The 67,776-nt window shown below is 38.8% G+C and overlaps 3 protein-coding genes across 3 annotated transcripts; 2 read left to right on the top strand and 1 right to left on the bottom strand.

The window, feature by feature from the left end:
* Positions 1-18,037: 18,037 nt before the first annotated feature.
* Positions 18,038-21,425, top strand: LOC102695584 (transmembrane protein 215). The gene has a single exon (XM_015345404.2). The coding sequence runs from the start codon at positions 18,592-18,594 to the stop codon at positions 19,255-19,257; it is 666 nt and encodes a 221-aa protein (XP_015200890.2). The 5' UTR covers positions 18,038-18,591; the 3' UTR covers positions 19,258-21,425.
* A 695-nt stretch (positions 21,426-22,120) lies between these two features.
* Positions 22,121-46,938, bottom strand: LOC102685925 (atrial natriuretic peptide receptor 2-like). The gene is made up of 23 exons (XM_015345391.2): positions 46,741-46,938; positions 46,446-46,551; positions 44,639-44,771; positions 43,903-44,026; positions 43,472-43,576; positions 41,266-41,368; positions 39,708-39,853; positions 39,112-39,184; positions 36,318-36,465; positions 34,901-34,987; positions 34,021-34,164; positions 33,455-33,576; positions 32,712-32,850; positions 32,283-32,331; positions 30,993-31,094; positions 30,540-30,659; positions 30,092-30,185; positions 28,577-28,664; positions 27,968-28,107; positions 27,182-27,334; positions 26,370-26,468; positions 26,054-26,145; positions 22,121-25,533 (listed from the first exon to the last, which is right to left on the bottom strand). The coding sequence occupies exons 1-23, from the start codon at positions 46,774-46,776 to the stop codon at positions 25,372-25,374; spliced, it is 2,565 nt and encodes an 854-aa protein (XP_015200877.1). The 5' UTR covers positions 46,777-46,938; the 3' UTR covers positions 22,121-25,371.
* Positions 46,939-51,661: 4,723 nt separating this feature from the next.
* On the top strand, positions 51,662-65,641 carry LOC102685724 (prostaglandin reductase 1). Its single transcript, XM_069192451.1, has 10 exons — positions 51,662-51,944; positions 53,275-53,393; positions 55,784-55,829; positions 56,196-56,255; positions 57,192-57,359; positions 58,438-58,555; positions 58,863-59,018; positions 59,942-60,047; positions 61,603-61,721; positions 64,055-65,641. The coding sequence occupies exons 2-10, from the start codon at positions 53,288-53,290 to the stop codon at positions 64,163-64,165; spliced, it is 990 nt and encodes a 329-aa protein (XP_069048552.1). The 5' UTR covers positions 51,662-51,944; positions 53,275-53,287; the 3' UTR covers positions 64,166-65,641.
* Positions 65,642-67,776: the final 2,135 nt, after the last annotated feature.

Here is a 67,776-nt window from a genome sequence, read left to right as displayed (position 1 = left end):
GAAAAAAAAACAATTAACTGCCAGAGGTAATGAAGTAGATTATTATATGACCAAATGATATATTTTTACAAATATCAAATGTTTTCCTTGCTTTAGCATTTTTCAAAATTGTAAATAGAATTTAAATGGTTTCAACTCCATCTCAAAAGTACTAAAAAAGGGAGTATTAATGGACCATTTTGATTTATGAATGTGACATTTACCCAGAATGACTAATACATTTACTATAAATATGCTCTTTTCCCAAATTTGCTCTTACACAGTACAACAAAATATCAAAATCCTTAAATCTAAATTAAATCTAAAAAACACCTTTGAATGCCCGACAAAAAACACAAATCATCCTGCTCCTGCCTAAATTTAGAGAGTACTAATTTAACTCGATAAAACCTTTTAACAATTTTAAACGATATCTCTTTAACTTTATTTGTAATACAATATCTATCAGGAGTTGTCCAAACTAATTTCCAGTTTATATTTTCCAACATTGCATTCCAAAAAGATATACAAGGAGGGATAAGATGGGGTTTACAAAGATTCCTTATGGGCTGTAGCGCCCTCGCCTGACGTTGCGGCCGAAGAGCGCCAGGCTGGGGTGCACGGCTCTTTTGAGTTGATAGGTATTAGTATATTATTATCTTGGAGTTTCCAATTATTTAAATTCTCGTGCTTCCTTAAACAGTGCTAATTATCTGCTTCTTACATAAAAATTTTCTTGGATCAGCTACTACAAGACCAGCAGTCATATCACCCTGCAACTCACAACTGACAACCCACTGAAGTTAAGAAGGTCAGTACCTGGATGGGAGACCTCCTGGGAAAAACTAAGGCTGCTGCTAGAAGATGTATTAGTGGGGCCAGCAGGGAGCTGCACATTGGTGGTGGTGGAGGGGAGTGCCCATTACCTGTAAAGCGCTTTGAGTGGATTGTCCAGAAAAGTGGTATATAAGTGGAAGGAATTATTATTATTATTATTATTATTATTATTATTATTATTATTATTATTAAGACCTTAAAGACTCAGAAGGCATGTCCTGTTTAGGTAGGCTCTAATTGAGGCACCTGTAGTAACAATAATTACAACAAGATGGCAGTATGTTAAAGTTAATAAACCAGAACCTTCTTACTGTAGCCCTGACCTCTACCGAGAGTACACTCTCCTCGTCTGAAATGATATCATATAAAGAATCAGGAAAATTTGTCTTAATAAATTAATGTTGCAGATAGAGGCGCTAAAAAACACTTGAGTGAGAATGACTCTTTGCTCTTCATCTGCCATCTTTGCATTGTGTTCATATGTGAACAAAAAAGAACTTTTATATGTATAAAAAATAACATTTCCAAAAAGTTAAAAAGGGATTATTTTTGAAATATCGTTACAGTTTTATACATGATCTTATTATTGGCACCCGTGTTGCCTGCCTAAATCCATCAGTTGTCAGATGCTAAGCAATGTGGGCCTGGTCAGTACTGGGATGGAAGACCAAAAAACAATTGCTGTTGGAAGAGGAGTTGGTGCTGTAGGTTCCACACTTCCTTCTGGAGCAGAACTTCCAAAACCCATGCCCCAGTATGGTGATTGCTTATAACAACATAGGATGAGATGTTAAAGTGAGGTCGTAACTGCTTGATCAGGATTTTATTGCCCTTTTCAAAGAGAAGCTGTGTCCCAGCTAATGTTCCTCTCTGGACTTGCACAATCTGGCCTAAAGTTCTTCCTTATCTCTTATCTCAATTGGTAAATCAGTTTCTCTTTTCTCTGCCTGTTCTGCTGTGTTGTGATGCCACTGGTGCATGTCAGCCACGTGGGGGCTGCACGTCAGTGGATCCATGGTATCCTAACCTTAACTAGAAACCACATCACTCATATCATAAGACAGGAGACGTTATCATCCACTTTTACATCTGGTTTCGGTAAAAACAAGAACTGTGTGGAGTGCTACCTCCAGGTCTTTCATCAAATTTTTAAGCAGTGGCTCAAGAGATGAGTATCATTTCTCTTTGTTGATTGTAAAATCAAAATGAGGCAGGATCTTGAGTGGAATGCACAATTTCCACTTGTACATGCTTGTGTCCATAAAGATGTTAGACATACAGTATTCAACATTTTCAGAGAAATGAAAAATTATTTGTTGCCGTATTGGAAAGTAGAAAGGAGTAGAAAAGTTTTCTTTTTTGGCTGTAACCACAACAGTTAAAACTGAATAATTATCCAATTATAGGCTAAAGTAATTCACATATACAATCCTTATATTTAAAGTTTCAAATTGTTCATAGTGAATTGGAGTGAAAAGTTAGCATGGTTATCTCTGAATGAAAGGAAAGTAACTTTGCTCTTGGCACGAAATGTACTCTGTGTAGCCAAGTGTTTGAGAGAATCTAAAAACAATCCAGTCCACTTCTTAAGTTACACATCTTTTTGCTGATTCCGGTAGCAGGGAGGTCGACATATTTTAGTGCCAAGGAAAGAAATAGAACATATTGATGTAATTTGGACTCAGGCATGAAAGAAAATCTTTCAGCAAAGCTCTACCCAGCTGCTAGGGGACCAAGTGGTAATCTTCAAACTCCCAATCAGATATTACGCTGGCCTGTTCAATAAAAGAGAAGTCTGAAATCTGAAAGCTGACAAAACTTGAATTGGTGTGTATGGTCAAAATAAAATAAAAAAAAACTTTAAATGTCAAACATGGTGTAAGTTTTGTAAAGCCAATACTGTAACCCTATCTGTGGATGGCACTGCACTTGAACTTCAGTCTAAATTGAAAAACAGGAGGGTGATATATGATTCAGACTTGACAGTCGACCCACATGTGCAACATATTATCAAAACATCTTTATTTCACCTCAAAGCTATCGCTAGACTACATCCCATGTTATCGCTAACTGTGGCTGAAAAGGTGATCAACACATTTGTCTCCTCCTGAATTGACTACTGTAACGCTCTACTCACTGGGGTCTCTAAATCCACGTTGAACAAACTCTTGCACCAGTTGCAACATTTTACATTTCGAACAACATTTTTTTGCCTCGTCTGACCTCCAGCCATATATCTGCAATATATCCCAGATGAGATTTCAGATGGACTTCTGTAATGTTTTTTTCTTGCTTCTCACTCATACAGTCAGGTTTGTGTGGGGGCTGGTGTACTGTTGATCGTATGAACAGTGACTCTTTGCAGATCTTTCACAGTCACTGTAGACTTACTATTGGCAGCCCTAAGCAGCTTCCTTCTTGTCCCCCTGCTCATATTTGAAGAGTCTGCATGGCTTGATGCACTTTGCACTTCTTACTCTATAGTTATGACATGCACTTGCAAGGATAAGTAACCTACTCCCTATCTCCAGCACTTCATCCCTGTGTTTTGAAAGCTTCTTTGTCTTCATGGCTTGATTTTCGATATTGCTACAGTATGTGAAGCTTATATTTCAGTATCTGAGGGAATTTACAGAGACAAACGCGTTTACTCTAAAGTCAAGTCAAGCTACTTTGATTACACAGACTAATTTTGCGACCTTTCAAACTATTCTTTTAGCATCTGAACAGAATTACTGTTGCCTTAGCAAAGTGGTCACATGCGAGGCTTCTACATAGTAGTAAACCCTTAGGAAAACTTAGCTGATCCACTATTTTTGCTAGAATGAATTCCATCTTTCATTCTCCAGCACATCCTTTCATTCAGGACTGAACTGTATTTCACTTTAGCAATAACAAGTGGCACAGCCTGAAACGTCCTAGATTACCACAACATTTATTTTGAAATTCACCAATAAAATACATCTAAAAATATATGAATCCCACTCCAAACAGACATAATACATTTGGAATTTCAAAGCTAGGACATTTCATTTCTTGTAGCAATGAAACTAGTTTGCTGTGCAGCTCTTGAAGGCCATTACGTAAAGGCACACACTATGCATTCTATACATACTGACCTAAGGCCTTGCATTCCAGAAAGCTGTTAGCTTTTCAGGGACATGTTAGAGTCTGAGGACCCCAAACAGATAGGCTGAGAGACATTAGGGTGTTTTTAGCAGTGAGAAACATAAATTATGTTGAGTATAAATACAGTTGTACCTTGATTTATGTTAGTCATAATCTTCTTTATATAGTACATAAGATACAGTACCTCCGTTAGTGACCCACATTTTGCAGCCCCAAAGCAATGTGCTGTTGTAGTGTTGTAGTAGAGTAGAGTAATGTGCATGCTTTATGGCCCTGAGCTGCGATAGTGTTCTTGTGAGACAGCCCTTTTACCAGAACCATTATGGACTCGTCCATTCCCTCACGACACCTTGTGCTGAAAACTGCAGGCGCTTCATGACAGGAGGTATTTTCACTATCCTGGCTCTCTGGGGGGCCTGTTTCCAGGAGCCCTCTCCTTTCCTCTCCCTTTCAATCATTCCTTGATGAACACTTCAGGGGGGGTCTAGTTAGCCCGTGACTTTGAGAGGCCTTCGTGTGTTTTTGACAACTGTCCTAATAAATGTGACGGCAGGCAAATCAGAAGAGGTGTGTGGGGACCTACAGCAACTGCTGCAAGTGGAGGACCAGGCTGCAATGGCTGTGATATAAACACAAACAGGTTTAATTCACAATTTATCTGACAAACAATAAATGCAACCTGATGTACAGGTTGAACTTAAAGTCTGCTTATACAGTACAGTCACTAATAATTTCCAGTAATAACGGACATACAGTATGAGTGGACATTTTCTTCTAGTTCTAAACCCTCAACACTAAGTCCATTGTTGTAATCCCAATAACCACGTGTAAAGGAGTTGTATCCGTCTGCAAAGGTGAGGTGATAGATTTATTTTGCTGGTTACAACGCAAACTGGAGGGAACCCTCTCCTTCCGCGTCCAGGTGCGAATCAGCTGAGTCCAAGTGCGTTTGTGTTTGCCAGGTCATCTCAAAGCTTGTCAGCTGACACCTCATTCTCTGATGGGCAGCCGCGAGTTTGCATCGGTATTGATGAGAGCCGTTCACAGTCACACGCTCTCCCTCGATGCGTAATCTCTGTTGTAGATGTGGTGGAAGTTGCTGTCTGGAAAGAGGCAGATGGCTCAGCGGCGCATACGACAGAAGCGATCTGCATGTTGTGTTCATTATTCCAATTTATGAGGGTTGTGGTGGAGAGAAAATAGATTGGAAATTGGCAATTGCATATTAAGGAGGTTTAATAGAAAAAGGGTTGGTGACACCAAAAGTTTTAATAAGACAAATAAGCACAACCTGTAATGCTTTCTAAAAAACATTTTGTTTTGGTCTGGCTAGTTATTTGGCTCTTTAGAGCAAATTAGCTAGCTAAGAAAAAGACTTGATATACCAGCTTGCTACTGGAAATACATGGAGAACCAGAACTTTTGTTATTACCAACATTTAAAAACTATCATCAGACAGACATCACATCAGTATCAACAGAGCACAGGACAGAAAAACACGTCTCATGATTCATGGTTATGAAATCCATTCAAAAGGTCAGGACATACAGTACATTGATTACTTCCTGAATGAATTAGTGCAAGACAATCAGCTGCTCTATTCCCAGCAACGTTCTGGGGCATTCCTAGTATACGCAGAAAGCTACTGCTCATAGTCTCCCAAGAGCATGCCCTAATTTCACCATTTCTAACCCCATCTTTTTGTTTACCACTGAAATGTAAAATGTTCTAGGAAAATCTTATTACTCACTAACAAATCATGAAATAGTACAACCTCCTTTATCGGAGATCTGTTTCGAGCGTCTCCCTGCACATAATGTAGAGTACATTGAACAGGAGGTAGCAAAACATTATGCTGTTCAGCATTGTAATGCCAAGCTCATTAGTGACAGAGTATTTTGGAACATTTTAAATCTCATTGCAAAGCACAGATTCCAGTTAGCTTTTACTTGTAATTTCATTTAAAGCAAGGTCTCTCGGCATAGTGTTCAGCTGTGGTTTTGATTTTCGCTCTTCTTCCTGTTTCTAAGTAATTAAAATGACCTTTCAACCTTTATACTGTAAAAGATAAAACAAAAATGCTGCTGTTGTTCATTTCCATCTCATAATTCACACAATTCAATCTGAGAGCACAGAGATAAATCCAAAACTCTTTCGTGGTGATAATATGGCAAAATTCAAGTCTTCTGCACATACAGGAAAGAGTGAGACAGAATATACGTTGATCTTCCAGAATTCACGCAGAAACCTCCCTGCTGATCTCTTTAAAAATAGTGTTTTACAATAATGTTATACTATGATCTCAGCCATGTTGTTTTCAGTTGCTTCTAAGCAGTACACTTCAGATTCTAGTCTTTGATGTTTTTCAATTAATTATTGTGCTTGTGTGGCCTCTTTTACAAATGTTAATGATATGGGTGATGGGATGGTAGAGGGGTCCTTTTGTACTGCATTCTGTGCTTATAAATTTAGTTTGCATAATGATTTCAAGGGGATTTAAAACAGTTTATTGTATTTTACTGAGTCCTTGCTGCCTTGATTATATATGATTAATTAGGAATATACATGGAAAACAGAGCAAGCAGTGAATTCTGCAGCTGGATACTTAAAAGGATTCAATTTACTGAATGTCCATCAAAATAAACTAATATCACATAAATTAAAATTCTTTTCTTAATTATCTTGTGGGGGAATTGTTGAATTGCATTTAATTGATATTAATCTTGAACATCATATTGGGCTTGCAAAAAAAGTAAGAATGCATGTAAAAAGGAATTTTAAGACAAAAATGTAACCTAGACCTAGTCTGTATACTGAGTACCAGCTTTTTTGGATGCATCAGATGCAGAAAGAGGTTCTAGGAGGTCTTTTTGAAGGGAGACAGTGACAGATTGTTTCTTTTCACAAATCTAGTCCCCATATTAAAGACAACCTCCACCCCTCATGACACCAAGTGTAAGGGCAGCAATCTGTAAATGGTCGGAGAGTTAAAGTTTTGATTTAATCTTGGTCTGTCAAAAGTGCCATAAATCTCAGAATTAATCTTACACATATATAGCTTTTACAGTACATTCCAAAGTAATTGATGTAGTAGGGAATATATGTTAGCAGCTGTGTGCCATTATAAGAGAAAATCCTTAGTTATTAGTGGCAGATGAACTGGGATTTGGTCTCCATCAGCTATTTAGAAAAGGCTGGTACGACAGAAAGCCATTTGTCTGAAATGTCTTCTCCTTTGAGCAGCTGGAAAGAAAGATTCAATACAGGGCATGTTGAAATGGCAGGCTGCACTTTTGTAATCGTCTCTCAGGAATTACACTGGCTCAGTGTGAATTTTCAGTGAATTCAATTCATCTGGTTCTGAATCCTGTTTTTCTTTTTTCTTAAAAAAACATGCTTCTAGTACTGCCATGCAGTTATATATTTTGTCTCTATCCGTAACTACCTTTTGCGGCTTTTAAAAATCTTTCTTCCTTATCCATAAGGGGACCGAATCTGGGCGTCTTTGCCCACTTTCACAACAGGAATCTGTCCAGCTGCCAGGCATCAGCTGTGTCAGTCAGCTCCCATTGACTCAGCTGAAAACAGTGGGAAACCATTCTGAGCCCCACTGAAGGGACTAAAACACCACAACTCATTACCATATCATAGAACTGGACACAGCACCTAATGAATTAAACTGATTAGAGATCCAACTTGCTTACCGTTCTATTTATAATTGAAATGGAGGACATTTTTCAGGAAATATTTTCTAAAGAGATAATTATCAAGACTTCTGATTATACAGCTAAAACACTAACACCACAATATCGTATTGTATATTTGTCTACAGCTTCTCTTACAGTTCAGCTGGAATAACAACTACTTTGGTTCATACTGAAAAACGGCTTTTCTTCAGTATCTTAGTTGTCTGTTTTCTATTTTTCTAACACACGTGTCAGGAAAGAAGAATACCTAAACAAAAGAGAAACTCTATAAATAAGTAATTCATTAAGCTTTCATTCCCAAACAATAACTCAAAATACCTGTTTCCTGTGGGCAAGAATTGAACTCTAAGGATATTCACAGTGCTTATTTGGAGTAAGAGTCAATGAGTGGCACAGTGAATCAAGAGATAAATGCAATAAGATAATTGAAGTTAAAAATAGTACTTAAAATCGCAGGTTCTAGATTGTATTGCCAAACTGTCTGGTCTTCAAAAGTTGTATTGAGTGTTTTTCCTTTCGTGTGCCTTGACCAGGCAATCGGATCTCTAAATCAAAGACACAGCCAGCACTTCCTGGAATTACAGTTTCTTAGGAGAGAGCACTGTTGTCTGTCACTTAAGGACTTTGTTTTCCTCTCATCCCTGAATGCACAAGAGCTTTTTTTTATGCCACCTCACATTTCAGGGAAGAAGGTGCTTCTGTGGAAATGCAGAACTGACTCAGAGGCTCAGGTGGTGCGAAATTCTTTTAAATCCTATCAATAACACCAGGTCACTTTGCCCACTTGAGCCGTCATTGCAGTCCAACTCTTTCTCAAGAGAGACGTCTTCCCTGTCCTTCTGAAGGATTGGGGTGTCCTTAAAATGAAACTGGCTTTCCTAATTTGTGGCTTTGCCGAAGGAGGGTAGTACCAGAAAGACAGATAATTTCAAGTGCAAATTACAGAAAATCTTGTCATGAAAGCTTTGTTAAACCCTGATCCCGAGTCTAATTGTATGAAACACACTTAACTGTTTAGTGCTCTCTGTGGAAATGTGCTAAAATTCACCAGTGAAGAGGAGCATGGGAAAGAACCAAGCAAATCCAACTTACTTCTGACAGATTATGTTGTTGTTGTTAGGTCAAACACAATGCTGAATAGGCTGGAGCACCGTTTCCACAACTAGTCTTGTTGTCATTTTATTGATTGATTTTATTTTTACCTTATTGTGTTTGCACCATTGATCCTCCTACTTACTCATTAAATGTGTTTACCTAGTAAATAAACAATATTTACATACATCCCTAGAACAGACTGTACAGTACTGTAGGAGGGTAGCTGCTGAAGCTACAGTATTTTGCTTTTTTGTTTGAAAGAAGAGTGAAAATACTGTATGTGAAACAATCAACACTTTTGATAAAAGCTGTTGAAAATGTAAAAGATTCAATCATGTTTGGTTACAACTTTTGATCCGACCGTGTGAGTTTTGGGATACAATTACCGAGCGGTGCACCATGCCATTCAAGTACCAAAGGGGTCTCTGAAAAAAAAAATTCAGATAGGAGCAAAAAATCACTCGTCCTAAAGCTGTCTTGGGCCCCAAAATCCAGCGCTGAGTGTCAAAACTTTCTAAGTACTGTAGCAAGTGAATGTTAACCCTAACCCTAGCTGGGGTTTCGAATGAGCAGTTTCTCAATCTATATCTGAACCTCAGCAGTCATCAGATTTTGACATGTTCCCCAAACCAAAAACTATGAGTGTGAAACAATCAAAACCATTGATAACAGCTGTTGCAAATGTATTACATTCAATCATCTTTGTTTACAACTTTTGATCCGACCGAGTCACTTTTGGGATACATTTACCGGGTGATGCGCTGCGCCATCCAAGCACCAAAAAGTCTCCGAACCAGCTTTTGCCCCTAAATCCAGCGCTAAGCATAAAACTGTCTGAGCGTAAAACCACACTGAGTAGTGTGTGAATTCTTACCCTAACACTAGCTGGGGTTTCAAATCAGCCTTTCTGCAATCTGTATCTGAACCTCACCAGGACTCGGATTTGACATGTTCCCCAAATCAAAAAGTAACGTATAGGAAAGCCCAAGCTTGGTTTCACCATGTTCAGTTTTAGTTTGCCTGTCAAATATTTTATTATTAAGATGGATTCCACTGTGGCTTGTTGATAAATATAAGGAATTCTTTTCACCTTGCATTGGCAAACTGCAACGAAGCAGAGTGCTTCCCTGAGAATTCTGTCGTGCATGAAGACAATATTCTTTGGATAACAACTTTTGTATCTTGTGAGCAAATTATTTCAACAGAACGTTTGAGTTACCATAATTAGTCACTGCATCACATAGTTTCTGTTGTGCATTTCACCGTGTGTGTATACTGTAGTTCTGCCAAACCCCTTCAGGAGCATCTCTGATCCTGTTTCCTAGGAAGCAGAAGACACTTCACAGAGGGGCTAAATTTATCTGTGTTCATCAATGTAAAAGGAGAACAGCCAGAAATAAACATTACCATCAATTACCATGGGGTGTGGTCATAGATTAATTTAAGTATGTGTCTCTGAATGCAATACTACAAACTTGCATGCCTTGCAATATTTGTTACTTTTACTGATGTTAATTTTGTTTGAACTGTCTAATTTTTGAACGTTAGCACAATAAGAGAAAGAATGTGAGTGTTGCTATCCCGCAGAAAAAAGTATTATCGTATCCATCGCAGTGCAAATTATTTTTTGGGGAGAAACATTTCGTTCTTGAATTCTGTCGGATTTGCTCTCACAGTGTTTTGAAATCTCATCCTGAAAATTAGCCCTGGGTGCCAGAGCATTTTTAAACTTTACTCTGCAATAAAATAACTTCTTCATAAAAACTGTGAACTTAACAAAATATTTGGATCATTGAAACTAAAAGGTGGGTATCAGTATGTTAAACTAAGCCGTTAAATACATAATGCTGACCATCAGATAATCACTTAATTTAAAATGACTCCATATAGAACATTGTTTTATTTTGCCATTGATGGGATGGCATTTTGAACCTATTGTCCCAACATTAGAAATAATTCAGTGTCTAATCATTTGTTTGCATGCAGTAATGAGAACCCAAAGACTGAGAGGTGTTAGAAATTCTATGTGCTATTTGTTCAAAATTTAAATACTGTGATACCCATATAGCACAAATCCCCAGAAACATTCATCTTAATACATTTAAAATGTTTTTAAATAATGCCCAAGGTAACATACATCACTATATCAACGAGACCTCATTCAGAAAACGGAATGCACGTGCTGTCTTTAAGTATTTACTGTCGTTTTTAAAAAATGTTTTCTGAAACAGCTGCCAGTCCCTAAACGAGATGTACCCATTGTTTTATTTGCTTTCGTTATAGACCAAGACATTTTATTATAATATGAAACAGTCAAATATCCATGCTAGCGGCAAAAAATAGTTTTTTTAAAATAATGTGTAGATTTATAAAAAATTATAATACTGGTATTAATTTTAAATTGGCTTAAACAGTACATACAAAAAAACTACATTTTGCATTTGGATTCCATATACTGTATCATATTGGAATCTATATTGGTTATTATTCATAAACAATTTCTTCTTCTTCTGTATCTGTAGCTACAGAATTTAAAACAAAATTTCTTGTGTCTAAAAACTCAGATGTTCACTTGACACAATTAATTTATGTATAAAGTTATAATTTTAATTTATACATTTTAATTCTGTAATGAATGACTAAATCAATTAGAAGACTACCTAAATGCAAATTACCCTAAATTTATCACTAAAATAGTTTTCTGTGCTGCTCATGCAATCATTTGCATATTAAAATAATATGCAATTAAAATTATATGCTTGCAGGAAAAATAACAGCCTTGTTGAACTTCACTCAGGGTATCTAATATCATTTCAAGTATTGTCTATTTGCCATAAAATTGTCAAACGTCTGTTGCATTTCAAAACATTGGATTACCCCTGTGAGTTTTATTTTACAATGTTCTGTTTCAATGTAGATTGATCATCTGCTTCCCACAGACAAAAATCAGTGGAGGGGAACTTGTAGTTTCTGAGGAAGGGATCACAATTTTAAATTGGTGGAACATTTCACAGCCAGTTAGTCACAAAAAAATCAAATAATATTTTTTGCCTTTTACCTGTCTGTGATGACTAGGTAATTACTCAGGCAAGCTTGTAATTTTTATATGTATAAATCTATTGGGATAAGGCTGAGTTCCTATGCTAAGTGTCCTCAAATAAGATGAATTCACATATCTGCAAAGCTCATGTTTCACAGGACGTTATACAGTTCTAATTTACTGCATACTGTAAAAGTAGCAAGTGGATCATATATAGATGAATGGTAAGAAATGTTCCCCTGCGTGGACCTCATTGAATTAGTACTTGTCATCAGCTTGCAGGGTCATCTACTTGTGTTTTGACACTCTATCGTTTTCCTGAGTGTTTACTGTTGGCGTTGCGTTGCTCAGTTTCAGTTCAAATTAAGGCATTGATATTTCGCGCAGATACAAGATGGTGTGATATAATGTATCTGCACATGTGCGTTAGATTCCCTCTTGAACATGTTTGCAACACCGCTGTTGTGAAAGATGAGTATTAGCAGTAGGTCTTTCAGCATTCTACAGTAATCCAAGAAAAAGACATACTATTAAGTCCAGTACAGTATTATCAGGACTTAATTCTCTGCAAGATCATCGGAATCATCCCTCTGCACCTTCTGTATTCAGAATATCAGGGGCATGCTGAGCCTTTGCAGTGTTTGTTATTTCTATTTTTAACTTAATATTATAAGTTAAAATGAACTTTAATTTTAAAAATATTTTCTAGTTTTTCAGTAGGACTTCCGTTTTGATCATTTTCACAGACATCTGACAGAATATGATTTCTCTTTCAGTGAGGTGGTTGCATAATAAAAAAATACAAACAATTTTCTTTTGGATTCATCAGGTGTTTTCCCACACAATCAGACACTGAACCCCTCCCCCCCACAGTAATTAAAGAAAACAAGACACATGCAGAGAGCACATCTTGTACCCTGAACCCACTGGTGTTGGCCAATAGTTTCGGCTGTTAAGCCTCGTGTTAGGTGTGAAGAAGGTTCTTCACCAAAAACAAACTTTCTTCTACTTCCCAGAATTGAATTTTGCTGTTTAGTTTTTTGCCTGGTTTCCTCTGGGACTGTGGAGACCTGGAGGCTGCTTCAGACTCAGTTTGCTCTTTGCAGGATAGACTGAATTAACTTAATCTTAATAATAACTTAATAAGGGCCTTGCTCAGGGGCCCACCGGAGTAGGATTCCTCTGTCGGCTGTGGGATTTGAACCGGCAACCTTCCAGTCACAGGCACAGATCCACTGCTCTGCCGAATAAATGGATATATAATTGATATAGGCTACATGCATGCTTTAAAAGAGCATATGATATGATCTGTAATGCATTGCATGTTACTGTAAAGAGCTGTTACCCCCTCTCTCGAATTGACAGCTCAAGTGTAATTCTGCTTGTGACACTGTGAATGTTCTCACTATGAAAACTAAAAATAAATTTTCCAAAATAAACTGTAAAGTACTCTTAAACTCCCGCAAACCACTTTGTTATATTAGTTCTGCACTTATGTTACAGACAGCCAGCTTCCTTGCCCAGACTGAACTTTATTCTGTGCATTCGGCTAGCTTGATGTCCAAGGAGAGAGTCTGTAGAATGTCTCTGCAGAACACAGGCAAGTGGGCCAATCCACATTTGATGGACTGGTGCTTTAAGATGACTTTCCACTATACAGTGTCTTCAAAAGAAATTTCAAAACATAACACAACAGGTCTTAAGAGTTAGTTAAAGAGACAATAAATTAAGCTGCAAATGATGCAATAAAAGCACTTGTGAAATGAACATCTTTAAAATAGGTCAGATGTGAAAATCTGTCAATCCCCTATTGCTTCCCATGGAAGTGTAAGCAGGATAAGTAAAGGTTTAACAAAACAAGGGGTATGGTACAATAACATTCTCCTACTGCTGCCATTATTAGCTATTTGATAAATAGATGCATCACTAATAAGGACAAAAATAAGTAAAGTTTTATTTGGATGTTGCTGCATAATCATACTTCATACTGCTGCATATGATGTTATAATTACATGCTTTAAAAGGACGTGCGTGACCACAAATGACACACTGTAACGTGTATAAGAGGTTGTGACATTCATTTTAGCATCGTTTTTAGCTTGGATCATACCAAGTGCTAGAAATGATGCTTAAGCAAATGCCATGGCCTTTTATGCATGTCAAGTCATAAAAGCATAGCATGCAGGTCCCTATAAAGCACTATGCACATGATTATAACGTCTTGTCTAGCAGCCATGAAGGGATTATGAGGCCATCGTGCAGCAACATTCAAATACTTATCCACCCCTGGTGAACTATTAAACAACCTTGCTTTTTAAACAGCCCTGATTTTCATAAGTTATATTCATAAATGTAAACTTTATTTGTTTTAGTAATTTGAGGTGCTAAGTTCCCTATTTCAGTGAATTTGACTTCTTTTCATTAGGTGTCGAGTTAGACTGCCTAGATTCAAGAGTAATAGAACTACAGTAAGTCACCTTTTAGTCCCACAGCTATCAACCTCCATTTGAACAGTTGACTGTTCATTTACTTTATATATTTTTATGTCCTTTCTCACCATACATCAGTTAAATGTATTGTACAGTATGTATTGTGTGATATGTTGTCTGTTAGATATATTGCGTAATGTGTTATGTCTTTACCTGCCTGCAAAGCAAATTTCCTATCTGGAACAATAAACTAAGTATTAATTTATTCAAGATAATGGAAAAAAGCATTCCATTAAAACCAGCATATCATTCTAGTGATCAGTATCTGCCCAATGTGTCCCACATGTGCTCAGCTTGGAAGAGATCTAGCAATAAGGTGAACCAGTCCACGACCTTAAGCCCTGAGAGTAAGTGTTTTGAGTGACCCCTGACATTCACAGAGGAGCACCATCATGTTGTAAGATTAAGGCATTACACTGATGTCGGTACTCCATTGACTACTGTTATCATCTTCAGGACTGTTTCCTAAGTTTCTCCATGTGTGTCCATCAGGATACATGTAAAGTTCACCGTCATACTAAGAAACAACACAGTGAGCCTCACTGACTTGTGTAAAAGTATTACTGCTATAAGAGTTTATAAATAGGATAAAGCAAAGCCCTAGGAACACCCTGTGCCATGAAATTCGAGTTGTGGACTGGGATTCCAAGCTTGGACTTACAGTCGCCAGTGGAACAGTATCTGAAAGAGCTGTCTTGTACAGGAAATAGCAGCGGCCCGACATGCATTCCAGCAAACCACTGACAGGTGCAGCGCGTTGCAGGTCTTCTTTCAGAAACAGAAAACCTGCCCTACCAATTACCCGGATTCGGAGTCCTCCACTGCACATCAAAAGGAAAAGGACAAGCCTGCGGCAGCCTGGAACCTTAGATTCAAAACCCGTTCGTCAGATTTCCCAACGGGCAGAAGGCTTCAGTTTTTTAGCCGGGTGTGCTCCAGCTTCCAGGCTTTAAACACGGATGTCAGAGATGTCCGCTCACCACGATGTCCGAGAGAACAGATTTTCGATTCAGGACACATTTTGATCAGACTCCCACCGATTCAGTTCACCACTGCGAGAAAGGACTTAAAAATATATTGGTGTACTGCTTCGTCAGAACGATTATTGTGAGTGTTCACTACAACATGAATTGTTGCACTAATTGAGTGCAGATTTGCATCTTCTTCTATTGCTCAATTGAAACAGCTCTACTCTTAAAAATTAAAAAAAGACAAACCATGTGACTTGCAAAATGAGAGCTTGATCGAGTGGGATAATGTTGTTTTGTCGTTTTCTTTTCTTTTTAAACAATAACAACACAGTTCTTTATTATTCTGTTTTCAGGAAATTCAGAGAGTTCACTTTATGACTCCACATTTATATTTTATTTTCCTTTAAAATGTCATTTGGATGAGGCCATGGTACCTACGATACAAGGTTCTGTAAAATATGTTAAGATGCATCCCTAACTTGAATTAGGCCCAATTACATGATGATTCACCCAATTATTATGTAAGAATTGATTGCCAAAGTAAGAATTTATATGAAAACTTGCTACCTGTTTTTGTTTTAGATTATGTTAACGTCTGCATTTGCATTTTGGGACTGTCTTCTAATAATTAAATTAGCATAATTAAACCTTGTTAGCTGAGTTAAATTACTAGTTTACTGCTGATTTATTATTATTAACAATAATGTATTACTAATAAGTAGTGAAAATATTTAATTAATGGAGACCCTGGCAGACTGGGCAATGGAAACATTACCCAGTTTGTGAGTCAGAAAGCCAAGGGTACAGTTCTGAAGACACCTGCCCAGATGATCAGTGCACTGTGATCTACACAAACTAAACATATCAGATTGCTTCTGAGCTGCAGGAAGTTACACATGAAAGGGATCTGGATGTTTGTGTAGATCCTTCAATGCCCTTATCAAGGCAATATAGGGAGGCAATAAAAAAGCAAAAAGTACATAGCAAAAAGTGTGGATTTAAATCTAGTGAAGTTTAGCTCTACAATGAGTAAGACCTCATTTACAATATTGTGTTCAGTTTGGGTCAACATACCACCGAAGGCATATTAAAGCCTGGCTTAGAGTAACAAGAAGGATTCCTGGTCTTAGGGGGCTGGCATTAATAAACAGGTCGAGAGAGCTGGATCCCCACAGGGCTCCACACAAGTACCGTATGGTAGTACCACTTCTGCAGTGGCATGTCTCCTTAGTTATCATAACACAGGAATGGGTTCTGTAACTGGGGAATATTCATCAATCAGTTTGAGGTGCTTACAGCTATAAAAGGCATGCATAATGCATACGAACAACACACACTTCAACATGTGTTGTTATGTGACCTTTGGCTTTGCCATAACAAATCTGAGAAGGTCTTCTTAAGTACTGGGGAGTGCAGCCAGGGGTTATGTGAAAGGCCCAGAGAGTGAGAAAAGTGACCCACAATGCATTTGCCACCACCCAGGGCACTGTAAAGCCTCAGGTTTGCCGTGAACTGAGAAGGCCTGAATCGCAGTTCCTAGAAGGTATCTCCCTTCCCATCTGGGGAAGCTGGGAGCGCTCCTTTCCTCTATATTTATCTGTCGTGTGGGTTAGCACACATCGTCTCCGAGCTGGATTTACTGACGGAAGTGTTCAGGATAGCACGGATTCTGCTGGTGATATGTTGAGCCCATTCCAACATAGCAGCAACTAAAACTGCTAAAGGTCTTTAAATGGATAACGAGAAACAGGACAGCCATTCATAAACCCATTAACACAGAGCAGTTGAAAAAAAGGTCTAGTATTTTTATTTCTGTATGCAATATTTTATTCATGGGTTTATTCAGGAAATGCAAATGAACACAAACGTACGTTTTTTGTTTTAGTGGAAAATATTCTGGCAAATAGTTCTTTCCTTTTTTTTAAGTGAAAAATATTCTGTAAAAACGTTTTTTTGACAAACTGCAGTTCAAAGACGGTGTTATTTTTGCAAATAAAAAGACTACTAGCGCTCACTTGATGTCGTCAACTAAACGTTATTTCAAGGACTTGTCAGAATCAAGAAAGTAAAGCAAATAAAAATCTTTATTTTTAATTGTAGGTCTCATATGTTGTGTCATCCTTTTCATATGAATTCTTCGCTGAACATTAAGTGTGTTAAGGTGATTTTGGTTGTTTGATTTATTTCTGTTTCTCCTGTCTTACTTAGTTTTTTACAGATTGGAAATTCAAATTATTTTACACTAGGCTTAAGGATTACACATATGACTAAACTTTTATGGAAGAGTATTCATGTCTACTGTTAGAATATATGTATTTTTTATTAATTGGTTAAGATAATTTATTTTAAAGAAGAAAAAGGAAAGTAGAAGTACCCACAGAATTGGTGTGATTGTGATTGTAAATGCTGTTTCATTTGTAATTTATCTAATAATATCATTAATCTGTCATTGTAGGTTAACATCAGATAATGCATCCTGTATTTTCTAGCATTATAAAATTAATACAGTTTATTCCCAATGAAAATGTCCTGTTCAGTTTATAACCCTGGTGGCTACATTTTTGTTGCTGACTGTATAATGTATGAAATTAAACAAACTTAAACAGAAGTGTACAAGCAGCAAACATTGAATTGTACATCTGATTTAGACAATTAGAAGTGGATTTTTTTGGCTGATTAACACTTAAAGCCACTGTTGATTGTTTTAAAATTGCTGTAATTGGGTACTCTCTGCCATTTGAATCCATCGTGATAGGCCGTATGTACTTAGGGACGCTCCTGGATTGCTTCCAGCTGCCTTCTGACTCATCTCGTATTTCTACACTTTTATTTACCAGGCTGTGGCAGGGTCACTATAAAGGCAGCGTCTTCACAAAGCCCACACAGTTCTCCTCCACTTTCCACTTTTCCCAAAAGTGCTGCTTGACCCTTCTTCAAGTCGCTGTTGGAAAACGATTCAACGGAGCGAACCTGCCTGGGCGTCATGATTTTAGCTCGGCAAAGAATTACAGCGAAGTCCGAAAAACTGATGACTTAGCCACTGACATACAGTAGGGTTTTACGAAAAAAAAAAAAAAAACGAATAAAGGAGAAAATTAAAATGAAGACAAAGGAATACAACTGATCTGTGGGTTTTTTACTAATTGGCCAAAGAACACATTTTTTCATTGGAAGAAGGCAACACTGCCGAACAACATGGAAAACGATAAAACAGGTAATATTAAACTGTTCTATCATCATCCTTTCAACTGTGTAAAGGGCTAATTTAAAAAGAAACCTCGTCACAGCACTGGCCAGACTGAAACTTGCCGTGCAGAGGGAGCGCTCGTCTGGATGGTGCTATCATGAGACCGGATGATATCAATCCCCGCACCGGACTGGTGGTGGCCCTGTGCAGCGTCTTTTTAGTGTTTGGGTTCATGTTCACCGTGTCGGGAGTCAAAGGCGAGACTTTGGGGGACGTCCCTTTAATTGCTATCGGGCCCGCCATCTGCCTGCCGGGGGTGGCCGCCATAATCCTGGCCAAAAAAACCAACGGCTGTACCAGGTGCCCAGGTCGCTGCCAAAGAAAAAGGCAAAAAGAAACCTCCCAGCTCCTGCGGAGCCCCTGGCACCTGGGCTCGGGCAAAGGGAGCTGTGGGGAGTTGGGGAGGCTGCACAAGGACAGAGCCCCGAGGTCGGGGGAAGACTCGGTGTCCTCCACCACTACTGTCGGGGAGGCCAGGAGCCTGATCCGCCAGGTGGACCAAGATGAGGTGATGAGGTACCTCCAGGCTTGCTACCCCTCCACTGTGTTCATGGGAGTCCGGGATGTCAGCTCCTACTGCGTCTTCGACCACAAGCGCGCCCTCAGGGAAAGTGCCGCCTACAGCATGGCCCATAGCAGCGTGATGTACCTCCCCAGAGACAGCATTGTGGTCTACTCCCGCAGGGACAGCAGCCCTTACGGTGCCTACTGCTGCTACATCAATCCCGGGGATTTCCGATGGGGCCAAGAGACTGTAGTCTGATCATAGGGATTGGCAAATAAGCCCTAACACTTACCTGTGCTTTTTTTAGCATGTGGGAGACAAAGGAATGGGGATCTATTCTTTTATGCACACGCTGTGTCTGTCTCTGTTCCAGTCAGTAGGGGACTAAGGGACACAATAAGGAGAAGCTGGCAGGTATTGTCCCCAGGGTCTGTGTGAGTGTTACTCTTCTAGAAGGATCCGTTCTTCGGAAATCAGTAACAAAAAAGAAAGTCTGGCATATTGCGCTTGGATATGGTTAATATGTTCTGAGGCAGTCAAGAAAAAAATGTACTGTACTTCCCAGTCTTTAATGGGTTTACCAAAGTGAAGCTGAGAGAGGATAATTCGGTCCTGTTGCTCAGCTTTTGTTTAGCCCTGGAAAGAGTGAAGCAGCCTTAGAAAGAGTGCTATCATTGTTTTGTTTTGTTTTTCCAGAACCATGAATCCAAGTAAAGAGACAAGCCATTTAGGTTTGGGTACAATTAAGATGTATATGAATATGTTATTTTCCTAAGAGGAAATGAAAAAGTAAATGTAAGAACGTTTTTGTCCAAAATCAGAAGCTTTTCTTAAGTTATTTCACTGTTGAAAATGCTGTGCTCTGTTTCTCAGGGAAAAACAAACTAGTAAAAATGTCATAGTTTCCAGCATTTTGTTGACTAACTTCAAAATCAGGGTGAGTGTGAAGATGATTTTCCTTTTAATACTTAAGTTTAATTAAAATGGGAAAGATACTGAGAACAAAATTGTAAGGTTAGTTATATATTTAAAAATCACTTCATTAGAATTGACAAATTCATTTCAGGAGCTTTTTAACAAAATAATTGCATGCGAGATTTTCAACAATGCAAAAATACAATCAGAGCTTTAAGTAACATCCAAAGTCTTAACTTTAATGATTTTTAGAGGTTTTATTATTTTTGTATAAAAAATGTATTTATATTTCCAAACCTGAGCAAATTCTAAAAATAAAACATAGTCCTATGAAAGTGACAAGAAACAAATACAAAGACTTTTCATTAAAGCACCCTTAATAAATTACATTTGCTTTCTTTCCCATTTCTAAATATGCTTTATAAATAGCCTTGCTGGCATACTTTTTGTTGATAACTTATCCAGCCTTGCATGTGGCGTTTAAAGAGATTCCATCTTCTTCTTGTTTGTAACATTACAGGGGTTGCATTTCCATTTAAATGTAATGGTGTTAAGTGTGTTTAGAAAGTATAGAACTCTGGAACATGGATTGACTATATAATAGCTAAGTTACAGTTAGGATAAATGCACCAACAGGTTCAAGATTTTTAAATTGATTTTTTGTTCATTTAGACATTAGAGCATACAGTAGTATACAACAAATATTACTAGCATCACAATGTCATTGTGTTGCAATATTCATTTGGTTTCTATTTGAGGATGTGGGTTGAGATTTTTCAAGTACTCATTTTAAAAATAAAAACTATTCAAACATACTGTACACCTGTCACATTCTTCTGTTTTTTTTAACAAGAAAATAGTTTTTGCCTAAAGATAGATTACTGGGCCACTTTATTGACATTCTTTAGACTGGTGGTGGTTTTGGAACCATAATGGACTATCACTATCTACAGTTAAAACTAAAAAAGTTTTATCATTTCAACTATATTTTAGATAAATGTCCAAAGCAAATCCCTCAAAATATGAGAAAAAACTTAGAATATACTCAAGAAAGATACATGAATCTCAGATGTACAAGTGGCTCTTTATAGAAGTAGTGGACCAGATGGAGATATTTTTAAAAAACCTTGGACAGTAGTCTCATATGCAACTAACATCTTACACAAGAAAGTTTATCAAAGAGTTGACAGACCAGTCAGACTAACCCAGTTTAGTTTACTTTGGTCTTTGTCTTGTAATTTTACTTGACAGATTTTCTTGATTTCTTTTCTTCTGAGCCATGTGTTCCATTCTCTGTGTTACAAATCTGTTTTTTCCTTTGTACCGTGCTTTGTGAATACGTACTGTAAGTATTGTGGTTTTAGGTGCAGCTAAAAGGTTGGAGGCAGCCCACCATTATAAGATAAAGATACAATGGGGTGTTGTTCAAGAATTTGTGTAGACTGTCCCTTTTATCTGATTATCGCACTTGAAGCAGCCACAGAGCCAGGAGAGAAAACAAGTGGTACATATTTAAACATATTTAATATTGATTCTTAGTGAGGTCATTAAGCCAGTCCTCTTGGGATAGGATGAACTGGGCCTTAAATCAGGATAAATACGACACAGAATAAACAGGAACAATACAAAGAGTGAAGGAGTGAAAAGAAGGAAGATTAGAGGAGACGTATCCAGGTCATGAGAGACACACTTCCTTTTGCAGACTATTCTAAGAGATCAGAATATGTCCAAGTAATCTCAGCACTGGGACAGGCTTTTATAAAGGAACGTGCTGTCTAATATTTTTGTTTTTCTGATTTCTTATCTGTGGAATCCAAAGGCTAAACGACTCCTCTCTTTGGATAGTGTAGCATTATTTTGGAACGGGGAAATAGTTTTGCATCCTTTTGAGAGAGCAGTTTAGTTCTAGAGAAGGTTATCATCTCAGCCTTTCGACTTTCCAGACTAACTTATACTACAAGAGGAAGACACTAAGTTATTTAAAATCCTTTATTATTATTTTATAGTCGCATACAGCACTTTTGTTTTAAGTAGAACAACCAACCTTTCAGCAGTCAATGAAGCATGACAATGTGTTAATCACAAAGGTCAAATTTAAATGTGGGACTTAAGTCATAGTTTGTTAAGGACTGGGTGAAAAATAAAGGGGAATTTCAGTACACAACCTACAGTACCAGGAGTACCAAACCTATATTCAAACATGTCTGTACTGTATATATTATAAATATAAACGTTTACAACAATTTATTCCAACATATATTAAATTAGTACAATACAACTGTTCCAGCTGTAATTTGTTGTAATTAATCCCTCACAACCTTGTCCACTTGTATGTGCACGGTCCAGGTTCTCATTTAAACTGTCTGGTTTTTTTTCACATTTTCTTATGTACACTATATCTATGCTTGTACTGCAGCAGGCTGGTCACTTCTCTGGCACAGAAAGTATCTAAAGAGCAGAACAGGCCACCTGATGAGCACTTTACTGGAAGAATTTTTTTTTCTCCAAAATTAGTTTCCACTGTGTTTCTAAAGCTCTCAGTATTTTAAACACTATTTAGCTTTTTTTTTAAAAGCCATCTTTCCTCTTATTATACTGTAGGTAACAGCAGTGTTTTTATTTACACACATTACACATTCATAGATTAGTAATAAATGAGGTAATTGTTTTTCAACTTTCTTCTGTTTCTCATTGCAGCTGAACTCTCAGGTCTATAGCTGTTGCCACATCTCAACTATGAATTTGCTTAACTATTTTCTTCTTAGATATTGGAACCAGTAGTTATTTCTTCTGTTATTATACCTGACCCGTCTGGAAACACTGATTGTCAATCAGTTACTTGTACCTGTCCAACCCCTCTAGCCTGGGGAGGCCTCAGACATGCTTACAAACCATTCCAGTCTGCACAGCTGGGAGATTGGCTTGACATTTGACACCCTGTAAGCTCCATACTGCCTTAAAATAGAGTCGGCACTGATTGGACAATTGAAGCTTCACTCCTTGACAATAAGCTGCAAACCTACAGTATAGGCATCCAGCAGTCTCAGCAATGGCTGTTAAATGAAAAACTGAGAATCCCATGTCCTACACAGGCAAACCCAGCCCCTGGCCAATCGTATGCCTCAGGACTTCTAGGCTTGGTCACCTACTGTAATTAACAATAAATGAAGGTTTGAACAAGCAACAGAAGGACCATTGGACTCAATATTCCATTGAGTGCAAACTTAGCACTTTTTCAACTGTTTTTCTGCTTCTAAATAGTTGGAGATTTTAAAGTAGGTATAAAATATTCTGAGTAACTAGATCCAAAAATCAGCAGACACAGGAGTACTCCAGAACCAGTGTGCTAGAATACCCTGCCTTGTAACATTTACTAACAAAACGCAAAACAGTCTAAAAAAGAGGACCAACTTCACGCCACCTTAACAGAACATGCTGAAAATATCACATTCTAGGCTTACATAACTCTTTTTTTCTGCCTTCTCTTTTAATCGGATGCTTTAAAAAAATACAAAAGCAGAAGTACGACTGTAATGCTGGAGTAGGGGCAAGTTTATTTTCACACAGTCACACCAGTTGGTCAGGCCATTTCAGCTTCCATATACAGTAAATCCTTGAACATATACTCTTCTGAACATGTCAGAACCTTTCAGCCTGCCAGAGGTTTCGTGTTAACCAAAAGAGCACACCAACGATCAATTTTTTGAAAATCTGAGACTTGTGGTTAGGTTGAAGTTCAGATTTAATCAGGGGTCCTTTAATCAGCTCTAGTCTAGTCTAATTAGCTTGTGTGCCATTCAAGGAGTAGGCTTTAATAAGTACAAAATTGAAACAGAATTGAAAAGAGTGGCATTCTTAATGTGTGCTATTGTACTTGTTAAAAAAATAACTAAAAGAAAATAGGTTAAATCAATACATATATCCTTATTAAAATGGCACTACACAATACTTAACAACACACGAGTATTTAATTTTATACGATCTTGCTGGTTTGGAAGGACATCGATAAATCTTAGCACAGTGCTTACATGGCATTTCTAGCTTGTACTACTCTTAGTTTTCATTTAATTAACTTCTTGTGCACACATGACTGTTGCTTATCCAATGTAAGATATGAGTGTCAGCAAAGCAGATTAACAATATCAACAACAACCATATAACAATAACAATAACAAGAATAATAAATTACACGTGTGGACAGATATATTACTCTTTTTCACATTCCTTTCTGGGTTAAAGACCAGAGCCACAGCTGAGTCTTTTCATTCTGAAATATGGTAAAAATAAACAAACAACTTGTTTGCATTAGTTCAAGGAAATGTTTTCCTAGGAATTACTAATTATCCTTCCAGATTTAATACTTGTGTAAGAGTCAACTAAATATTCCAAGTTAATCAACTTATGTCTTAACATACAGGTCGTGAACAAAAAATGGAAACACCAATGTAAAGTCACTTAACAGGGTGCTGGGCAACCGGTATGGTCAACATGCAGTGGCACAGAGTCTACCGGTGTCTACCTGGAATTCTGCAGGAGTGATGCAGCACCATTCTTCCATTAGAAAGTCAATCAACTCACGCCTGGTTGAGGAAGGTGGAAAACGTTGTCGTATTCATTATTCCAGACAATCCCACACATTTTTGATTGGCTTGAGTTCTGGTGCCTGACAAGGCTGTGATGTATGGAGAACATCAGTGTCCTGCCCTGCTTATCAAATCACTGGGTGATCACACATGCTCTGTCCGTCTTCTGATGGGATACAAATGCTGCAACATGGGGTGAGCATGATCACTCAGTATCTTTAAGTAGTGATTCGAATTGACCTTGACTGCAAAGGGAATAAGTGCCCCCACACTGTGCCCGGAAAATGTGCCCCACAGCATTACAGAACCCCAGAGAGCCCTCCACTGTTGGACTCAAGCACTCAGGGCTGTAGAATTCTTGAGGATGACTCCACATGTGCACTTGGCTGTTTGTTGAGAATGTGGTGAAAGATGAATAATCTGACCGCATCACGTTTTGTCCGCTGCTTGATAGCTTATTGCTGGTGCTTTACTCACTACACACTGGACTCGCAGTGCATTGCCAGGTACCTGGTATCCTGCCCTGTGGAGTTCTTGATGGACCAATGTTGACGAAACCGGCTGCTCGTACCCCATGCTGTTATGTTGAATTATACAGAAATAGAGGTATAGGGAAAGCCTTTATGACAAAATATATCTCTGCTGGAATTTCCCCACTTGTGAAAAATAAGAAGTTTCATTGTAATCTTCAGACTAATTTCAAATACCTCACTTTTCATGTCGAAATCCTCACTGTAATATCTACATGGAAGTATTCCCTGTAACGTTCATGAAAGTAGATAACAAAAAAACCTCTGCTATGGAAAACAATGAAAGGACCACTTTGACCCCAAAAGGCAGGCTGATATAATAATACCTCTGCAGTCACACGGTGTTAGACGGGATTGAAGTGAAGGTCATTATTGAGGCACCCTGGGATGGAAGGGTAATGGTCTTTCTCAATTTCTAGGACAGCAGGAGTTGTCTTGGCAGTTTCCTTATTAACAGGTGCAGCCTCTTTCCCCTCTAGCCAGTAGGTGACCATGTCTCCCTTTCCCTGTCAGCAAGAAGAAGATATTCAATGGAGAGGTGACTAGCTGAGCACTGAACTTGACCAAAAATACAGTATTAAAGCTTTTTTTTAAAAGTCGAAAGATTCCAAATTTTACAATTTCTTAACTGGGTGGTTTTCTAGACGTCCTTAATCTGCTACCTATCACGTATTAAAATAGGAATAACTAGAAACAAATCCAGTAGACTTCTTCAGCTTACACTTCATGGAACAAAATGGAGAAAATAGGACATGTATATTTTATTTATCTTAGAAAATAATGGTACCCCACAGTGAACATGGTTCAGCAACTTGATTGATCGAACAAAGTGTTAAAGAAATGAAATGAGACCTGTTGTTCTCAAAAAGCAAACATGACAACTGTATGTATATTCTTTCTTGATAGCAATAATTCAAGGATAATTTAATTGAGTATTATTAATATTTAATATTAATTTAATATTTCTCTTTGTTTTGAAATTCCCCTGGTGTGTGCTCGACTCTGCTGAAAATCGTAATGCCTCACCTTGACCTGTAGCGATCCCCGACAGGTTAAAATATAACCACCAATCTCCTCCAGCAGGTAAAAGGTTCCAGAGCTGCACTGTATCTTCAGGGCTGGAGGAAAATAACAAAGGTTACAAATGAATGGAGGTCTCCACCATGACATCAGCATTCACATTCAGTTAAAACATTCTTAGAGAATAAGAAATGTGGCACTGGCTAAATAACCATTTCACACATTGAATTGCACACTGGGGTTTCCTGGAAAAAAGAAAGCTTTGTCAAGGCTAGAGTCTATAAACTACACCGCAGAGGGAAGGTGTGTTCCAGAACAGCACCTTCGCTGGTGGATTCCATTCTCGAAGCCGTGTTCACGGTATCGCCAAACAAGCAGTACCGAGGCATCTTCGTCCCAACCACGCCTGCTACCACCGGACCTGGAACAAGGAAACGCAATTGTCACGCCCTCTGCAGCCAGAGGGCGCTCCTTCTCTGTCCTGTCCCTAGTTTCCGATCTGCTGTCCTTCCTGTCTCTCTCTTTCCCTTGGGCTATATATTTCCGGGTCTTGCACTCTGTCCTGGCTCTGCATTGACGTTCGGATGTCCTGAGTCCCGCCTAGCACCAGGGCGCCCCACGTCCACTCCCTGAGGGCATAGGTTTCTATACGGCATTCCTGAACTCTTTGCACTATGAGCCCAGGCCTTTTTCCCGTCTCGCCGCTACGCATATGGGTCTTTTTCCGCTCTCCTGCTCCCCACGGTTAGTCCCTTTGGACGTCCGTGACAGCAATCTCTTTAGATCTTTAGACCTGTGGTTACCTACAATCTACAACCTTAGCTGGAGGGCGGCGTCCTCAGCGCATGTGTCCAATGTGGACAATACTGTACCGGAGGAGAAATATTACCTTACCCTAATCCCTCCGGTTCACCTAGATGGGTACCAGTGCTGCTGGTGGCCAGCCTGCAACGGACTGGCATCCCAACTAAAAAACTGAGATATCCCTTGGTCCGATGAGCCACTAGGTGTGAGTGAGAACTTGACTTTCATTTGAACGTTACATAATTGAAAGTGGAAAAATATACCCTCTTATGCAATCCAGAGTCCAGAGGGCACAACAGTGTCATTACCTTTCAACGGGTTACTCTGTACCTGAGTGGATCCCAGCTCGTATCTGTAGCAGTGTGTTAGGCTTGTGTGGAATTCGGAAGGTTTTACAAACGGCAACCAGATCCAGGGCCATGCTGGCTATCTCACTAGCATGGAGAATTCCATTTTCCTTTGGAACTCCAGAAACAACCATATCTGAAACAGACATCCATTCAATACCGTTAGATAAATGGAGGCACAATCCAACTATCAAACAAATTGACTTTGTTTGAGCAAAATCTGTGGTAGTATCAGACTCCTTTTTAGGGAAGGACTGCCTCAGTTACAGACGGAAAGATCAGTGTCATCATGTTCGAAAGAGGTAAAATAGAGGACTATCATCTTGGAAAAATCTCTGAGCCTAGTTGATTTTTTTCCAACCTGAAGGCTCTTTCTTTCAACATTCATTTTCTACCACCAAGTCAAGGGCATCACCAAGGCGACCTGAATGGGTTTATGTTATGCTATTATCCTTGACAGCTGTCTCCATGTTTTCAGGTTTCATCCATAAACTCTACAAGTAACACATTAATGACTGTTGACTCTTGCTTTTCTGAACATCTCGCTAAACTGTCAAAAACATGTCTAAACAAGCGATCTGATCAGTTACAAGCATAAGTACACACTAGTTCTTTTAGGGGACAGCAGACGCATTGGTCCAGCAGAATGAGGACTGAGAACCACTGACTTAATTAATCAATTGGTTTATTAAGAGCTCAACCTGGAACTGACTTAATACCGAGTATCTAATAAATGGCCTATAACTGTCAAAGAAAAGAAAGCACTCACAAGCATCTCCAATGGTCTCAACTTTGTAAACATCATAATTGTCAATAATTTCATCAAACGTTGTATAGAGTTTGTTTAAGAACTCCACTACTTGATATGGTGTGCTCGTGCTTGACAGCTGAGTGAATCCCACAATGTCGCTATTAGAGAAATAATGAAAAAAACAATGAAAAAAAAGATTTAGATGGCAAGAATTAAATGGGCAATATTATCAATTGATGCCTGTCTTTTAAACATGATCATTTCCTTAAATGCTTTAGAAATATCAAAAAAATATTCCTGATTAAATGCTTATGAATTTTTAAGGTGATTTTAAAAGCCTGTAAAATATGTTGTTAACAATATTCTAATGAAATATCAAGAAGTGGTGGTTGAAAAGGAAGTGTCAGATAAGGAAAGTCTGGATATGCATCTATTTATTCACTGTAAGCTCTAGTTACCTTTAGTATCTCTAATGTTTACTTCATTTTGCAAAAAATGTGAATCGTTTTGGATGAGATGAGGCAGATATGTTGCTGTCACTGTATCATGTTCTCAGAGATGAAATGAATCCCACTATGATGCACACGAAGACACACGTGGTTGAATACCTAACCTGTTTCAGTTTACCTGAAGAAGATGGTGGCGCTTACATAGCTCTGAGCCTGGGATGGCTTTCCCTGTCGGAGGTCATCCGCCACCTGCTTGGGAAGCATGCCTGCAATCAAACAACAGCTAAGACGATTCATGCCCTGGCACGGGGAATCATACCCACTTGGATCTGCTTTATGTTATTGCACACTTTTTTAGGGAACCTCATGTTCCAGAAACTGAAGTTCATTATGTCGGAACGAATACGCCCCTGTGCTTAACAGGGAGCTTGGCAGCCTGGGCTGAGGGAGTTCTCCATTAGCTCAGCCGGTAAATTCCCTGTTGCGTGACGCCGGAGACCTGGGTTTGAGCCCCAGCGGCGGGGGGCCGCCCTGAGGTAGGAGTGGTGAGGGCACATGCCCAGAGAACCTGAATTCGTTACAATATTAATTAATTGTTTCTTGAATTTACACAGGACCTCTCGTTTCAAGGGATACCAAAGCGCTTCACACATGGGAAGCATCACATCATCATGTCCCAGCAGCCACACTGAACACCAGATTAGGTGGATTCATTCTGTTTTTCTATTGCATTGACGTCTGGCAGTATTAGAGAGACTATTGCTGGAGGAAAAAGGTGTTTTTTTGTACATTTTGTAACACTTCTGGTTTGTATTTATAACAGATTGACAAGAAGCTACAGTATGTGATCTTCTTCACATAACCAAAAAAACGCACAGGCAATTGGAAGAACAGCCTAAGCCTAAGAGCCGTCCCTTCTGTACACTCTGAATAATAATAACTGAATGGTCAGAATTAGCTGAATAGCAACTATTTCTACCTGTTAGGTCAGCATTTTTTATTAGGCAGCCATTTCTACTTTTGTTTGCTTCCTTGGCACACGGGCAAACTTGTACTCTGAAAATTTGCATTTGTCAAGGTAGGGGAAACTTGTTTTTATATACTGTATTTTGGTGCATTTTTGGTTTTGACTTTGTATTTTGCTGGAGAATTGATAATCATCAATGGGGCTTCTCTAAACTGCAACATTACATAAATATACCTATAAGACAAAATCATTTGCATTATGCTTTTGTATTTGGTTACAAAACAAACTGTTGAAAAGCTTAGATTGTCTTGTGTCTAGTGATGTCTAGTCTGTTTTGGTTTTGCTGGTAGAAACATTTATAACACGCTCGTTTTGCAATCTCTGTCTGAAGTGCTGTTGTCAGTATTCTGCTGTTGATTTGTTTATTACAAAATAGTTTAGCTGCTGTGAAAATGAACTCAATGGTTTTTTTATAGTATATTGGAGAATACTCGCATTTGCGATATTTTGAGAAGCAATTAAAATAATGTTGTTTTAGTCATGCTGAAAAGCAAATGTACGCGTTTAGTTGGCAAGGTGTTTGTAAGGTGGCGGAAAAGAGTTAGGAAAGTGTTACAATGACAAATAACAGCACAAAGGTCTCTGAAGGACATGGTCAGGACTTTGTGCAGGGAAGAGCCAATGACAAGAAACAAAGCCGTTCACTGTTCCGAGTTGAGGGCTTACTGTATAAAAGACGGTCGGTCTTCTGTTTTTCATGTACCAAGTCCTGCGTCCTTTCAGCTACAAGCACCTCCAGGTGTTTGCTGTATTTCTCCATCTACAGAGCAAAGACAACGAACACGTAGATAAAAAGCCTTTGGAACACTTTTGGTTTTTTCTTTGTTGTCTTGGATAGGATATTGTCTGTTATTTGATACATGAACTACAAGTTCACGTTCATAAAATAATCAAAACGGAGAAAACATTTATTGAAGGGGCCAGGGTGCCAGGTATGCTATCCTCCTGTACATTTACAAACGGACCGCAGATACATTATGGATTTCTCTATTTAAGCTATTGAGATTTGAGCTGAAAAATCCTCCAAGCTTTTTCTTTCTGACCCATTGTGAGAAACCGCATCTGAAAAAAAACACCATTAGCTAAAAGCCTAACACAATGAAGCATAATTTACCAGGTTCATCATCATATCCACAGGGCTGACTTTGTTCGGGTTGATTTTATGCACAAACTTCTTGATTTGGTCAAAGGTTGGCCGGTGGGCTGGATTATGGGACCGACATCTTCTAATGAGCTGTTGAGGGACAAACTCAGGTTTAGAAGAGTTTAACTGTCAAACACACACACACGTAATACACACACCACTACTGCTTGATGGAGGGGAGCCGAGAGGAGTCTTGATGGTGTTTTTTGAGTGTGTAACAACCATCTGCCACTCTTCGTTCACTTTATTTGATGTGTTTTGTGCTCTGATTTCCGTCGTACAAAAATATATTTTCTGAAACCTAAAGAAGCGATGTTAGGAGTTCAGACACTTTTCACTCCCTGCTGCAATACAGTCTGATTCTGGTTTTTATGTTCAATATTGCTCCACACGTACAGCTGAAGGACTCTTTCCAGATCTTACCTCCACATACTCTGAGGGGCAGGGACAGGTGTTTTCTGCTTTGCCTGTAATGAGCTCGGGCAGAGGTGGACACCATGCGCATTCTAGGGAGCTGTCTTCTGCCTGAAGGAGGCAGAAACATGATGTTAGTCAGTGAAAGGGATAATAGCTGCTGATGAACTCCACTTGCACCATTTATGTGAAGTGAAGGCTTTTTGTTAAATGTGACACTGAATCTGGGGGGCAGACTCAATGAGAAAAATGGTATACTTTTCGAAAGCGAAACAGCTGTTTGAAGTTGAGCTGTACATTACAGCAAATCAAAGTGAACAAGTGATGAAAAGCACATATCACCACCAGAAAAATAGAATTGAGAATACAAAGCGAGGCATGAGCACAAAGTAGATACAGATCAAACATTCCTAGACGGCCCTTCTAAAAAAAAGTAAGTTTTTCGTCTAGACTTTAAAAGTACATAATATGGCTGAAGCCCTGATTAGTTTTCGAGTAGTGTCCAGAACTTTGGGGTACAAAACATAATGCCTGTGCACCCATCAAGTGTGGGTGAACATTGGGAACACATAGGAAACCAGAATCAGGTGAGGGAGGGTTGCATGAAAGTCAGTAAGCACATCATTAGTATCATCATATCAGCTAGAATAAGGTTACCAAGCCACGTAGTGCCTTAAAAGCAAGCAGAAGAATTCCAAATCAACTTAAAATGTGACAGGAAACCAGTACAGAGACTCTAGGACAAGAGTGACATCATTTCTCATGTGTGACCTAGCCAGGCTTTGAGTTCCGAGTTCTGAATTTCTGAACTTATTGATGCTTGTTATTTTTAAAAACTCCTGCACATAGAGCATTATAATAATTTAGCCCTGTAAATCAGAACTCATGTTCCGGTTTTTCCACTACAAAGATAGTATTAAATGCAATTTGACAACATGGAAAAATAAGAGCTTTCTAATATTCCACACATGACTGTCAATTCAGGATTAAAAAATAACACCAAGCAGAATCCTGGTTATAAGTAACTGATGAGAGGAACAGAATAAAGTGTCTTCAGTCTAATAATTAAGATACAAGAATAATTTATATCTCAGAGACTTCCAACACATTTTTATGATATAATTTTTTAGAGTACTGAATACAGTGCTGAGATCAAAGTGAATTAAAATAGTGCATCCAGCTACCATGAAAGATTATTAGCAAAGTTTGTGAAATTAGTTTGTGATTAGTTTGTGAAAAAACATACTCATTGAACGGAAATGCCGAAAAAATGCAGATGGGGAAGAAGGATGTACTTACTGGGACAGGATCACTTCGAGTTGCTATTTCCAGTAATATAATAGAATAACTGCAAGAAAACATCAATTATAACTGTGTCTGTTTAATAAGAAACACATTTATTTTAACAAATTAACAAAATCATTTAATTCAGCTGAACGTACTTTAAAAAACATGGTGACCAGTTGGAGTAAAATCTTAATAAAATTAGGGTTTTAGGGTGCTGGCTTCAACAACATGGCTGGGTAACTTGTTCCATACTCCCACAACCGTTTGCGTAAACAGGTGCATCCTGTTCTGATTTTAAAATGCACTTATACATAGTGCCCTCTGCTTTACTGTACAAATAGTAAACAGAATGGTCCTGCACTAGAAACAAGCTACTACTATGTATAAAAAATCCTAACTGTATTCACTGTCAAATGTCTATTTCGGGTATTATTTAATTGCCTGAACACATCTCCTGCAAGTGTGGGCTCAAAGTTTGATGACTGTGCTTCTGGTGGCATATAAACCTCCTTCAGCCTCTGCTGGTATGTGCTTGGGGCTTCACCACAGTCCTCTTTGCGGTATGTTCCTAGGCAGTAATCTGTAGGGGTACAAAGGCAGAAATGGTCAACATGCCCACGAGTCATCCTCTTTTGTAACACAAAAACAAAACACAGCCTCAATGAATAATTAAAAGGCACATAAAAAATCAGGGATGGCACTGTGGTGTGTTGGTTACCACCTCTCTTGGGGGTTGGACTGCTAGGATTCTGGACTGGGGCACCTTCTGTGTGAACCCTGGATGTTTTCTCTGGATTTTGTGGGTTGTCACCAGGTGCTTCTCTTCTCCCCCACTTTCCAAGGACACTCTGGCTAAGGTGTCGTCTCTAAACCGTGTGTGTCTGTGCTCTGCCAGAGACTTATCTTCCATACAGGGTGTGGCACTGCCTGGAGCCCTGCGTTTCCACAATACTTTCCAGGCTGGTAGGACTATTACCAAAACTACAGTATGTGATTTTCAGCTGGACCTAGAGCGGATTGTACTTAGCACTGAAGTCCCTATATACAGGACTCTCGATACAGGCTGCAGGACAGAAACCCTCTCAGATTTGCTCCTCTAACTTAATCATCCAATCTGTCAATTGCAGGAGAGAAAGAACAGAGGTGCATGTACTGTATCTTCCGCCCCCGTCTGGTCCCTCTACCTGTGATTTTGCAGACCCAGCGATCGTCAATGACGCAGTTCATGGACTTCAGTCTTCCGTGACAAATCTTGTGCTGGTGGAGGTATGATATCCCTCGAGCAATATCAGTAGCAAAGGAAAATCTGCAAGCCACAAAAGGCACAATCTGCACGTCATTTGAACCTGGAACATCACCCGGCTCATAGTTCATGTAGGTGTCCAAAAAATCTAACTTCATTTGGTCTACACAGCCAAAAATATGAAGACAGCAAAAGTAGGTAAAAAGGTTTTCCAAATATATTTTATTTGTTTTTATAAGTATTTTATATTTTATACGTTTTTTTACTGTTCCTAGTTACTAATTTAAACAGCCTTCACTTAGTAGGAAATGTGAAAACAAAGAAAGCCCATTTTAACCCTATGGAGAAGTATAACTGTAGCAACTGGAGACCTTTTCCTCAACTTATTAAGTAGTTTACATTTATCCATGTTTGTACAAAACCTTTTAAGATATTTGAAGTTAGTTCCGAAACACAGGTTAAAACTTTGCCTAGTGCCTAGTACTGTGTAACAACGTCTACATTTACCTGAACCCCCAGTTGAGAGGAATTTCCTCATTGAGAAGGACATCATTAAGACTGCCTTTTGGACAGTACTCTGTTACAATGGCCACATTCGGCACCTCCAGACAGCCTCCAACGAATTTGCACAGGTTTGGATGATCCAGTTCTCTGGCACAGCAGCAGAAAATGTTCAGTTACAATTGATTTACACACATTTTTAAAGTGAGTATTTTTAATCAAAATGTGAACATTCAAACTGAACAACTGAACCAAGTCATTCAATGGCAGAAGAAAAAAAGAAAAAACTAAAACTAAAATATGTTGATATATTTTAAATATTGATATTTAAAAATGTGTATTTTCTATTATTGGAATGAGTGTATACTTTTGCAAGGCACTGTACTTATAATTAAAATGTAATATATAGCAGACTTATTTATAAATGTCTATAATGCCATTTCATATTTAGTTTTAATGGTCACTGGTTAGCCTTTTTTAAGAAAGTTGTACTTTTCCAAATGTAAATATAATTAAAAATGTAAATGTAACTTAATTTGGAAATATACATAAAATATTTATAGTTACAATTGTCAATGTTTAAGACCATTTAGAAATTTAATTTAAAAAATTGTAAAATAACCTAAAATTCTTACAAAAGATTTAAAGTGTCACCCATTTACAAATGCTTTTCCACTCACAAGAAACACTTGATTGCATTGTGTGAAAACATTCAGTTAAGGGTACACATACTGTAACCTACAAGAAATACTGTGATTTAATTGTCTCTCAAAGTCAAAGTCATAGTTCTTTGTAAGTCATTCCTCACCACTGCATCACTCATTATCAATATAAGACCAAAATAACAAAACAAAAAAGTCCTTTTGTATTCGTCTGTTTTCCCTACCTTACTTGTTTCACTTCCCTTCGGAGAGTCTTTGTAAGGGAAAATGTCTTCTTTTTTATTTTTTTAATGGCAACTGTGCGTCCATCGCTGAAATAGACCATTTTTAACTGGTTAACAGGAATCGGGAATTGAAATGTACATTTCTTTATCCTCATTTCTCTGTTTGACGGTAATAAAATGTCTCCGTCCTTGAGGGCCGGAAATAAATAGGATTTACTGTATATGCCTTTATAAATCGTCAGTTTTATTTGACCTAATGATTACTACTCTAACCAAACCAAGCTCTCATTAAGAGACAGCATGCAGGCTACATGAAACACCTAGAGGTAATATGGTCCCAGGTAGACTGCTATCATATTCAGATAAGACAACAAAAGTGATTAAGAATATATAATACAAAATCTAAACATTAAACAGGAATACAAGAAAGATAACCAGTGAGATGTCATATCATTTCACATCACATCTAGTTAGTGTGACCTTTAAAGGGGAGCTAAAGTTCCAATTTCTCAGTAACAAAATTAATTGATCTTATAGAAAAAAATTACAAATTTCTAATTAAGCACAAAATTGTGAACTTTGTGAAAGTACTGTAAGTCGCCATGTTGTCGCAAACTGGCGTTTAAGTTCACATAATTTCGACAATTCTAGTCTCTGTAAAGACTAATGCAATGTGATGTACGAGCGAATAAATACAGGTTATGCAGCAGACACTTCACCGCAGAAATGTTCCAACGTGATCTGCAAACAGCATTAACAGGTAAGTAGTATTTGTTGGCAAAACCATCTAGAAATCGCAAGCAATATTTCTTTTGGATTAAAAGAGCTGTATTCACAAGCCTGCTTGTTTACAGTGTCGTAGGGCTGCACGCGTCACTGGATGTTTTGTTGCCTCGTGGGTTGCCTCGTGCCTAATCATTGTGCATACCTGGAAATTTGGTCTATTTTGTGATGTAAATTGGAGGTTTTACAAGTGTACATTTTACTTTTATTGCAGTTTGAAATGCAACCATCAAAGCTGATTCTTTCAAACTCTGAAATACGAAACATAGCATGGCAGGTCCCCTTCAGCAGCCAATTCATCTTCTTAAAAGTTGTTTGGGTTCAACAACAAGGCTGGGCAGCTTGTTCCACAACCCTTTGTCTCCTGTTCTCTCACTTGGTTCATTTTGCCATGGTTTTGCATAAATACTTTAGATATTTTTCATACATTATACAAATATTTTTCATACATACTTCCCGGATGCAGAGTTTATGAAATAAATAAAAAATTGCAGGCTATATTTTCTGTTTACTCGGAATAGTTTGAACGCAGATCTCTCAGATCTGGAGACCTGGTGTTGGCTGGTCCGCTGGGACTGCAGCTGCCGCCGGTGCTGTCTGGGCCTGCAGAGGAAGGCGAGCGGCGGACACTTACTAAACGCCCGTCAGAGTGAAGTGCTGCTTGCGGGACGGGTTCAGGCCCCCCGTGCACGAGCTCAGGGTGGTCATGCAGCTGGCGTTGGAGTCGCTGTTGGCGTGGGGCACGCTCATGATGCTGCCCATGGTGGTCCGTGCCACCTGGTCTGAGGGGGGGGGGGAGAAGACACTCTCACTCCTGCAGTTCCACTCTCTACAGGAAGATACCCCAAACTACCGCTCCCACAGGTAGCATGAGCTAGCTGGCATGTGGGCAGAGGGGCGATGTACTTTTGCTGTGCTTATCCAGCATTGCTTAGAGAAGAGCCTCTCAGGGAGAATTCCTCTTATGGGGGGTGAAATGGCACATTGTCTGCAATACTGCGTGTGTCAGTTTGGAAGCCTTGTAAAAAGTTCACAAATAAATAGATGAGCTCAAAAACACGTGATCCTCCTGTGAGGAATGCATTTAGAGGGAAAACATTTATTATGCTCTAGAAAGTGTACAAGATTCAGTTTCCCGCAAATGCGCAACATCTGTTCCTAGAATGCACCTAGAGTGTACATTGTGCTGTGCTGTTTCATTTACAGGTCTTTGTTGGGCTGTAGAATAAACACCGTAGCAATGATGTGAGTTTTTGGTCTGTCTCTTTGTTAGTAACTGACAATTAATCAGTATCCTATTCTGCTTCTAAAGGATTTGCCTTTGTTTTACTTTTTTCTGAGTCTTTTCTGAGACCTGCAAGACAGCGTCGAGGAAGGAAGTATTCAATTTTATTCAAATGCATTCAATGGAATAAATTGATAAATAGTATAAATCAGGTTACAAAGGTGGTGAAATGTGCTACATGCTATTTCTACATCCTGAGAGCCATGAAATCACTTTATAAAACATTCTTAATATAAACACTGGTCTCTTCATTTGTTTAAGGTATTCATAGTAGAACATAGCACTGCAAAAACAGAAAGAATGAAAAAATAAGAGCTCTACATTCTTTTATAAAACAAATGTAAATAGGAGAAAAAGTATCTTGCCGTTTGTCCAGGTAGTTACCTAGACAAACTGTAAAATGCAATTACATTTCTGCTCAGCTCATCCTTTTAGTTTTCCCCACTTCAAAGACATGTCTATTCCTTAACTCCAACAATGGGCTCAATTAGTTTAAGGGCTAGCAAAGCAATCAAGACCTTCCTAAAAGATGCTGTATTGCTGCAATTAGAAAACCTCTTTTCCTCCAGGCATTCATTTAAGTAATCAGAGGCAATCAGCTGTTCCCACTTCCCAATGGCTAATTCCCACTTCCACATTCCCTTGGAAAGAGAAGCAGGTGTTTTAAAGGTCATCTGTGGAGAGAATTATGACTGCACATACGCTTCTCTATCTCTGCTGAAATGTAAAAAGAGTAGAGTTTGGACAATTTAATTAATGAAGAACAATTTTCCTACAATTATGCATACTTCATCAAAGTGGCTATTTTTCTATTTCAGCCTTTTGCAAAATTGAGGTCTTTGCTTAATCGTAAGTTTAAATAGGGAAATTAGTTAACATTGGTTCAATTGGTTGGAGCAAAAGAAGACAGACAATATAATAGGGAATATGTCATCTCGCCTAATTTGTTTGACCTGCAAAAATAGATTTTGAGAGAAATTTGAAGAGTGAAAGGAATATTGAAGGACAGAACATCAGCCACATAAGAGTTGTGTGAAATAACATACAGTACTTATTGCAGAAACAGAGGACTATATCCAAAATATTCTAGACAGAAGGGACATTCATTAAACTGTGCCAAGACAAAGAGTACAATTGTTATAAAAATCACAGTATGTCTGCACGCAGACGTAACATTAAAAGACAAGACAATAACACAAGCAGATGCTATAACCTGACATCATATAAAGAGGTGCATAGAATTATAAAAAAGAGGCAATAAACAGTAAACAGGTGGGTAGCATTTGTGGATGAGGCACTCTACAAGATGCGAAACATCTTAAGAAACAGGGGTTTTCAAATGACCGCAAGATGTCCTGCAGTGGATTGTGTGATTAATTCTGTTATTTGGACATTTGGACCATCAGGAAAGTTTTTCAGGAGATGGAAGGTACAGTATGTGGCAAATATAGACAATACTGTTTTACTGTTCTAACATATTGTAGAGCAGGCGGAAATTAAGAGGAGGAGGCAAATAATTCTTGGTACATGCTGGAAAGATATGGAAAGAAAGATAAATATGAGGTTACAGTGAGATACTGAAGGGGAAGCAATGTGGGGACACCAAGGATACGAATGGACAAGACATTTCAAGAGAAGGATGGCCAGTGGTTTTCAGTGAAATACAGTGAGGGGAAGATGAAGTACCAAGGATAAGGCATGAAAAGAAGACAGTCCGTTAGAACAGTGTCCCTTAGTGTCCTTGGGGATCCAGTGACTGACACATCAATTAATTCATGAATCAGCTAGCTAATTGATCAAACCATGAATCAGAACTGACTGTTTGCTACTTAAACCTTGTTAACCACTTTATTCTGTGAAAAGATGAAGATGTCTATTTTGACAAGTTAAAATTCATAAGCTACCTTGGAACTATGAAAGTTTTTTGGATTGCAGTTCAATCGCAGGGTTTAAACAAGCAAACCGTTGCTCTAATTAAGTGTACAGTAAAATAATGTGAATCATGTGGCTGAAGTTCTAGGTTGTCTAATGTTAGACAACTTGTCAATTTAATAGACACCTAGATGTGTAAAATGCGTGCTTCCTCCTGCATCCTCCTACCACCCCAACCAAAAAACAAAAAAAAGGGAAAGTAGCTCCATACCTTGTTTGATCTGACTGAAGTCAATAATCCAGCTTTCATCCCAAAACATCTTTTGCTTTTGATACTGAAACCACTGGAGTGAAAAGTAAAAAGACAAGCATCTGCACATCTTCCCAAACGATGAGTAAAAGCAACCAAGGCACTTTATTCTGGTTCAGACATAATTTCAGTAAAAAAAGTGTTGTGATATATGTGTCAACATATTGATCATTATAGATGTTAGAACACAAGTTTTATATGTAAACAAAATTGAAAAGGGGAAAATACAATTGGATAAATTTAAACATACAGTATACACTGTTATATTAACACCAGTTATTACATGCCAAGAGAGGGGTTCGAACTTAATGTAATTATAAAACAACAAAATGGATAAACAGCACTGTTTTCTTGTGCAAGTATAGTAAAATATATTATTTGGTTATGGATTACCATATTAATAAAGTCATTAAATATTTCTCCATTCTGTTTCATGCTAATATTAATTAGGGGGCGGCTGATTTCTTGATATGCCTTCCAAGCAGAATATGAGGCAAGCACATGGTAAGTCAGAAAAGGCCAGACCAAGGTGAAACATCCAGAATAAGGCCACTCACCACAGCTATGAAGATAAAGCCGACAAAAATGAACGCGATGGGGAGACAAATTGCAACCTTGATGGACGCGGTCATGGGACATTCCCCACAGTCTGCCGGGCAGGTGGAGCAGATCTCTTCCTCCTCGCACACGCCGTCTCCACAGACTGCAGGGGGACACAGGCACGGTCACAGACTGGCCTAATGCATTTTCTGTTGTACTGCCGAAGTGTTGAATGGCTCAAAGCGGGAGTTCTTGGTTAACTGTTAATAGCCCATCGGCTGCGGTCTCACCGAGATTAAACAGCTCTATGAGGACCGCTGCCGTGGTAGAATTCTGGCCATCACAGAGGACAGTCACCACCCCGGGCATGAGCTCTTCACCCCACTGCCCTCAGGCAAGAGATACAAGAGCATACGGACACTGACCACCAGATTCTTCAATAGCTTCTATCCACAAGCAGTGAGACTGGCGAACACATTTAGCCATCCCCCTCGGACCACACCTACACCATCACCATCTACCTCATTGTAATTTATTTATTGTACGTCTCCAGTCATTGTTTACACGTCTGTATTGTTTACATTCAAACTGTCTGCATGTTTACTTGCACATTGTCTACTGTTTGTTTGTACATTGTCTTGATGCACTGTTTGCACTTTGTTTTGTTTTTTACACTTGTTTTACAATCGAGAGACTTTCTGTAAGTAAGAATTCCATTGTACCAGTACCGGTTACATATGGCAATAAAGTTCAAGTTCAAGTTCAAGCCTCGCATGTCAAGAGCCTCACATGTTAGAGACACGATTAACAGGAATTAAAATCACCATTTCTCAAAGCTGGAGGTCATGGTTAACTGTTAATAGTGTATACTCGTGCTAGTCTTTACTATGCTAATGAAATCTTTACAAAAAGCAACACATAACAACAACTTGAATTTAATTCCCTCTTCTAAGGGACCTCAACTATGAATGCCCATTTTATGCCCAACAGAGTAACAGCATCTTGGTCTGTACTGGTCTACCGTTTTATAAAACACACCAAGAAAGTTGTGCTTCTTCGCTGTAATGGACCAAAATCCTAACTAATAACATCATTTATTTATGTGAATTGTACAACAGCTGTTTCTCAAGTAAGGTTTGATCCCCATTAATCTTAGATGTTCTAAAAGTGAAAAAAATCAAGAAAATTAAACATCTGTCAGAGTATTTAACAAAGCCTGTGTTCATATATTTTTTAGAAGTTCATGCAGGCACACCCAGGTTTTGATATGATCATCATGCTTTCCTATATCAGACATGTGTTGTAATGTATAAATCATTCATTATATATCTTTGAATATTCCACCCTAGGCAAAGATTTATTTCATTTAGACAGCATCGGGATTTTCAAGTTCTATTATACGTTTTCTAGCTTTACAAGTCTTTCTTTCTCAATAATGGGAAGAAATAAACTCCCTAGAAGTGCCAGTTCTGTGTATGCATGTCTGCTCACTGCACAGACACTCAGAGAGGTCAGGGCTACCTCTTGTGAAAGGCGGAAGGGAACTGGGGAATTGGCTGCTCGTTTCGACAGTACCTATAGCTGGCAAGACTGTGGTCTTGGCTTCTAAAGCCACCTGCATCTTTCCCACCCGGATATGAGCAATCAGTGAGGTGACCCCCACATGAATCAGCACCACCTGCAAACACAGCAACACAAAGGCTTCATCAGTCATGAGCCAAAAATGTGTAAAAGGGTTTTTTTTTTTACTCTGATTCATATTGGGCTAAATCCATATATCTAAAAAAAACACCTGTTTTACCGAATGTCTATTTCTATATGACAAACCAAAACAATGTAAATTCCTTCTCTGACAGTAGAGGGATCACATATGCTGTGTAGCAGTTTGAAGATTTCCTAACCTTGTCACTAATTAGCTGGAAAACAAAATTGATTAGATAGTTATTCTTTTCTGAATTAAACATGCATTCACAATTGATGATAAATGATGCATAAGTCTCCGCCAAATGTGATGGAAAGAAATGCATTTCAAACATCAGTAAATAGTGCGAAAAACACAATTGGAATAATGGATAGGTACCTACTCTTTTTCTAAGTAAAACTCTAATATATATAATTTTTAATTGAATTATGCATTTAAATAGTCAGACATTTACGGAGTCAGCAAATCTCCAGAAAACAAATTTGCATATTTGTTATTGACCATAGCTGTATCAGACAATGTCTGATCAGTTGTCTGATCATGCAGTGGTCTTCTAGTTAAGTACTGTCACATTTTGTTTTTTCCCTTTATTTTACATTAGCATATCCGCAGGCCCTGTGTACTAATTCACACCGTCATATAAAACTGTTGCCCATCCCTAAGCTTTACATGTTGAGATGAATTCACTTTTTACATTTTAGGAATTATATTGGACCTTAGAAGGTTAATTTAGAAGTCAGTGATGAATTCTAATAACTTATAATAAAGTGAGTAAAATATGAAATGATTTAATAGTAGCACAGATCATTTCTTACACTGGGCCCGAGAGCAAACCAGCTTCATGTGGGAGACATGGCTGTATTTAGCTTAATGATTTGCAAGTAGCTAATAATTTTTCCTTATTCTTGCAAAATTCTTTAATAATCACTTTAATGGAAAGATGTGCACAATTTCTACCTTATATCACGAGACGATCTTAGTAGCATTTCTGCACCAATTTTCAAAGCAAAAACTAAATGTACATATGTTCAAAATGGAACTTGAAAACAAGCAAGATGTCATGTCTGAAACACCTGCAGCTTTGATTCCTGGAAAGGGGAAACGCTCTTTGTATTGTGTTATCATTAATGACCACCACAGGGATACAAACAAGGGATAGTCTTCAGAAACGTTTACAACATGTCCTTAAAATAGATATTGTAAAGCAAAAATGTATCTCAGACCAAAATGGAAGACATTTGAATTCTTATAAATTGCACAACATCAAAAGAAGTAACTGTGAGATGTTGACAGTCAAGACAAAAAGAAAATGCAACCAAATCACACTTTGCATGCATGCAAGCTACAGTATGACTAGAAAGCACTGCTTATGTTAAACTAAAATTGAATTTCCGTACCCCTTCCCTTCTAATGTAGTTGGAACACTCTGAAAATGAGTATAAAAAAGCACCTCTGAAATGTTACCTGCATCACTTTGCATGCTTATACTGATATACTGGAAAGAATACTGGAAAATATATTCTCAACAGTAATTAATTTAGTCCTGATACCTAAACCTGCCATTTACTTTTATAACGAGAAGCATTCAAAATAAATAAACTCCATTGGTTCCTGTACTAATTTGTGGTGTTTTTAATAACTCTTTAGAATGTGAGTGATACAGTCAAAATACAAGGAGACCACATAATAAAATGCAAAAAATTGTATTTTAAGTATCAAAAGTTGGACATCTCCCCTCTAAAAATCCTCCAGTTTTGTAACTTAGCTTATAAATACCTAAAAGGCAAAAAAACAGACAACTAGACACATTTACAGTAATATTCTGGATTAAGCCTCAATAATGTGTTTTCTGATTGTATTTTAACTAAAAACATCAGGTTAACGCTATTTGCTGAGACCCATTTGAGGAAGTCGAATCGTATGAGCTGCTCATTAGAGATAATCCACACACTCTGAGACAGAATCAGTGAACTTGCAGTCTCCTGTCTGAACAATAAACTTTAAAAGGCCGTGTTGTCTGAATTTGACTCAGGAGCTTTTACAGTACGTGTATCTATTGTGTTGTTTACACAGAGGTACCTTAGCAGTCCAGTTGGTCTGAGTCATTTTGCCAGCAGCAGACAGAGTGTGGGTGAAAATCCTGCCATCATCTGGAATCCAGGGACCACAAATCCCCCCTTTCACCTGTTTCAGAGGAAATGGAGGCAGAACACAAAGATGAAAAAAACAAGAAAACGGCACTTGACCTACTGTATCGTTCTTAAAGACAGTTACAAACTTTTCTGTCTACAACAACAAAGTTCAATTTTCATTATTGTTCTTGGGAATGATGTTCCCAAAGAACATTTGGCATTATTTTAATTCCAGTCCCAAAGTTTGGGATTTTCATCTGCTATTTTCTGCATAACAGTGGAAGTAGTTTAGACAAAGCAACTTTTGGAAGCACATTATACAGAAAATTGGAAAGTGTTGGCTACTTCTCTCACACTACTTCAGGGGCTCTTTCGTACCATGAACGCCAGGGGGCAGGAGTGGATGTTGGCATGATGAATGCAGCAGTTTTCCCCGTTGGCATCTTTCCAGTTCGGCGGGCACTCGTGTCCTTCACAAAACTCTTTGGCAGCTGAGGCATTGCTGATGATCACAGGGGGAAAAAAAACAGCACACACAAAATGTGTCACCACTTGGTCTTAACCCCAGGTGCGCTCGACTCTCTTCATTATCTGGCCTCCCCATCCATCCATCCATTTGCTAACCCCTTCTTCCAAATTAGGGTCACATGTGAGCCAGAGCCTATCCTGGCAAGTAACAGGCACAAGGTGGGGTACGCCCTGGGCAGGACTCCAGTCCATCACAGGGCACACACAGACACACACTCACACTAGGGACAATTAACCTTCCGGTATGTCTTTGGACTGTGGGAGGAAACTGGAGCACCTGGAGGAAACCCACATGAACATGAGAAGAACATGCAAACTCCACCACAGACAGCACCCCGGGTCTGGATTTGAACCCAGAGCCCCAGCGCTGTGAGGCAGCAATGCCAACCACTGTCCTGCCCATCTGTCCTCCCCATTTCACACAACATCGGTAAGTATCTGTATGGCCTTATGGCCATCCCTCTATTTCGAAATCAAACTCTGATCCCTATAGAAACGTTGATTTTAATTCAACAAAGGCCGGCCGTCTACCTGCCCGGCCCGTTTCATACCCCAGGGTGCACTGCAAAGACAAGGGACAGGACACCTGTGGGAGAGGATATCATTCTTCACAGCCCACTCGTAGAAGCTGTCCTGCGCGACGGCCGCGTAGGTGACGTTGAACTCCTCCCCGCTGACCACCTTCTCCGGAGGCCTGTGCACCCAGGCCATCTCGAGTCCTGCACAGCGGGGGGAACAAGTCACTGCAGGGGCCGGGGGGGGGGGAGCACTCGGCGGGAAAGAGCTGGCAAAGGTGACGGACCACCCCGGACTCCACACGGCCTTGAGAAAGGCCTTATCCAAAAAATGACCCTGGCTCCTCCTAACACACACAGCCTTTATCGACATGTGCTGTTTCTTGTGGCAGTTGCATTAGGCATTTATCACAGAAAACTTGCTGCCTTGTCATATTACTCATTACTTTGAATTGCCACCAATCTGGGGGTAGGTTATGGTAATGTTGTTGTTGTTGTTGTTGTTTTCTTTAAATTATATTTAACAAAACAATCAAAGTAGTTACTTTGAACCCCACTGTGCATCATGTGAGGAGCTGATTAGTGCTGTTATATAATATTCAAATTCTTGATGTTCATCAAGATTATAGGCAGATTATAGGCACAATTATCAATTGAGAATGACAGGCCAGAGCGGGAAGAAAATATAGCTGCCACCTAGTGAACAAATGAAGTAACACCAGGTTGAGAAATTGCGCTAAAAGAATACCGTTCAAGAGTTTGTCAGTGCAGTCGGACAAACGGGCTTTTGATAAAGGAGAATATTGTTATAATTCATGACAAATCATGACAACTGATCACAAATCTGTTCAAGAGCTGCCTTTATTCTAAGACAATGCTACGTATCTTTTTTTAACTTCCCACCTCTAGTTTTTTTTAATAAATTAAACTCCAGAATAAATAAATTTCCATGATGTTTTTCCAGAATGTAGAAAATTACTAGTTATCATAGCATACTTCATGTTAAATTTCACTGGAAAACAAGGAGGAATCGTCACTAAGTAAAATATATTTTAAATGAGACAACATCCATAATCTCGTGAAATATCCAGCTTTCCGAAGTCACGCACCACGATTAATATATATATATAGTGGTGTTTTTGTGTGTAAACAAAGCAGAATGTACAGTCTGTAAAATCAATATTTTCAGCTCTGTCTTCCGCGACAGGCTTTCCATCCTCTGTGTCTTCTCAGAAGCTTACAGCTTTTGGTCCGATTTTTAACATCATGCGTTTAGATAGTTAGCGCACCGACAGACATTTTGAATATAAATAACAAATTCAGATGTTCTTTTTTTAAAAAAACTTACAAATGAAATAATAATTAAGATGAAAGGCACGATCAACGAAAAACTAATTCTAAAAACACACGCAATAAAAGAGTTTTTGCCAGAACAGGTAATCAATCATGCAAACCTTTTTACTGAGGATCACTCTTACACAAACACATCCTGATATCATATATAATTTATGTTCCGAAAAAATAATTTCCTCTTATTCACTCATTCATGTAGGACTTTCAAGCTTTTAAAAGCGAAAACCTAACATCATTTACCAAATCTTCAATATAATAATTCTGCGGAGAAGGAACAGTAGCTTTAGTTTAATTAAAAACGTTTTAAATCATCATTAAACACGCCATTTAATTATGTTAAATGCATACCGAACGTGATAATGTTATGTGTCGATGACATACTGATGTAAATATAGAAAAACACGAACATTTACAGTAGCTTTGTCTATAACTTCACGACTTTTTAAGACATGAAAGTGTAGGACACGAAAAATAGAAAGATTGTAACGTGGTTAATCAATACATTTATCAATAAAAAGGGCTTACCTCCACAATCAATCATATTAAATTCGTCGGGTTTTTCTAAAGGCCAGCAGTCATACTCGCTGTTGTCCAAATCATGCCAGGCTGTAACAGCTTTGATCAGAAGCAACTGCCAGTGAAATAATGAAAAAAATAAGTTTACCTCAAGAAACATGGCTTGCGACCGTGAAAACCCTTTAAATCTGTGAATTCTCAGTACATAGCAGGCTACAATCAAAATCGAGGAATATTTGCTCCTAAACCAAAGGAGAAAAAAAAACAAGAAAAAGAAGAAAGAATGTTTGCCAACAGTACTTACCAATGAAAATAATTCATGAGACTTTAAGCACTGCATGATCTATCTGTAGCTGTTCTGAATTTAAAACCAAGCACTGACGTCGGAGAGAGGTTATGTGTATTGTTCCCTATAGACAGACAGAACCTGTGCTCGTTTTTTAGCAGAAAAAGCGAAGCGCAGCTCAGGGCATGCGTCTGTTCCAGCGCAGGAGAAGCGCAGTCAGAGATGCGCACTTTAGACCTGTACAGTTCAATTACAGCGAGATGCGTGAAAGCAAACTCAGTGGCTATCCTCAATCACCTACGCTACCCGAGAGACAAGAAGCATGGGACAGTTCTTTGTTTTTTTTTATATATAATGATACGTATCAGTTTGGTTGTCTCGAAACTCGCACACTGTTTGAATTAAGACGTTTAAATTTGAACGACCTGCCCCTGGTATCACGACCCGCGTAGGACCTCAGAAGTAAAAACGGGTAGTCGTCTTTTATCATTATTATTCCACAACGGACTAACAATTAGGTATTTCAATTTGAGGTGTTTTTTTTTCCCTAACGCGAAAAGGTTAAACATTTCTTAATTTCTTGAACATTTCTTAATAACAGCAGTTATTTAAGAAAGAGTAGTGTCTCCTTTTCCGATCTAATTCACACGTTGCAAAAAGAAAAGGCACCGTTTTGTTGGTGTGACAAAAACAGAGAATAGGAGGCTCTACTTTACCCAAAGGACTGTGGGAGCATGGAACAGGCTACTCAGTCGTGGTGTGGAAATTGGTCATCATTGGGTACCGAACGAGTTATACTGTGAGCTGCTAACGGCATCCATGTCATGTGACATGACAATTTGTCAAATGAGGTGATAGAATATTTGAGTGGTAGATTTTTCTCTCCAAAGTAATGGCAAACAAGCTTCAAACCATTTATTGTAGGTATCTGGTAAATCGTTTTTTAGAGAGACGAAAGAGTCGTCAGGTCCACATATTCTAACAGGTACTGCAAAACAGCTGCATAGCATATAATACTCAGTAGCTGTCTACGGAGGTTATATAACTGTGCAGCGCCTTGGTAGTGCACAACAGGGGGCGCTGTTTTGCCGTTCGGTGTGGTCACTGCCAATCAAGTCCTTAATAAACGTGCACACGCGAAACCATGCCGCGCACATCTGCGTGAAGCTGTTTCAGAAACAGTTCACGTCCCCATTTGTGCTTAATTCTACCATAGATGAAAAAAAACGATTATCTCCATTTGTGTCAAGGTCGAACACCAGGAAACTGCCAGCTGTTCAGCTTCATTCTTTCACAAAAATGCAAAACAAACAACAAGCAATACAAGTATGGGGGCTGTGATGCACTTTCTGGAAGCATTTTAGGCAATTGTGCTTTTTGTTTTAACTCCTGCAAACGCATTACGAGTCTCCCAGAATGGGTCAGAATAACACAACCACCTCAAACACCTTTGACATTGTAAACAAGCTCCTGATTTAGGAGACTTAACAATAATGATAAAGTCTCTATAGACAGGATTTTAACACATACTATAAAAGTCCAAATGCTGCTCACCATAAAAGAGATTATTGTACAATTATATGTACAATTTGTGCTCTGATAAGAAGAGGTTGAGGAACGGGAAAACGGGATATATTGTTACTATAAGCAGTCCAAGTAGGGAGCTGTGTCAGCATGCATAGGCTGCAGAGGAACAAGTAAAGCTTTATTCCATGCTGAAAAGAGAAGAAAGGAAACAACGTTTCGACTGTGGAGTCTTCTTCGGGTGTATGTTCTTATATTGTTACTATTCCTACATTAGTTCTAAGCAAGCAAGAGAAGTGTACCGCTGTTCATCATACCTGATTTTGTATCAAAATAATGGATACATGACTTAAATTTCTATCCAGTCTTGGAGTGAATTTCTGGTCAGGGATTAAACGCCAATTGCTTGATACATCTTGAGATATCTTGTAACATCATTGCCAATGCTGCCCCCAGCCACTATGCACTGACACATACCCAGGCAGCAGATGCTTTTCTCCATTCAAAGTTCTAAATAAGACAACACACACAGAGATCACGTTGCATTTTTATGTTTCACCTCGGGTGGTACTGTACATGACAAACTGAAACAAAAAAAGAACAGGATAAACAGCTTTGTTCTTCATCTCAAGCTTCTGATTTCTAGGAAATCAGCGGTGAGGGGTTCTAGACTTATAACAGAAAAGTTCTGGGTTCAAAATCCCAACAAGACACTGCTGTAGTACGTTTCAGCAGCACTGACCAGATTTCTTATTATCTTTAAAAACACTGACATTTGATTACACTTTGTTGTTTTGTTCCTAGAGCCTCAGAAAACACAGTTCGTCGTTTTGAAGAAGTGTTGATATCGGAGCAATACATAAGCTCATTAACGTCTTCTTTAACAATATCAGCTTTCTTTAACTTTGCAAACCTTTATTGAAAAGACACACCTTGCTAACAGACTACATGGGATATACAGTATACTAATATATTCCTGAAACACTGCTGCTTGTTTTAACCTTGATTAAGTACGGGGTATTCTAACATCTTGTCGATTGTAATCTCATTCAGATGATAATAAAACTAAAGTGATTGGTCATTATGACTAAGCACATTCACAAATCACTGTCAAAATACGAGGAAACCATTACACTAGGTAGCTTAATGGCTATCTATTACTGATAACTTTCATGAATCACACATGTAATTAGGGTTAAATATTAACAGTAAAAAACGCATAGTCATATGTGATAAGATGGCAGCAAGGCTGAGACGTTAAGAAGCCATTAAAAATAAAATCAAATTACCTCCAAAACTTTGAGAAAGTAAATTAGTATAACTTGAGTTTTTTGGCCATTGTCTAAAAGTTTATGCTGTAATTTCCACTTCAGTTACGAAAGTGGCATCTAATGCATGTGTATAAAATATATACATTCTCCTTCTTATTTTCTTTTAAGAAACTGTCTTTAAAATGTTGCCCTTCATTGCAAAGACTTATATAAACAATTTAAATGTGTTCAACACTTTCTGTGTTTCTGTAACACCAAAACATTTTTATTCTTTTCCAAAGCCATAACATTTGTTTTGAATAAAGGCTTAAATTCATTCCAGTTTCCGGCTAACAATCTCCATTCTCATCATTAAAGTTCAAGACTAGAGGTGAAATACTTATTTTCCTGAGGAACAGCCAATGGATTTTATTTCTAATGCTAGTAATATGTATTTACAGCATTCCTTTCACATCAAGTGCAATCCCAGAATAGAGGTTAGAGCTAGGTCAATGCTTTTAACAAGCTGAAAGCCTGGGAGAAAGTAATATATATATATACTGTATATCTTCAGTCCCTGTTTTATTAGAAAACATGCTCCTGATGTTATTGAGGTTTATTTGCTCAGATGTTCTGAGTAGAGTATACCTGACTCTTAAGAGACTTCTAGAAATGGTAAGAGCACCTTTTAATCAATGAGAAAAAATTAAAGCTACATCAATGTTCACAATCTAACCTGTTTTATGTGGCTTCTAAGATCAAAAGGATGATGTTACACTACGCACAGTGCGCGCGTGCATTCCCTCCTCAACCGTCCACACCACACTTTTCCCTGGGTCAGAGATTAAATAAAACTTCACTCGCACCAAACAAATTACCACACACTGAACACGTTAACCCAAATATGTCTCACACTACATATATGTTCACAATCTAACCTGTTTTATGTGGCTTCTAAGATCAAGGGCTAATGATGGAATGCATACTGTATGTGCTATTGTGCAAAAGTCTAGCAGGTTTTCTATCAATGTGCTTAATCAGGCAGCAACGTACTGTAGTTTGACATCCTTGAGAAGTTGTGATCATGTTTTGAAGATTGTGACTAGTGCGAAATAAAGATGGTTAAAATACAGGTTTGTCTTTTTCTGTCCCACTCTAAGCTACATGATAGCTTTCAAACAATAGCAATAATAGCTGGAAACACTAGAGGTGGGTTAGAATTGTTGATGATCGTAACATGCATGTATTATCAACCTTGATTGTATCTAAGATATAAATAAAATTATGTTATAAAACCATTACATGTTTTTTATTTCTTGTTTTTTTTTAAAGTAATTGGCTATGTCAGTCTGTGAATACCTGCTTGCTTAAAAGGAAACTGGCTTTGAAGTAGGTCCTCTCTACAAAACAGAGAGTTCCTTATAGTACTGTATACATTAAAGAACCTGTTGCCAGGAGGATATTGATGCAGTTTTGGAAATGGAAGCTTTTTTTTTTATCAGGAATCTTTGAAAGAGACTTTCAAAATGCAGCATATCTTGTCAGAAGACTTTGTTTCAGGGCATCATGATCACGCGTGCAAACAGCAAATCACTTTTGATTTTGTCTGTCTAAAGGTGAATAAAGCTCTCATAAAGCACCTGAAACATGGCTTTACTGATCCATATTCATACTGTTCAACATGTGCTTGTTGCATCGGCCATACAGTACATATACTCAAAACACATTAACATTTTACATGCATTCACGTACTGTACATCTACACATTTCCAATTCAATTCACCATATGCATGCTGTATGCATAAAAGGCAGATTGAAACCATGAGTCTTATGCGGGATGGCACAATTATAAATGGCGATGGACTCGTGTCCTGTCTAAGGTGTCTCCCGCTGTGTACCCCCTGTATTGATGCGGTGAAAGACTGACGGTATGGAGGTAGTTTCACTTCCCGAGCGAGCGAGGCTGCCTGAAAATATTCATATGTGGAGTACGTAGCAAGGGACCACGCAGTAGGTGCACAACACCTTCAGAAATTCTGCCAAATCCAGAAAAAAAAGTTGTCGGGAAAATCAAAATTTGATTACGAGGTATATTAACGTGGGCTGCTATTGCGATCATTAAGGTAAGGTCGAAGTAAGGCAGAGACCACATTGGTATCTGAAAAGCGGAACGAGGCTATGCCAAACGCCAGATAAGATCACTGCTCTGGTGGTGAAACTTCCTCATTTTGGATTCGTATAAGCAAGAGTTTTTCCACTGCCTATTCCTTCCGCCCGGGTCTTGGCTTCCTTTCTCATACAATACTTCTTGCACAATACATTTGGCAAACCCAGCCACGGCGACCGTGCTCTTTGCGCTGCGTTGAGCGAGTCTAGTCTTAATCATTTGCGAAACCTTTGAGAGGAAGAACATTTTTTTTCCCGGCCCCTTAACTGTTATATTTCGCAGTAAGTACTATTGACTACTATCTTTTATCATTAAAGTAGTGTAGCTACCATCTGGGAATAGGACTGAACGCGAAATCAGAATCCGCTAAGTTAATAAAAGCTAAATACGTAACAGTAAATAAACGGCGTACTTGCTTTATGTTTGTTGCGAACTATCGTGTGTGTGTGTAGCACTGGGATCCGATCCACCTGCACCCGGGTTAATTTGTTTTCCAAATGTTTACATCTCTTTTAAACCCAGCGTATTAAATATATAGTACGCCGTGTGCTGTATATGCGGTGCATATACTGTATTATTATTCACTTTGCTGAAGAGGTTAATGTGGTGCGCGAAGCTTGACCGCAGATCTTGAACTTGAACTTGAACTTTATTGCCATATGTAACCGGTACTGGTACAATGGAATTCTTACTTACAGAAAGTCTCTCGATTGTAAAACAAGTGTAAAAAAAAACAAAGTGCAAACAGTGCATCAAGACAATGTACAAACAAACAATAGACAATGTGCAAGTAAACATGCAGGCAGTTTGAATGTAAACAATACAGACGTGTAAACAATGACTGGAGACGTATCTTTACGATGATCTTTACGATGCTGTACAACGATTGCAATCGGAAATCGAGAGCGTTAATATGACAGAGCTTTCTGCATATGTGAAAGCCAGCATTACCTTAATAATACTAAAAATTGAGGACATAGAAAGGATAGACATTGCTTTCTTCCTTGTTCTTTGCGCATTGTTTGCTGACAGAGTACAGTGCCTTGTGATATCATACTGCACCTCCCTCACCAGCAGTATATTATACAGTATCCATGTGTAATAACACCAGTATGTAACTTAATTGCAATTAACCAGCATGTAACTGGCGATTCATGGCAAAAACAATCGATTCAACATAATGTACAAAATCCACAGTTTTCTGTTGGCCTTCGTCAGGCAGTCTTTTAGGAACTTCACTAACTCTTGGAAGAAACTCTTCCTCACAGTAAAGATTTGAAGGTCCTGGTCAGGGTTTTTGTTTTCCTAGCCATCACCCGGAGGTTCGGTTGTTGGTCTCTTTGACGCAGGGGTACCCATATCTGAGCCTGTCTGTGAGGGGCTTGTAACGTGTATAAAAGGGCAAATGGCTCCACAATTGGTGTGCCGGAGGAGCCTGCCTGCCTACCCAGTTCTGCCCTGTGCGTCTGGCCCCCGGTGATTGTCCCTGCTAGCCGGTTCGTCGAAAACGCAATCGCCAAGAATTTTACCGACTCCTGTCAGTGCCGGTCCTCTTTGAGTAGCCGTGGTTAGAGAGCAAACTTAAGACATCTTTGTGTTTTCTTTCCCCAGAGGTGAAAGGAACATGGTCCGAGCAAAGACCTGGACACTCCGCAAGCACTTTGAGGGGTTTCCCCAGGACAGTGACTTTGAGCTGAAGGAACAAGAGCTGCCTGAACCGAAGGATGGAGGTGCTGTGTAAAGACATCATGTCCTCTGTTTTTGTTTTGCGTTCCGTTGGGTGCTGCTCTCATGGGCGTCCGATACTGTCGCTTTCATGGCAGGGACATGTTAATCAGAACCAATTAAGTTCTCACTGTGACGAGTCTCCATTGCTTTTTGGAGCTGCTTGTGATGTTATGCATCTGCTTGATTTCCCACTCGGCAGAGAAAGCTGAGCAGGTTGTATATCCCATGTGTGGGAAGGTGCCCTCTTTATAAGGTCAAAATTAAAACTACAAGTAAACTATCAATAGCTTTATCACATGTATTGGACAGCAAGTACAGAATTGCTGTTGTGGCAAAACGTCTTAAATGTTTCCTTAAATCAAACCTGTTACTCTGTTGGGCCCCCGAGCAAGGCCCTTCACCCCAGCTCCTGTGTAAATGGCTGACCCTGCGCTCTGACCCCAAGCTTCTCTCCCTTTGAAAAGGGAGAGAAAAGGGAAAATTTGAAAAGACAAATTCCTAATGCAAGAAATTGTATATGGCTAATAAAGTGATCCAATCTCTCTCTTATCTCATCTAAGTTTGTGTGTTATATGGGTGTGAGTGATATTTAACTTCCTGGTACAAATGTTTTCACCAGATATATGTTATGCAAAGTAACAAAATCCCGGAGGTACCAGACTGCCCACCCCAAATGTAGACAGGTGATGAGCCCCTATAGTGATCTGGAGAGCAGGGAAGCATTCAGTGAAAACCTGAGAAAGGAAATTAACACGTCTTATTTACCATATGAGTCACAGAAAACAATATGGGAAACAAGTTTTCAGAAATGGCGTGGGAGGTTGCAGAGTCATAGCTGTTCAAAACAGTTTAGACAGATCATTTTATTGAAGCAAGTGATTATATCAGCAGATTTGTGTCAGTGTAAAATTATTCAGTCTTAGATGGCAAGCATATAGTTCAGCCTTTCAACTTAAAATATTACAAATGCTGGGGACTTTAAAGCAATATGTCATCATCAGCCTTTATCAGTCCTTTCCGCATTCTTTTATTCCTCATCCAGCTTGTTCTTGCAAAATTACTGAGATCATCTTGACACTTCACTGGAAGTCTTTTTTGTTTTTGTTTTCAGGTCCCTTGGGATCTAATTCAGCTGCTTCTTGGTCGAATCATCTGATGCTCATGTTATGGCTTGCCCTTTTCCATGTCCGTTGTCTCATTTAAAAAAAGGCAATAGTTTTTTGTGCTCGAACACATTAGTCTCATTGTCATCTCATTTATGTTGCAACATATTTGTGTCTTTTCTTGCCATTCCAAGCCTGGGCGATCTGCAGTTTGTGTTTCATTTGTGCTCGATTTCCTGCCCATATGTTAGTACAAGCAGCTGACTTTGGCCGTAGATCAGCGCAGCTTCCACGGGATGTGGGTGAAATGTTGTTTTCACATGTTATTGTGTCCAAAATGTAACTTAACAGCAGTGCAACTGAAATGCTTTGTTTGCTTGTCAGCTTGGGAGTTTTTGCGTTTGCGTTTTTGTGTATTTCCAAGTAATGTATTCTTGAAAGGCGTCATGTAAAAGTGTTTAGAACAAGGCAAACCGAGTTATGTCTGTTATGCAAACAGCCTGCCCCAAACATTTGGAAAAATATTCCAGTTACATGGCAAAAAACCTGCTGAAATAGTGTTTTAAACTAACCACCTTTCAGCGGTGTTTCGTAATGTTGCAATTTTAATGTGTCATTAAGTTGATAGCAAGTTGCACTTCCTCTAAGAGAAGACCTTGTACTGGCTGAAACAACAGTATTTAGGATTGTCATTGCAATTGATTAGGCAGACAACACCCACTCTTCTGAGGTCTAACACTTTCATAGGAGAGAAAGGAGATACGGAGCTGCTTTTATGAATTGATTAGGGCCTCAGTATATTTAGATATATTGTAAAGTGGAACCTGTCTGTTCATGAAGATCAAGATATTGTGTATAAAATTGTGCAATACTGGCGTGCTGTCAAACCTGACACCCTGATGCCTTTCAAGAAGGGCTGGATGAGATCCTTAGATCAAGTTGCTACTTGCAACCACACAAGATACAAGGGCCGCCATTTCACCTGTCTTTCTAACTTTCTTCTCATCCTGCATTGTACAATAAATGTTGTTTTCTGAGTTGTTTCCAGTTGGTTCTTTTCAGAAATAAAACCAGAAATTGAAGAAAACAAGCCGGTGTTCATTCCATTTCGGCTAAATATTAAAGACTGCACTTGTTCACGAGACTTGACTTTCACAAGATCAAAGCAAGTCTCTTGGGTAGTCAGCATTATTTCTAAAATATTTTTTACTCTGTCACTACTAGAAATTAATCATCAAAAGCAGGTTAAAAGTGGATACATTAACGTTTTATTTTTTGTTCTGTTTTAGAAGTCCTGCTTGAGGCAGTTTTCCTCAGTGTGGATCCCTATATGAGGTACAAATGAGAAGAGTCTGCACGCGTCCTGATACAGAAACTGTATTGACATTCACTGGGTTGGCTTTCCAGTCACTCCAGAAAGCCCCAAACAACTGTGCATCTCAACAAGAAGAGAATCAGAACAGTTAGCAGGTCTTGCTGAAATCCATGTGGATAGAAGGCAGCTCTCATGTGCCCTGTCCAAAGAGATTCTACATTGCTGTTCAGCCCATGAACTCAATCGGAAGCCTCATGTGCCATAGTTTTCAATTCAGTTACAGTGGTAGTAGGAAATAGAGCTGAGATATGGAAAAACACTATGTGACAGCCTGCACTAGGTGATGGGTCATGCTAATAATTCTGTCCTTTCATTTTTCTTTCTAGGCCATACAGTAAAGTACGGATGAAGGAGGGAGATGTGATGATTGGAAGTCAAGTTGCCAAGTAAGATCTGAAAACCTGATTGCTGAACTATGTATCCTGTTTCATACTTTGAATGTTCTAATGCTAAAGAATGACCGTTTGTGGAATCAAAAAAGGGCGAGTTTTTGTGATTTCTTACATTTTTTGGCATTTGAACAGAAAGTGAAATCGTATAGCAGAGATTGCTTATTTATTTGAAAAATCCATATTTTCTTTTAAAATGGAAGAAACCCATCAAGATAATCAATGCCTGTACACAAGTTTTTATTTTGGATGCGCTCTCTTCAAATCGCATATCTGCTGACCTTTAATTGCTTTAAAGTATTATGTTATGATTTGTTCTATTTTTATAGAAACACTGATTTTTGCTTTCAGTATCTGAACTGTCTTAACACCTTGATGATAATTTGTCGATTTACAAAGTCTACAAGAACATGCCGAGGGCTCCTGGATGTTTCATTGTACGTCCTTAACCTTAACTTCAACCATGGTCATTCCTTAACCTCTGATTTTAAATAGAGTTTGTACAGCTAAAGGGAACTATAGATATTCTGATATTCCTATAAAGAGAACCACGTTTCAGTGCTCACACCTGTCATTCACACTGCAACGATATTTAAGATTATCTGTGAGTAGTATCCACTCACAAGCAGACATTGCTTCTGTTCATTTATGTTCTTGTGCTTAATTCCTGGTATAATCACATGGTCACAGGGTGCCAACATCCAGTAAAACTAGATGTCATATCCTTGCTAGGCGCTGTGCGCCCTCTGGTGGACCCTGGTAACATGGTGTGTGCCGTCATTCACCATGTGAGTGTTTTTTATGGTCACGTTTACAGTATGTGCCAAGTTTTAGCGCTCCACAGTGCACAGCTTTTAGTTTTTGTTAATGTAAGTTTGTCTGCTTGTTGAAAGAAGAACTAGAGCCCTTAAGCATCTTTTTTTTTTCCCCTAGGGTGCTTGAGAGCAAAGATCCCCGATTCCCTGTTGGCAGCTATGTGGTTTCCAACTGTGGCTGGAGGACTCACTCGATCTGTACGGGAGAACAGCTGGAAGCCCTTCTCTCCAACTGGCCGGAAAACATCCCCAAGTCCTTGGCGCTGGGCACCGTTGGGATGCCAGGGTAAAGTATGAACCAGCTCCCCAGCTCTGCAGGGGATGCAGTTGCAGTGAATGGACCGGTTTCGAGCCAAGACTTTTTTGAAAAATAAGGACCAAGCACAGCTGTGTGGTTTAATAAAAGTGACAACAGGCTTGCTCCTTTTCATGGTCGGTTCTTCTGAAATGAAGGATTAACCACGGCAAACTGAGAAAACATTATTTTGCTTTAGATGACGGAGACAGCGCGATTTAATCAGTTGAAAGTTACGTTCTCTTCCATGTCAGGAGGTGTCAAGCCTAAGAGCTGGTCAGTTAAATTTCATCTTTAAATAAGTCTGGGAAATGAGTTTTTGCAGTCTTTTACCAAGTTCTTTTACCATTTTAAAACAGAAATTAAAGAGGCGGATTCTCACAGTGGGGTCTTGAGACATGTGGTGTACAGAAGGTGCAAGACATGATCTAAAGTACTGTAGAGCTGGCCTGCTTTTACAATTTACATTGTAACCAGTATATACAACTACAGTATGTGTAGGATAAATTGTGATCTTGATAAACACAAAGCACAGTGGGATCGTTAGCTCCATTCTCCCAATGATCTTAATCAGATCATGGTGTCAGCTCACAGGAGCACAGGGCAGTTTACAGGCCAGCTACAGAAGTCTACAGGCAAGAGTTTGCTTATTATGCGTTGGTTTTCCATCGGTGTTAACGGCAAAAACCAAATTAAAATCTGAATGAGTATAACGCCTACAGCAATAGAAAAGCTGCTTCATCTTACAGTGTAGATGGTACAAACCACAGCACATCTGCTGCCTTGGGCTGTGAATGACTGAGAGCAACAATGGTCATATCAGTAGTAATACTGTACAGTATGTATATGTAGTAATATACTCACACCTGAAGAAGGCTCCACGGCCGTAACGTTGTGTTTTCTTTCTTTTTTTTCAGCATGGAGTAAACCTATTACTTGTTCCTTTGCAGCCTACGCATGCTGACGCAGCTCCCCACCTATGTAGTAATATGCCAACCAATAGCTGGAGTGTAACCGAAGAGCCCTCAAGTCCCACCTGGCCTGAGCCTTTTCCTTTCGCATGTTTCAGGTTGACGGCTCTGTACGGCCTGACGGAGGTCTGCGAGATGAAACCTGGAGATGTGGTCCTGGTTAACGCTGCCGCAGGGGCTGTTGGCTCAGTGGTGGGGCAGATTGCCAAAATTAAGGTTGGTGTGAACCTGATGTTTCCACAGAGTGTGGTTCCTTCATAACATAGGATTGCATTACATTGCTTCCATCTGGAGGTCTGCTTGCTTGAATATAATGAAGGCACTAATTATGCTGCTGCCCTGTGCGTGTCTGTTTTGAAAGAACTGTCTTTTCAGGCAGACACTCCAGAAAGACTTAAATTTTTTTCCTGTGTTCTGTATTTACTTTTAATACCGTCATTAAATTTGAAGTTTTCATTTTCTTTTCTTTTTTTATTTTCTCCTATTCATTTTATTTTCCTTTTAATTTCACTCATTGTTTCAGGGCTGTAAAGCAGTTGGCTGTGCTGGATCTGATTCAAAGGTTGCCTACTTAAAAGAAATGGGGTTTGATGAAGCTTTCAACTACAAAACAGTGAGCTCTTTAGAGGAAGCATTGAAGAAAGCATCTCCGGAAGGTTACGACTGCTTCTTTGAAAATGTAAGTTGTTTTTCTGCAAGGTTATTATGAACACGATTAAGCAATTAAAAAGAACCGTGGCAAGGGGTTTTATTGACGATACAACGTGACTGATCTGTCAGAAGTTCCTGTTGTTCCTATATAATATCCAAAGGATGTTTTTTGGCTCATATGAGATGTCCTCAAGTCTTCATAAAAATAGACTGGCCACAATTATTGGCTAATGTAACTGGAGTGAATTTGTGAGAGTACTTCCTCACGTTCCAGGTAGAGTGCTTAATCCAAACTTGGATTAAGAAATTGATGCTTTTTTTCACAGTGGAATGCACAAAAGTAGGGTTTCTTATTTACTGATTTAAGGTGGCAAACTGAGGATTTGTTTTTGAAGAGAAATAACACAACTGTGCTCTGATCTGAGGTGCATTGGAGTTGTTAGCAGATAATGGATACCACACCTCACCCATGTCATGCCCTGCTTATTCCGTGATCATACTGTGATTTAAACAAATTTGGAGGAACCTACATAGGTTTTATTCTATAATACAGTAGTTTTATGAGGGCTATTATAAACGCATCTTTTCATTTCAAGAATGCAGTAAGCACACTCTGAACACTTCCTAAAGAACTTGACAGATGCAGTCTGAGTATCATGAAAAATATCATTAGTGTTCAATAAGCCCATTTATTTTCCTAATATTTATTCTCAACAATTGATGCTAACAAAAATAAAACATGTGCTCTCCTCATGAAGATTTTGCACTTTAAAAACACCAGCCATAAAGCGTTCAGAAAAGTGTCACTTTCTGTTAACAAAGACAGTTCTACAATTGTAAATGCATGGGTCAACTTTAATATGTTGATAAAACACTGAACAGAATAGTGTTGTTAGAGAAACCTTACAGAGTGTTAGAAGTGTTAAAACAGTTTTATTCTGTCAAATTTAGGTTGGAGGGCAATTCTCAACTGTTGCACTTGAACAAATGAAACCATTTGGGAGGATTGCAGTGTGTGGTTGCATCTCAGTGTATAACGACGTAACTCCACAAACAGGTAGGTGCTCCCCTGTGTTCGATATCTATCTACACAGACGTATTCAAAATCTTAACTAATTCAACATTTAGTGTTCTAATAACATCCTAATTTCATGTTTTTTTTTGTACTCGCATACCTCACTGGTTAAAAGATTAACCAGATAGGGATAAACATCCAGATAAACCTGGATGTGTTCACTTTTTGCTGTGTTAAAATGTTCATGTTTGTGCACGTGTTAATGAGGGATAAGACTTTATTGATCCCGCAGGGAAATTCAGGCGTTACCACAGCCCAGCCCAAGATGACAGACATCAGAATAGACTTTAAATAAGTACAGCAATACAAAATAAAATAAATAAAAATATAAGGGTGTTTAAAACCCGCTTTTGATGGGAGTCACACAGTACATTTGATCCATTGCCCTTGTGTAAGTGATCAGTACCTTCTGTGTCCAGTGCTGGTTCAAACACAGGTCCTGTTAATTAAGACTTGTAATACTGCTGCTCATCTTCAAGGGCCCCTGACTGCATTGGTGAATTATTAGCGCTCTGTGCACTGCCTGTCACTGTGGCCTCGTGTTCCAGTTCCCTTCTTTCACTTTCCCACGAGGAGGCTTTGGTGCGATGTCCTGATCCGTTACTCCAGATCCCCAGAGTTACCTACTGGTAGATCTCGCACATCTGTTAGCACTTTTAAATCCGGTTGTATGACTGACTTCTGTAATGTCGCTTTTAGTTTTGCTTGGTTTTCCGTGTGTGTGTGTGTGTGTGTGTGTGTGTGTAAGTGTCTCTTGTTTTATTGTGAAGCATCCTGAGATGGTCTCATGAAAGGCGCTCTATAAAGTATTATTAACCACTGTGCAGGCCTGACATGTCAAAGCCCGATAGAGACTTTGTGCTTGAAAGCTCACTGGAGCTTGCTCTGTCCAGCTCATCCCACGAGTTGGGCTAAGGCCTGACAGCGAACTAGTATGTGAAGGTGGTCCTAGACGCATGTAGACCATACTATGCTGGTACAAGCATTACTGCGCTAGTACATGTAGAGCTGATGCTGCCATCGGTGTCAGTGTTGTTTTTTTTGTTCTGCTGTATGTGCTTTCTCATAGTTGCTACTTATAGATGGCAAAAAGGGAACAGAACTCTCGTATCTTCTTGCGATATGCGGGTTTAATTAGTGAAAACATCCTTTTCCAAGCTTTCAGAGGGGTTTCAGGTTTTAACATACTGTATGTATAGGTTTTCACCTTTCCTTGTTACCACTAGAGGGCGATATTTAGCTAATTACTAGATTCGTGCCAAGCTCTCAGACCCAGTATCTAATGTTTGATAAAAACTGAATTTGACTCTACTCTTCTCTGTAGAGAGTTTTAAGACCCATTTATATTGTTAACATTTTGTAGCTTAGAAATAATTTTTACCTTTTTTGATAATATTAAAGCAAGGTCAATAGTGTGACTTATATTGGCTGTAAATGAAAGGAGAAAAATATGCATACTGCACTGCACTGTTGCTTTTATTGGACTTGAATTCCCTTGTGCTGTCTGTGTTTTTACTCCTTGTCGTTTGATGTTCAGGCCCATATGTCCACCCCCAGTTGCTCTTCAAACAGCTCCGCATGGAAGGATTCCTTGTCTACAGATGGAAGCACAAAAACGAGGAATCTCTCAAGCAGCTTATGACCTGGGTGAAAGAGGTAAGGAGATGGAAAGTTTCATGCTGGACAGGCGAGGGAGGAGTGAACTTTGGAAACTGGGCAAGATTACGCAATCTTCTTTTTAGTGTTTGGATTCCAGTAGGTTTTGGTGGTGGAATTTTGTTCAGGTATACCACAGAATACCACTTGGTATTCTTATCCTGCAGTGCCTGGGGATATTTTAGCTTTTGAAAACTATCCCTTTGATTTAATTTAGAAGATTAACAAATCCATTCTTAGACTGTAATAAATTGAACCAATGAACATTTTCAATTGTTTTTCAGTTTGATTCATGCAGAGACAGACAACGTTCAACTTAGATATTTCATAATGAGCCAAAAAACTCACCAGAAACATTGTCACTGGTACATAACATCTGGAAAACTTCCCACAAAGCCTTAAAAATAAACAGAAACTTTTTATTTTGTTCCCATGTAGTCACTTGTACAGAAATTCCTATATCTGATTATCCAAACTGACTCTCCTATTAAAATGATGACTTGCCGTAAAAATGAAATTATGTATTGTAAGATCAAAATGGCAGAAAAATAGTATATGATAAAAATATAGAATTCATCTTAAGGTGCTACTGCTCTGTGCATTACAAAACAACACGTGATAAAGCAGTGAGTCTTATGCACCTGAATAGGACACATTCTAGTATAAGACATGCTAGAAATGCAAATTAAATAAGAGCCTCTTCTGATCTGACAGACCTGTCTTAGACACCAAATGCACTGTAATGGAAATAAGAGTGTGAACTTTGCAAAGGTCGATATGTATGAAAAGGCAGAGCCAATTATATTTGAACATACCGTAAGACGATTCTTAAATTGCTCCATCTGGACAAACTTTCTCAGTATTGCATCATTGTAATTAAAGGACAGGTAAAAAAAACACAAAAATCATTTGCGGTTTCTGACTTTCTGTATGGCTGATAGTTTTCAGAAACATTATGTGTGGCTTGGAGGCCTTGAATGGCATTAGTGTTGGTAGTGATTTCAAAAGCAATATTGTGCATTCGAGCCTGCAGAATGACCCCATGTCATGAATTTATGGTGCAAGTAAAGTGGCTGAAGTTCAGCGAATACAATAGACCAGAGGTTCTCAACCTTTCGATGCCAGTGGACACCTTAAGTATTGCTTTACTGTCCGTGGAGCACACTGCAGCAGGAACCATTGGCTCAGGCCACTGAGGGGAGTTTCGTTTTGTTTTGGTGGGAACGTTTTGGGAATTTTTTGGTTGTCAGTTTTACAACCTTTTTTCTCCATCTCTCACACTCCACTCCCCCACCACCGCCACCCCAGAAAAAAATTATCGCACCGCTGGCTGGCAAAAACTATGGGTCATTTTAAAAGAAAGCAAAATTCAGCCATCAGAACATTTTATACCTACTGTACATAAATACATTCGTAAACAAAACATACGTTCATGAGTTTGCCTAGTTTTCTTTGAAAAACATCATGGGGCTTCTTTTTGAAATCAGGGCGATTTAATTCTGAATGGTAAAGCGAATTTGCAGGTTTCAGGCTTTCAATTGCCAAAACATCGTAGCACAAAACACATTAGGATTTAGGTTCTCTTTTGATTTCATTCCATGTAAAGCCTAATTTTATGTATTTGTCATCGTACCTCCTGACTATCTTCTTCGCAGTATTTGGCTCATTCAGAACTTGTAGTAGGTCTTTCCATTTCAACATCACTGATTTCTTAACTAAAATCCAATCTTTAAAATTAGCATTGTGTTTTTGTTTCAAAGGTCTAGTTTGAAGCCACTGATCAATATCAGAGTTAATTTTAAATGACTGATTCTTACACTTTAGGCTTATCATAAGTACGTACAAATTACTTCACAAATAGACAACGAGACATTCAGTTTTGTTGTGTAATTAGATACAATGCTGACTCAGGATCGAGACTGAGGGAGTACTGAGTATCGGCACTGCAGACACTATTTTGTGAACGATACTGCGTTTAGACACCACTTCCTGAAAAATGTGCCGTCTAGTCATGACGACAGCGCAAGACATCCACAGGCTGTAGTTATATTTTCAGTTTATTAAGAATTTAAAGTGAAGCATATAACAGATCAAATCTGCTTGATTATATCCCTGATATTTGTGCCGGCCGCAGATCCCCTATAACAAACCCACAGACCACAGGTTGAGAAACCCGCTGTAGATCTTTCTAATTCAGGGGTGAACGCTTGCTGTAAGGGGAGTCAGAACGTTAGCGGACCCTGTGCAGGGCTGGGCCTTGATTGTGATTGTCTGTTAAATACAGCAGAGGACCTGGACAACACAAAGATGCCTCTTTCTTATTTCACTTGCAGGGCAAGCTGAAGTACCGGGAGCATATCACCGCGGGCTTCGCCAACATGCCCAGAGCCTTCATGGGAATGCTGAAAGGAGAGAACACGGGCAAGGCCATCGTGAAGGCCTGAGAGGAGCTCCCGGGCGTCACCTGCGTCACCTGTGACGTTAACCCTTAGGTGGTGGGCCTTTCGGGCGCGGCGGTCAAGTGTCATTGGGCGAGACGTTTTTTTTCACTTCCCGAACCGTTCGGTTTTAGTAGCACTGGTGGGCATCTCTGGTGCTGGAGGTCTCCACTCCACTGGGAAATGTCTTGGAATCACTGTCAACACTTAATTAAACACAGGAAATGGTGCTCATCTCGACAGACGGTAGACCAGCGGATGGGAACGCAAAGCCCCCTGTAGTACTGAGGCAGTAGGTGTTGTCAAACACTGGGCTTTCCGATCTGTCCTGTGATGTAGATGTTACCTTACTGATCTGAATTTATCACACTAATCAGACGAGCTGGTTTTACGCCGAACCTATACAGGAAATTATGGAGAAAATCCAGTATACGAAATTCCCCCAATTTACTGGGTAATTTTTTCTTTTCTAGACAAAAGTTAAACTTTTTTTTAACATAACATACAAATAGAGCAATACAATCAGATGAGAAGTGTGCTATAAATTAACAAGAGGGAAGAAAGTGGGGGTAGTTAAATAGATTTGGGAAATGAAGAAAAGTCTGTCCAAGCTGACACATTCTACATCATTGTGCTAGTACAGATTTCTATAATCTGAGTGATGTTTATCTGTATTTTCTACACATGCGATTTCTACACAAAATGCAAAAAATATTTTTTTAAAAAATCAGATACAGTGCTAATAAAATGCCAATAGGCTGGGTGATGACAATTATCTATTACAATTTATTGCCCTTGGGTCTTAATTTCCGGGACACTAAGGTGCTTGATTGCACAGTCCTCTTTGAACACTGCGTTTGAGAAGAAAAGCAGAAATAGTTCAAAGCTTTATGGTAATGTTTACTGTATGATCCAAAATTAGAAACTGTGAGTGCCTTCAATACATTTACATTTTGAAATAACTGACCGGATTTTAAATGTGAGAGTAAATATCTTTCTACCTTACTTTCATTTTCTAAAAACTGATCAGTATTTTTTTAAATCTCCTGAAATATGTTTCTCTGATGTAACAAAATGGGAAAATGAATATACGTTGTGCTGTTTTCATTCTCCAATCATAATTAAATGTTCCTTTTTCCTCTTTAAGGTTGATAGTGAAAAAGTTCTGATTGTCTCTCATTGTCAACTTCATAACTAGAAATTTTAGTTTGATTATATTGGTATTCAATTGATGGTGTTAGAATCAGGGCAGGTACTTATTTCAAGAATCTTGGGGTCATTTTTAGATCTGAGACTTGTATTTGAAATTCACATTATCATTGTTGTGAAGGTGTCTTTTTGTAACATTACTCATACTAAAATCTGCATACATTTCGTTTATCCGGGCCTGGTTATTGTAATGCAGTGCTTGCTTGATTGTATATTCAAACATGTTCAAAACTCTGCTGCTCAGATCATAAATAAAATACATGAACATAACAACCCAGTTTGAGTTTTCTTGCACCGGATTTCAGAAATTCAGCGTACTGCTGGATCACCTTTAAAGGTGTGAATAGTTTGTCTCCTTATTAAATATATAGGGAGACAAGTTTGAGGAATGATCTAAAGACACCCCTGTCCCAAGTCTTGAGAGAGACCTCATTGGCACTTTGGTCTCTAGGAAATCATGAGTGGGTGATTTCTCACCCCCAACTTCACACTACCATATTGCTGGGTCAGCTTTAAAGGTGTAAATGGGTTGACTCCTTGCTAAATGTATAATGATCTATAAAGCAGATAAACTATCTTTGTATATTCTTACATGTCCTTTGCACTATGACCTGCTATTGATCCCCGAACTGGAATCTGAACCTTGGGTGACCATTCTATTCTGTGGGTTGATACCCCAACCCATGTTAGATCTTCCATGTCAGAGATGATTAGTTCTTCTTGTTAATAATTACTGATCTGACAAGTGGGGTGTTAGTGACAGACGTCCAGGGTAAGATAAACCAAAAAACACATTGTTTGTAACAGCCCTCTGTGAATTGCACACCTGAGTCTGAAGTGTGGCAAATGAGAGCCTTATCTGTCCATTCTTTAATTCCTTCTATTGGTTCCCAAAAGTGGAATTTGAACCTTGGGAGACCAAGTTTCTATTCTGTGGATTGATGTCCAAACCCCGTATTAGATCTTCCAAGTCAGAGATGATTACTTCTTAATAATTAACGAATGGGGTGTTAGTGACAGACGTCCATGGTAAGATAAGCCGAAAACTCCCCCTGGACTGCTGTGCCTTCACTCCTGGGTCTGTACCACCTACAACGCCACTTCAGTTTCTCAGGGGGTGGCACTGGTCATGACAGAGGTGGCACAGAAATTTTGGGTACTCTTAGTGGCGGAAATCTAAGTCACCCTAAAAGTAATTACTTTAATTCTCTCACATTTATCCATGCAGGTCCAAAGAATATGCCTGGAATCGTGTTCAACTAATTAAATTTAGTTTAACCTTTGTTAATTCTAGTCAAGGTGAAATAGTTGACATATTATATTGTGTATGTAATGTATTATAAATTCTATATTCTGGACTAAAAGTAATTGTATTAAATACATACTCAAATGGCAAGATCTCTGGAATACCCCGAGGAACTAAGTAAGAATTATTCCTTCAGTCACACAGTGACTATTCAGTATAGTTTATCTACTTTGATCACAATTTGCCTCTCTGCTATAATAAAAACATAGTCAGTCTTTCATAATAAAGCTCCGATCAAAACCAAGAAAGAGCCGTTGTTGCTCTTTAGGTTGTAAAGAATTTAAAGCACCAGTAGTCTATTTCTGCAATTGAATATCATAAATGGATCATATTTTTTTCCCTTTTAAATCACTAATGTGTTCCTCAAAAGTTGTGGATAAAACATCCTAATGTACGACAAAATGTGTTCATGAAGAGGGAGATGAGCAAGAAAGGGAGCCTGAACATTCCTCAGAAAGGTTTCTCTATTTCAAAAAGGAAAGAGAGAGAATATTTTCTCTTCACTATGTTATGGAAGCTTTTGTTTTACCTGAATGAGAGAAATTATTTCTAGGCCTCTACTTGAATTGCATTAGCTGCGCCCAAGTGCCTGGTTTCTATGGAAAACCAGCTTCCTGCACTACGTCTATCGTATCTCGGGGCAACCCCTTTGTGAAGCTCGCCAATCACAGGCCAGGGAGAGGGAAGAGATAAAAGAGACAATCAGAGTAATACTATTCCACAAACACCTGCCGGTACTGGTGCACCTGTACTGTGGATAGCATTTTTGTTTTTGTTTTATCAGTGAATGTGCACATTCAGTGGGTACATCAGTGGGCAAATAACCATTTTCTTTTATCAATAAAATAGTATTAGAATTTCAGGGAGGCTTTTTTTTTCTGGCCGCTGTGTTCTGTGTGTACAGGCCAGTTCAGGGAAGGTGCCAAAGCAATCCCTGTCCCAATTCTTGGGAGAGACTCACCTCAGTGACACTTGGGTATTGAGGAAATAACGAATGGGAGATTTTTGACTGAGGGACACCTCTAAAAGGGTTACTCACCCCCAGCCTCAAAATCCAACTTTAGTAGACCATCTTTGGCACAAAGGTACACCTCTCTTAACC

This window comes from Lepisosteus oculatus, chromosome 1 (assembly GCF_040954835.1).
Source record: "Lepisosteus oculatus isolate fLepOcu1 chromosome 1, fLepOcu1.hap2, whole genome shotgun sequence".
Lineage (NCBI taxonomy): Eukaryota > Metazoa > Chordata > Actinopteri > Semionotiformes > Lepisosteidae > Lepisosteus > Lepisosteus oculatus.
This window is presented reverse-complemented; position numbering and strand designations above follow the sequence as displayed.

Excerpts from the sequence above, each read along its gene's own strand:
- LOC102695584 (XM_015345404.2), top strand. The coding sequence starts at position 18,592 with ATGAGACCGGATGATATCAATCCCCGCACCGGACTGGTGGTGGCCCTG.
- LOC102685925 (XM_015345391.2), bottom strand. The coding sequence starts at position 46,776 with ATGCAGTGCTTAAAGTCTCATGAATTATTTTCATTG. Across the intron at positions 39,185-39,707 it reads GCTTTATCTTCATAGCTGTG|TGGTTTCAGTATCAAAAGCA; the intron begins GTGAGTGGCCTT and ends TTTTCACTCCAG. Across the intron at positions 28,108-28,576 it reads AGCGCCACCATCTTCTTCAG|CGACATTGTGGGATTCACTC; the intron begins GTAAACTGAAAC and ends TTTCTCTAATAG.
- LOC102685724 (XM_069192451.1), top strand. The coding sequence starts at position 53,288 with ATGGTCCGAGCAAAGACCTGGACACTCCGCAAGCACTTTGAGGGGTTT. Across the intron at positions 53,394-55,783 it reads GCCTGAACCGAAGGATGGAG|AAGTCCTGCTTGAGGCAGTT; the intron begins GTGCTGTGTAAA and ends GTTCTGTTTTAG. Across the intron at positions 58,556-58,862 it reads GGCAGATTGCCAAAATTAAG|GGCTGTAAAGCAGTTGGCTG; the intron begins GTTGGTGTGAAC and ends TCATTGTTTCAG.